At 46.8% G+C, this 72089-nt stretch overlaps 1 protein-coding gene across 1 annotated transcript; it reads right to left on the bottom strand.

Annotated features, from left to right (window-relative positions):
* Positions 1-15126: 15126 nt before the first annotated feature.
* On the bottom strand, positions 15127-68603 carry LOC146830102 (uncharacterized). The gene is made up of 3 exons (XM_085604302.1): positions 68319-68603; positions 27781-27888; positions 15127-19128 (listed from the first exon to the last, which is right to left on the bottom strand). The coding sequence occupies exon 3, from the start codon at positions 18369-18371 to the stop codon at positions 16551-16553; it is 1821 nt and encodes a 606-aa protein (XP_085460428.1). The 5' UTR covers positions 18372-19128; positions 27781-27888; positions 68319-68603; the 3' UTR covers positions 15127-16550.
* Positions 68604-72089: the final 3486 nt, after the last annotated feature.

Here is a 72089-nt window from a genome sequence, read left to right as displayed (position 1 = left end):
TCCCAAGTTTGATTTAAAGCAGCAGTTAGTATTTAAATTCGGCAGGTTTACTTTGCTCGGAGATGAAAAGTACACATTTTCCGTTTTGTAGTTCAAGGATAAATACCTCACAAAAATAAAGTATTGTCACAAACTGTCATTCATCTCTGAGAGATTCGTTGATTTTCTCTCTCTTTTCGTTTCTTGATGTAGAAACTCCTACAATAACCAAAATGCACTTCTCCTGCTGCGTTTCACCCACTCGGAATTCAATGCAGTTTATAGCAGAAATTCAACTTGCCTTCTATGCGCACTCCTGTATATATAGCGCCTTCAGAGGAGTAGTTCCATATTGTGGTCATATCAGGAGGGCACATTGTAAAAACCAGTCTATTCCGCTACCACCAATTTTTCAGTTTGTTAATTGCCTTCCCAACAAAAAAGCTTGAAAACACACAGTGCGCATGGATCTTCCTCTCGCAAACCTTGGCTGTCGTACTGGCCATCTCCCAAGTAGCGGTGGGCCTTTCACAGGGCCCTACCATCCATCCTTCGTGAATGTTCAATATTTCCAGCCGGTGGGCTCTCCAATGTGGATCAGATCCAATGCAAGTAAGTTTCTGACAATAGGAGAGCCTCATCCTCTCGGGTCGGGGCCTGTTACAGGTGTGTCAGACACCTCACATATTCCGCAGGACACACGTATCTTACAAAGAACGTGAGACAGGCCACACCAACTGTGCTTAATTCATTCCTTTATTCCAGGCAAGAACAGGCATGACGCGTTTCAACTCTAGACGAGTCTTAATCATATGCAGGCTTCAAAATGGTGGGATCGCCAGCTTTTAAAAGTACGTGAGTTTAAACATTGAAAAGGGACTTGTACTCCCAAGTTTGATTTAAAGCAGCAGTTAGTATTTAAATTCGGCAGGTTTACTTTGCTCGGAGATGAAAAGTACACATTTTCCGTTTTGTAGTTCAAGGATAAATACCTCACAAAAATAAAGTATTGTCACAAACTGTCATTCATCTCTGAGAGATTCGTTGATTTTCTCTCTCTTTTCGTTTCTTGATGTAGAAACTCCTACAATAACCAAAATGCACTTCTCCTGCTGCGTTTCACCCACTCGGAATTCAATGCAGTTTATAGCAGAAATTCAACTTGCCTTCTATGCGCACTCCTGTATATATAGCGCCTTCAGAGGAGTAGTTCCATATTGTGGTCATATCAGGAGGGCACATTGTAAAAACCAGTCTATTCCGCTACCACCAATTTTTCAGTTTGTTAATTGCCTTCCCAACAAAAAAGCTTGAAAACACACAGTGCGCATGGATCTTCCTCTCGCAAACCTTGGCTGTCGTACTGGCCATCTCCCAAGTAGCGGTGGGCCTTTCACAGGGCCCTACCATCCATCCTTCGTGAATGTTCAATATTTCCAGCCGGTGGGCTCTCCAATGTGGATCAGATCCAATGCAAGTAAGTTTCTGACAATAGGAGAGCCTCATCCTCTCGGGTCGGGCCTGTTACAGGTGTGTCAGACACCTCACATATTCCGCAGGACACACGTATCTTACAAAGAACGTGAGACAGGCCACACCAACTGTGCTTAATTCATTCCTTTATTCCAGGCAAGAACAGGCATGACGCGTTTCAACTCTAGACGAGTCTTAATCATATGCAGGCTTCAAAATGGTGGGATCGCCAGCTTTTAAAAGTACATGAGTTTAAACATTGAAAAAGGACTTGTACTCCCAAGTTTGATTTAAAGCAGCAGTTAGTATTTAAATTCGGCAGGTTTACTTTGCTCGGAGATGAAAAGTACACATTTTCCGTTTTGTAGTTCAAGGATAAATACCTCACAAAAATAAAGTATTGTCACAAACTGTCATTCATCTCTGAGAGATTCGTTGATTTTCTCTCTCTTTTCGTTTCTTGATGTAGAAACTCCTACAATAACCAAAATGCACTTCTCCTGCTGCGTTTCACCCACTCGGAATTCAATGCAGTTTATAGCAGAAATTCAACTTGCCTTCTATGCGCACTCCTGTATATATAGCGCCTTCAGAGGAGTAGTTCCATATTGTGGTCATATCAGCAGGGCACATTGTAAAAACCAGTCTATTCCGCTACCACCAATTTTTCAGTTTGTTAATTGCCTTCCCAACAAAAAAGCTTGAAAACACACAGTGCGCATGGATCTTCCTCTCGCAAACCTTGGCTGTCGTACTGGCCATCTCCCAAGTAGCGGTGGGCCTTTCACAGGGCCCTACCATCCATCCTTCGTGAATGTTCAATATTTCCAGCCGGTGGGCTCTCCAATGTGGATCAGATCCAATGCAAGTAAGTTTCTGACAATAGGAGAGCCTCATCCTCTCGGGTCGGGGCCTGTTACAGGTGTGTCAGACACCTCACATATTCCGCAGGACACACGTATCTTACAAAGAACGTGAGACAGGCCACACCAACTGTGCTTAATTCATTCCTTTATTCCAGGCAAGAACAGGCATGACGCGTTTCAACTCTAGACGAGTCTTAATCATATGCAGGCTTCAAAATGGTGGGATCGCCAGCTTTTAAAAGTACGTGAGTTTAAACATTGAAAAAGGACTTGTACTCCCAAGTTTGATTTAAAGCAGCAGTTAGTATTTAAATTCGGCAGGTTTACTTTGCTCGGAGATGAAAAGTACACATTTTCCGTTTTGTAGTTCAAGGATAAATACCTCACAAAAATAAAGTATTGTCACAAACTGTCATTCATCTCTGAGAGATTCGTTGATTTTCTCTCTCTTTTCGTTTCTTGATGTAGAAACTCCTACAATAACCAAAATGCACTTCTCCTGCTGCGTTTCACCCACTCGGAATTCAATGCAGTTTATAGCAGAAATTCAACTTGCCTTCTATGCGCACTCCTGTATATATAGCGCCTTCAGAGGAGTAGTTCCATATTGTGGTCATATCAGGAGGGCACATTGTAAAAACCAGTCTATTCCGCTACCACCAATTTTTCAGTTTGTTAATTGCCTTCCCAACAAAAAAGCTTGAAAACACACAGTGCGCATGGATCTTCCTCTCGCAAACCTTGGCTGTCGTACTGGCCATCTCCCAAGTAGCGGTGGGCCTTTCACAGGGCCCTACCATCCATCCTTCGTGAATGTTCAATATTTCCAGCCGGTGGGCTCTCCAATGTGGATCAGATCCAATGCAAGTAAGTTTCTGACAATAGGAGAGCCTCATCCTCTCGGGTCGGGGCCTGTTACAGGTGTGTCAGACACCTCACATATTCCGCAGGACACACGTATCTTACAAAGAACGTGAGACAGGCCACACCAACTGTGCTTAATTCATTCCTTTATTCCAGGCAAGAACAGGCATGACGCGTTTCAACTCTAGACGAGTCTTAATCATATGCAGGCTTCAAAATGGTGGGATATATATATACTTACTGGCGGTCGCCAGTAGGTAGTTATATTTAGGACCTAGTTACCATAGGAAATTTGTAACATTCTTTTCCCAATAACTTTAGTGCCGGATGACGGATCTTCATGAAATTTTCAAAACTGGTGGGGCGCTCTGGTCAGCTCCTATCCTGGAAGTTTGGGGGTGATTCATCAAGCGGGGGCCGAGAAAAAAATGGGGTCCCAAAACATGTTTTCCCCATGTTATTTCCCATAGGAAATTTTAGACACGGCTACAGCCCGAACTGCTGAACGGAATTACACCAAATTTGGCAAAAAGGTAGCCCTTGGTTAAGAAAGCGCCCTTTTTTTTTAATGGTGTAAATCCATTCAGTAGTTCCTGAGAAATTCAAAAAATAGAGGTCACAGTTATTGCAAAAACTGCTGAACGGAATTACACCAAATTTGGCAAAAAGTAACTGCTTGGCCCAGAAAGCGATATTTTTAAAAATTGTGTAAATCCGTTCAGTAGTTTTTGAGAAATTTAAGAAATAAAGATAATGATATCTATGGCCGTGGAGGATCCGCGTACCCTCCCGATCACGAGCTTCAAGCTAATTGGCTGTCAGCACTCCAAACCAGGAAGTGTTGGCAGCCATCTTGTGCCTCGGTAGAAGCGAGGCAAAAGAAAACAGAAAAACAAATGCGCAAAACAAGAAAAGGGGGCAGGGTAGAAACACCCTGACCCCCTAGGCCTACTTAGGGGGTCCCACAAGGACCCCCAGGGCCAAAAAAATAAGCTTTTTTTTTTAAAGTCACGGGATTCGCGGAGGATCCACAGATCCGGCCAAAAAATGTAAATAAATGAAGCGCGGGCTCCCGCGCTTCGTTATTAATTAGCCCCTAGGTGGGCCGAGTCCCGGGGGCACTGCAAAAAAAACTATTACGGGGACCCAGGGGGACCCCCGCATCCCTGGGGACCGCCACCTCCTGGGGCTTTCTATAAGTATTTGCAGGGGGCATACAGCCCCCCCGCAGCCCCGGGGACTGTCACCCCCCGGGGCTTCTTTTTTTAATGTATGCAGGGGGCCTCAAAGGCCCTCCCAAGCCCCAGGAACCGCCAACCCCGGGGCTTTGATGAATTATTTGCTGGGGGGTACACTGCCCCCCCCCGCAGCCCCGGGGACTGCCACGGCTTCTTTTAAAAACAAAATACCTTTGGGGGGGCTCAAGCCTCCCCACACGCCCTGTGGACCGCCACCTAGGGGCACTAATATGTAAATTAAGGGTCCGTAAAGGACCCCGAGCCCCGGGGACCACCACCTCCCCGGGGCTGTGTACAGAATGGGAGGGGGCCGCACGGCCCCCTTCTGGAGCCTGTGATGGCCCTGGGGACTGCCACCCCCCCAGAGCCGTCTCCTGCAGTGCCCCGGGGTGCCCACCCCGGGACACTGCTGTTTGCTGTGTCATAGCAAACACTGGTTTGGATTTTGAAAGAGAGAGCAGGGAACCTGCTCTCTCTTCCAAAATCCAAACCAGACGGCTTTTCCACACGGGGAGCTGCATGTTAGCAGCTCCCCATGTGGAAAAGCAATGCCAGATCCTGCAGGACGCGGGGAGCCGGCAGGGAACGTGGGGGCATTGGGGCTCCCCCCACGTTCCCCAACGAGTGGCCAGGCCTCAGGGGATGGGGTCCCCGGGGCCAGAAGTGGCACGGGAGAGGGGCCACGCGGACGCCTCCCCAAATAAAAATACATTATTTTAATTTTTTTTTTTTTTAAAAGGCTGGCCCCAGGGGGATGGGGTCCCCGGGGCCAATGGAGGCCTCAGGAGGGGGGCCACGCAGCCCCCTCCACATAAAAAAAACAGCAAAATGTGGCTATGCCCTGGGGAATGGGGTCATGGGAGGGGGCCCACGCAGCCCCCTCCCGTTCATTTTTTTTTTTTTAAATGGGGTCAGGCCCTGGGGGATGGGGTCCCCAGGGCCCACAAAGGGAAAAGAAGGGGGGCCACACAGCCCCCATCTAACAAAAAAGGACTGCGATCGTGCCAGAGGCCCGCCCCTCCAAAGCAACACTGCAAACGCGCCCTGTGAGGGGTGGTCCAGGCCACGCCTCTTTTTACACCTTTCTGCAACGCAGCCCTGTGGCGCTTACTGGAGGTATCTCGTGGGCTAGTTGGACCCCAGAGACCCTCAGGATTCAAGGGGACTTCATCCCCCAGCTTAAAACACGCCACAGGGCATGTTTGCACAATGGTGAAGGGAGGGGGCGGGGCCTAAGGTGACATGTGTGCAAATACGCCCTGTGGCGCGTTTCAAGTTCTGAATTAATTCCGCTTAAATCCTGAGGGCCTGTGTGGGCCAACTAGCCCGCCAGGTACCTCCAGTAAGTGCCACTGGCCTGCGTTGCAGAGGTGGGCCAGGCCATGTCCCTTTTTACACCTCTCTGCAACGCAACTCTGTGGCGCTTAGTGGAGGTACCTGGTGGGCTAGTTGGACCCTAGGGACCCTCAGGATTCAAGGGAACTTTATCCGCCAACTTAAAAAGTGCCACGGGCGCGTCTCCACAGTGGTGAAGGGAGGGGGCGGGGACTCAGGTGACATGTGTGCAAACACACCCTGTGGCGCGTTTTAAGTTGGGGAATTAATTGCCCTTGAATCCTGAGGGCCCCTGGGGGCCAACTAGCCCACCAGGTACCTCCAGTAAGCGACACAGACCTGCGTTGTAGAGAGGTGGTCCAGGCCACGCCCCTTTTAACACCTCTCTGCAGCGCAGCTCTGTGGCGCTTACTGGAGGTACCTCGTGGGCTAGTTGGACTCAGGGACTCTCAGGATTCAAGGTGATTTAATCCCCCAACTTAATACGTGCCACAGGGTGCCTTTGCACAGTGGTAAAGGGAGATGCAGGGGCCAGAGGTGACTATAACTTGCGTTCCGGCAATGTACTGCTGATGACGTCACATATTACATCGCTCATGACATGGTCAGTCACATCACTGATGACATCACAGATGACATCTCAAATGACATCACTGATGACATTATCCATGTGATAAATTGATGCATCTTCTCACACCCTAATATAACCTTTGATACACCCACTCTAAATTACAGACGGCCATTCTCAAAACCAATGACACTCCAACACCAATAGCTACATACCCACTCACTGATTCTTAGGTCCACACACACATCCACTCACTCACCCGTTCAATCACTCATACTTACGGTCACTCAGTACAGGACTATCATATGCACTCATACATCTATATAGATACTCACACACTGCCACTCATCCATAGAGGTACTCACATACCTAGTCAGTGATGTAAAAAAGTTAATCACACTCCCATTTACTCACTTATACAGTTATACACACACCAGATCACTTACTCATACAAATACTAGCACATTCTTACACTCTTATACAATCACTGATACAAGCACACACTCATCCATACAGCTGCTCTCATAATCACACACTCTCACTTATAGCGATTTATATACTCTAACACACATATATACTGCCTTTCACATATGAAGTTACTCACATATGTACTACTGAGATATACATTCACTCACTAACACACCCATACACACACTCACCCACCCATACAGTCCATCACAGATGCACTCTTGAAACCATGCACCCAGTGAATCACCCACTCACACATCTATGCACAGAGTCACACACACCCCACCCACACAAACACCCAGGCACCGATACAGATAGTCAGACAACCAATCAATTACTCATATAGACACTCATGTAGCTATTCACAAACCCATGCAGCTGCTTACACACCAACAGACGGATACAGACACACAGTTTAGTCACTAACCCATGCATTAAGTAAGATATGTTTAATCACTCACTTATAGAGTCAGTCATGCACCTACTAAATCAACCATTCAGACACTTATACACCCAGTCATTCTTCAATACGCCTTTCCCTATATATATTAAACATATTTAAACTTTACAGACACACAGTCACTGGATGATGTCATCAGTGATGTCATTTGAGATGTCATGAGTGATGTCATCAGTGATGTCACTGACCAGGTCATGAGTGATGTAATATGTGACGTCTTCAGCAGTGCATTGCGGGGGGCGCGAGTTATAGTTAGCTGAACTAACTATAACGGGGGAATTTCACTGGTTTTGTACGAGTGAAATGTCCAACTAACTATAACTTTCCCTAAAACCTGTTTTTTTCAGTGAATTTCTAAGCTTTTTTAAATGCTAATTTCTAACTATAACTTTCCCTAAAACCTATGGTTTTTTCAGTGAATTTCAAAGGTTTTTTTAAATACTAATTTCTAACTATAACGTGCCTGAAACCTATGGTTTTTTCAGTGAATTTCAAAGGTTTTATAAATGCTAGTTTTAACTATGCCTACAGAGGTAGGACATATGATGAAAGAAGAAACAACGCACAGAAAGGAAAAAAGAAATGCAGAAAGAAGCAACAGGAGTCCACTAAGACAAAGAAAATTGCAGGAAGAAGCAAAACGTGCAGAAAGAACCAACAGAGGAGCAGAAAGAAATCTTCGGCCCGGTTTCTGATAAATGGGTGGGTTAATGACAATATTTTCCGCTATATAGAAGCTATGCCTAACCCAAAGCTCAGAAATGCAATTTTGAAATTTAGAGTTGGCCTTAACCCAAGTAACATTAATGGGAAGATAAAATCACTTATGTTGAACGAGCAAGGCCTGTGCTCTTGTGGCCTACAAGTAAAATGCAGTAGCGAACATATTTTGCTGGATTGTTTGTGCTTTTTAGAAGAACGGAAAATACATTTAAAACCTATTTTTATTGTTTATAAAAGTTTTAGTAGAGACCTAGCACTTGACAAATATGAGATTTTTAAATGTGGCATGTGCAATAGGAAGATTTTTAATTGCTATACAGGAGTCACTGAAGGAAATGGCATAGGTTGAAGAGAACATATGGTGAAAATGCAATCTTACCTATGATCGGGACTACGTGAGATTTTGCACAAATGTATAGCTAATGTATATGCAACTTCTTGCTGCTTTGGTGATGAACTAAGAGCTCTTATATGTGGGCCTTTCATGGTATATTTTAGCAGGCTTTCATTGTTTAGTATACTGTTTTATGGTAAAACCTTTGGGATAATTCATGTTTTAAGTGTTTGTAAAGTGCTATTTTTTATGGTTAAATATGCCAAATAAAATTATTCAAATGGAAATGCTAATTTCTAACTATAACATGCCTGAAACCTATGTTTTTTTCAGTCAATATATATATATATATATTCACTGAAAAAAACAGGTTTCAGGCACGTTATACTTAGAAATTAGCATTTCCATTTTAATCTATAGGTAAGTGATTAGATGTGTGTGTAGATCTAGGAATCACTGAGTGGGTTTTTAGAAACTTGTATTGGTATGTCAATGGATTCAATATGGTACTCTGTATTTTACAGTGAGTGATGAAAGGTTATACTAGTGTATGATGAGGTGTATCTGATTGTCACGTGGATGATGTCATCAGTGATGTCATTTGAGATGTCAGTGATGTCACTGACCATGTCTTGAATGATGTAATATGTGACATCATCAGCAGTGGATTGCGGGCGCGCGAGTTATAGTTAGCAGAACTGACTGTAACGGAGGAATTTCAATGGTTTTGTACAAGTGAAATGTCCAGCTAACTATAACAGCCCTGACACCTATGTTTTTTTCAGTGTATATATATATATATATATATATTCACTGAAAAAGCCATAGGTTTCACACAAGTTATAGTTAGCTGTACATTTCACTCGTAAAAAACCAATGAAATTCCCCCGTTATAGTTAGTGCAGGCAACTATAACTCACGCGACCGCAATCCTCTGCTGATGCTAATACTGTATTTAGACACTTATTTGCCCATGTCTTCTTCCATTAAATTTTAGCTATACATATATTACAAATATTTTTTTTTCATAAAGACACATATGTCATCAGCAGAGGATTGCGGTCACGTGAGTTATAGTTGCCTGCACTAACTATAACGGGGGAATTTCATTGGTTTTTTACGAGTGAAATGTACAGCTAACTATAACTTGTGTGAAACCTATGGTTTTTTCAGTGAATTTGCAAGGTTTTTTAAATGCTAATTCCTAACTATAACGTGTGTGAAACCTATGGTTTTTTCAGTGAATTTGTACGGTTTTTTAAATGCTAAGTTACTTTACGCCATTCGTGGCGTGCGCGCCCAGTTAACGCAGTTCGTTCCGTGCGCGCACGGTGCGCTTCGCGCACCGTGCGCGCACAGTGAGCACGCGGTGCGCTTCGTGCACCGCGCGCCCACTTTACACAGTTAGTGCCGTGCACGCACGGTGGTCACGCGGTGCGCTGCGCTCACCGCGTGCCCACGTTATGCGGGATGGGCCATGTACGCACGATGCGCTTCGCGCACCGTGCGCACATGGGGGACATATTATGCGCATCGTTGTGAAATGTATTATTTATTGATTTCACAAAGTAATCATATGCCATGCACAAATTGTGCCCTTCAGGCACCATTTGCACACGGGGTGGGGAGAGTGTGGATTATTTTATTTTTAAAAAAAGTTTTACCGTACGCGTAATCGGCGATTTTTCGAAAAAAAAAAAAAAATGTTTGGCCTTGGGGGTTGTTTGGGGACCCCTATATCAATGCTGGGTGGTTATGATCTCAATATACTGCCCCTTTAGACATTTTTTGGCTTTATTTTTGCTGCCCCACTCAGATTGCGAGAGAGAAAATGGCGGCCGCCGCTTCCTGGTTTCGACCGATTCGAATGTTTACTTAGATCTAACAGCCAATCAGAATCGCGCTCGCGCACGTCACCGTACGCGTACGGTAAGCGCACCGTAAGCGCACCGTAAGCTGGCTCAGATATATATATTGATTTAAAGGCTATTTTCTCAGAATCTACTGAACAGATTTACACCAAACCTACAAAAGGCACTTCCTTGACCTGTAGACTACCTCTCTGCCAAATTTCAAGGAACTCTGTTCAGCCGTTCGGGCTGTAGCTGTGTCTAAAGGTCCTATGGAAAAATGCATGGGAAAAACGCGTTTTGGGACCCCCCTTTTATCTCAGCCCCCGCTTGACGAATCCCCCCGAGACTTTCAGGGTAGGAGCGGAGCGCAGCGCCCCACCTATTTTGAAAATTTCGCGAGGATTCGTCGACCGGTGCCAAAGTTATTCAAAATAGAATGTTGCGGTTTTCCTATGGTAAGAGGGTCCTAACTATAACTACCTACTGGCGACCGCCAGTAGGTAATATATATATATATTCACTGAAAAAACATAGGTGTCAGGGCTGTTATAGTTAGCTGGACATTTCACTCGTACAAAATCATTGAAATTCCTCTGTTACAGTTAATTCTGCTAACTATAACTCGCGCGCCCGCAATCCACTGCTGATGATGTCACATATTACATCATTCAAGACATGGTCAGTGACATCACTGATGACATCTCAAATGACATCACTGATGATGTATGTATATATATATATATATATATTTGTAAGAAGTCACAAATTAATGCGCACTCTCAGTTTTCGGTTTTCAGACAGTAATTGTTTAATCCAACGTTACGCAGTTCGAGACAAACCTCTTGTTCACACACTGGACGTTTGTGCCATGGTGCGTTACATAGACGCCAAGGCTCAAAAATAGAAAAAGGACTTACATACAGGTAATATCAGCTATTGCAAGTCACCGCCATATTGAACTGTGTCATGAGTTATATTGCAATTCATATAACTGGCTGATATTCACATTATTAAACCATTATGCATAATGTACTGACACCGAGAATAAAGAATAATATGTAAAGTTACATATTTCCAAATCTTCGATATATATCCATACGTATATTGACCACGAGTTTTTGTAATAGCTATTCATATCAAATACTTTCGCCAAGTGGCTTGTATCATAGAGATAGCATTAGCACCTACTATCCCCAAATGGTGTATATTAATGTTAGCTAATTCATCGTAGGTATGAAGTGAATAGTGTCAACATGATAATAGTGTAAGATTCTTCGAATTCCACGCCCAATGGCATAAATAAAGAAAAAATAAGGCATACACCTCCTGAACACAGTACACATCAAGTGGCGTGTGTAGCGGGAATAGCAGCAGCACATTCTCTCACCAAGTGGTATAAATTGATAATATCAACATAATACTTGTATGAGTCTCATAACATTCCACGCCTAGTGGCATAAATCAAAGTGCCCAGAACATACACTTCATGGGCTCAGTCCACATCTTAGAGTCCTTGGCATAATATCATGATAATTGTGAAATAATGTGAAAAATAAATTAAAGTGAAAGTTTCTTATCTATTTCTTCCTGAGTGCTCTCCTTATACTACTGAAGAAAAGGGTAGGTGGCCCGTGCTGTGCTTGTGATTCTATGCTGGGCCCCTTCCTTCCCTCCTGCGAGAAAAAAGGAAGAAAAAGAAGTAGTAATTTAATAAAAAAATTGGAGCACACTTATACTCTATACATATTAAAAACACAGATAATACAGTAAATTCTTTTACCACCATGAATTATAACACAACAAAGAACGGCTACATATGACCATCTAATCTTCTATCGGATGTGTTGCCATCTCCTCATCCTGGTTATGCCCGTTGGGCTGCTTAGTCTCAAGATCAAGGATCCATTTGGACTCCTTTCTTCTAAGGGCCAGTTCCCTATTGCCTCCTCTATGGTTTACAGGTATCTGAACTAACTGTAACGGAGGAATTTAAATGGTTTTGTACGAGTGAAATGTCCAGCTAACAATAGCAGCCCTGAAACCTATGGTTTTTTCAGTGAATTTTTAAGGTTTTTTAAATGCTAATTCCTAACTACAACATGTCTGAAACCTATGTTTTTTTCAGTGAATTTCAAAGGTTTTTTAAATGATAATAGTAAATGTAATAATAGTTATATGTATTTTTTGATACTGATTTTCTACAGATTTTAACTGTTTATTTTTACACATTTTATTTTTTAAATTACATTATATATTTTTAATATAAATGGAAATAAAAATGTTTTTTAAAATATTGAAACTGAAATTTTGTTTTTTGTCAGAGTCACTGGATGAGTACTTGGGTACTGACTGAATGATTAGAGTACTGCAAGGAGAGTGCCTGGGTGAATTTATAAGTGGTTGGGTTTTGGTGCAGTTTTTACAATTTTTTCAAATGGGTACTGGTAGTAACTGACTGACTAACCGGTCCTAGAGTCAGTGCTATGCTAAAAGACACTTAGAATACATTTTAAAAACCTACATACACTAGGGAACACTATGCGTTGGGGTACCCCTGTGATTAGAATGACCTCCTCTGTAAGCCCCTAGTACATAATAGGGCAGAGGGATTAAAACTACCTCTTAAAACGCTCCACAGGGTGCGTTTGAAGACTGGTGAATGGAGGGGGGGCTAAGCCGATGTGTGCAAACACGCCCTGTGGCCATTTTAATTTGGGGTATAAAGTCCCCTTGAATTCTGAGTGTCCCTTGGGTCCAACTAGCCCACCAGGTATCTCCAGTTAGCGCCACAGAGCTGCGATGCAGAGAGGTGTAAAAAGTGGCACGACCTGGACCACCTCTCTGCAACGCGGCGCAGTGGCGCTTACTGGAAGCACCTGGTGGACTAGTTGGCCCCCAGGGTCCCTCAGGATTGAAGGGGAATTATTTCCCCATCTTAAAACGCGCTACAGGGCATGTTTGCAGTCACCTCAGGCCCCATCCCCTCCCTTCACCACTGTGTAAACGCACCCTGTGGCCGTTTTAATCTGGGGATTAAGTCCCCTTGAATCCTGAGGATCCCTAGGGTCCAAGTAGCCCACTAGGTACCTCCAGTAAGCACCATAGAGCTGCATTGCAGAGAGGTGTAAAAAAGGGCACGACCTGGACCACCTCTGTGCAATGCAGCGCAGTGGCGCTTACCGGAAGCCCCTGCTGAACTAGTTGCTTCTCAGGATTGAAGGGGAATTATTTCCCCATCTTAAAACCCGCCACAGGGCGTGTTTGCACACGTCACCTCAGGCCCCATCCCCTCCCTTCACCACTGTGTAAACGCGCCCTGTGTCAGTTTTAATTTGGGAGATTAAGTCCCCTTGAATCCGGAGTGTCCCAAGGATCCAAGTAGCCCACTAGGTACCTCCAGTAAGCGCCACAGAGCTGCGTTGCAGAGAGGTGTAAAAAGGGACACGGTCGGCGCCGCTTCTCTGAAACACAGCACAGTGGCGCTTACTGAAAGCACCTGGTAGGCTAGTTAGCTCCCAGGGGCCCTCAGGATTGAAGGGGAATTATTTCCCCAACTTAAAACGCGCCACAGGGTGTGTTTTCACACGTCACCTCTGGCTCCATCCCCTCCCTTCACCACTGTTTAAACGCGCCCTGTGGCTATTTCAAGTTGGGAGATAAAGTCCCCTTGAATCATGAGTGTGCCTTGGGTCCAACTAGCAAACTAATCCACTGGGTACCGCCAGTAAGCACCACAGAGCTGCGTTGCAGAGAGGTGTAAAAAAGGGCCAAATCTCTGAAACACAGCGCAGTGGCGCTTACTGGAAGCACCTGGTGGGCTAGTTGGCCTCCAGGGGCCCTCAGGATTGAAGGGGAATTAATTCCCCAACTTAAAACACGCCACAGGGCGTGTTTGCACACGTCACCTCAGGCCCCGTCCCCTCCCTTCACCACTGTGTAAACGCGCCCCGTGTCCGTTCTAAGTTGGGAAATTAAGTCCCCTTGAATCCTAAGGGTCCCTGGGGTGCAACCAGCCCACCAGCTACCTCCATTAAGCGCCATAGAGCTGCGTTGCAGAGAGGTGTAAAAAAGGGCGTGGCCTCAGAACACCTCTCTGCAACACAGCCCCCTGGCGCATACTGGAGGTTCCAGGTGGGCTAGTTGGCCCCCAGGGACCCCCAGTATTCAAGGGGAATTCGTTCCCCATCTACAAACGCACCAGGGGGCGCGTTTGCAGAGTGCTGAAAGGAGGGGGCGCGACCTCCCGCACAATGCCGGTCTTTTTTTTTTTTTTTTAAAGCAGGGGGGCTGTGTGGTCCCCCTTCTTTTTCTAATATTCTTGGCCCTGGGGATCCCATCCCCAGTGCCAAAACACAATCACAAAATCTGTCTCCGATGGCTTTTCACCATATGCCATGGTGAGGCAGCTTCTATAAAGATAGAGAGACCCAAATTCATTCTCACGCTCCACAGTGATGTCACATTGTTCGTGCCAATGACAAGCGAAGGGCTGACAAACTAGCAGAATACAGCAAACAGCACAGTGATTATCTAGGGATATCTGTCAGGAGCCAGCTCAAAAAAAGACACGGAGCAGGTTAATGATAACAGGCAATGCACAAGCACATCCCTGGGTATCCCAAAAAACAACAAACTACCTCCCTGCGGATCTGGTCTGAGGTTCGTCACTGTTTATCTATGCCACTGAGTAGCTGGATCAATACCGCCGCAGCAGCAGACGAGGGGCGAGAACAGTACAGGTGGATGGGAGAGAATGGCGTTTCCCCTCCATGGAGATCACCACATCTTGGGTCTTTGCCCACACTGGCTTCCAGGGTCCAGCACAGCATTGGCCCAATTTCCAGCCACAACCGCCAGCACCGCCTGCTCCTGTCATGTGACCGTAAGCCATACGGCAGAGCAATTGATTTAGTGCTATGCAGTGGCCCTACAATGAGCTTTAAATGAAGCAAGAGAGAGATCATATTGTATTAAAAATAAATATTTGCATTTCATTTAATGAGGTCTTGGCTTCCTGCCCATAACAATTTTCAGTCTTTCTTAGTTGTAATAACAGTTCTTTTTTTCCAGTTACATCACTTTACTATGCCTAACAATTTTTATACAACCCCAGTTTGTAAGATTACCAATCATGATGTGAGATTGGACATGAAACAAATGTTCTGAATGCATTCATGCTTGGAGAGATTACGTTCCAGAATGTGGTTGATTCTTTATGTTAAAGCAAACACAAGGAGATGGGCGGAGCGCTGAATCTTTTCAGACACTCACCCCAAGTCACAGATCTGGGTTGAATCCATCATCGTTCTTTAGCTCACTTCGCCACCTCAGTTGAGACCCATCTATATGCAAATCAGTCTTGACCCTGTGCCTCATGGGAACAGTCAAGCCCGAACTGCCAAGCCATGTCTTCCCTGAACCGGAAACAAGTATCCTGGGACCGGTTACAGGGTAACACCCCTCATCAGCCAGGGTAGCTTGAATCCAGTGGCAAAATGAGCAAGGGACCCACGTCTGGGCATACCCTGCCAACTTAGGGCAAACCAAGCAAACATGATGGATTCAACCAAGATCTGTGACTGGGCGCGAGCGTCTGAAAAGTTTCGGCGCTCCGTCCACCATCTCCATGGGTTTGCTTTGTTCACGCTAAGTTGGCAGGGTATGCCCAGATGTAGGTCCCTTGCTCACTTTGCCACTGAATTCACGCAAGCCTGGGTGATGAGGGGTGTTACCCTGAAATCAGCTCCAGATGCTCGTTTCCGGTCCAGCAAAGACCTGATGTCAAATTAAGTTTGGAGAGATTTTTTCTTTAAAGTCACCAGGTTGCACTTCTTACTGCATCTTTTTCCACATTCTGTGCAGTGGTAGGACTTCTCACCAGTATGGATCATCTGATGTGTGAACAGTTTGCTTGTCTGAGTGAATTTCTCCAAATTCTGTGACCAAACAGGGTTTCTCAGCAGTGTGGATTTTTCTCACATTTCCCTCACTACATCCACCTTGACTAAGTATGTATCCTCCAATGCTGAAACATACCTTCCTTTGAGTGAAGCTTTTCCCACATTCTGTAACTTTATCTAGTTTCTCCACAGTATGGATTATTGCTATCTCAACAGTGTGCTGTTCATATTAAAGCATTTTCACATTCTGTTCCCTGATAGGGGTTTTAGTGTAGATTATTTGTCGATTTAACATATTTTGCATACGAGTGAAGCTTTTCTCACACTTTGTACAATGATAAGGTTTCTCACCAGTATGGAATCTCCGATGCTTCACCAGTTCTCCCCTCTCAATAAATCCTTTTCCACATTCTGTACAGTTGTGGGGTTTTCACCATTATGGATTCTCTGACATACCAAAAGCCTTTTCTTCAGAGTGAAGCTTCTCCCTCATTCTGTACATGAATATGGTTTTTCACCAGTATGGATTCTCTGGTGTGACAACAGGGAGCTCTTTACACTGAAGCCTTTCCCACATTCTGTACATCGAAATGGTTTTTCACCAGTATGGATTCTCTGATGTCTGAGCAGTGATCTTTTCTGAGGGAAGCTTTTCCCACATTCTGCACACTGAAAGGGTTTCTCGCCAGTATGAATTCTCTGATGCTGCACCAGGTTGCCCTTCTCACTGAAGCTTTTGCCACATTCAGCACAGTGGTAGGGTTTTTCACCAGTATGGATTCTCTGATGTATGAGGAGTGATCTTTTCTGAGGGAAGCTTTTCCCACATTCTGCACACTGAAAGGGTTTCTCACCAGTATGAATTCTCTGATGCTGCACCAGGTTGCCCTTCCCACTGAAGCTTTTGCCACATTCAGCACAGTGGTAGGGTTTCTCACCAGTATGGATTCTCTCATGTACAAGCAATGTGCTTTTGTGAGTGAACTTTTCCCCACATTCTGCACACTGAAATGGTTTCTCACCAGTATGAATTCTCTGATGCCTCACCAGCCTCCACGGCTCACTGAATCTTTTCCCACATTCTGTACACTCATAGGATTTTTCAGCAGTATGGATTCTATGATGGAGAAGCAGTGTGATTGACCGAGTGAAGCTTTTCCCACATTCTGTACACTGAAAGGGTTTCTCACCTGTATGGATTCTCTGATGCATCACCAGCCTGCGCTGCTCACTGAAGCTTTTTCCACATTGAGTGCAGTTGTAGGGGTTCTCACCAGAATGGATTCTCAGATGTTGCACCAGGTTGTACTTCACGCTGAAGCTTCTCCCACATTCTGTACACTGAAAGGGCTTCTCACCAGTATGGAATTTCTGATGTATCAACAAATGGGATCTATTAACAAAGCTTTTCCCACATTCTGTACATCGATAGGGATTTTCACCAGTATGGATTCTCTGGTGTGACAACAGTGTGCGCTTTAAACGGAAGTTTTTCCCACATTCTGTACACTGAAAGGGTTTTTCATTAGTATGGATTGTCCGATGCTCCACCAGGTTGCCCCTAACACTGAAACGTTTGTCACATTCAGCACAGTGGTAGGGTTTCTCACCAGTATGGATTCTCTGATGTACGAGCAGCGTGCTTGCATGAGTGAAGCTTCTCCCACATTCTGTACACTGAATGGGTTTCTCACCAGTATGGATTCTCTGATGCAGCTCCAAGGAACACTTCACACTGAAGCTTTTGCCACATTCAGCACAGTGGTAGGGTTTCTCACCAGTATGGATTCTCTGATGTACGAGCAGTACACGGTTTTGAGTGAAGCTTCTCCCACATTCTGTACACTGAAAGGGTTTCTCACCGGTATGGATTCTATGATGGACCAACAAATATAATCTACGAACAAATCTTTTCCCACATTCTGTACACCGATAGGGTTTCTCACCAGTATGGATTCTCTGATGCAGCACCAAGGTGTTCTTCACACTGAAGCGTTTACCACATTCAGTACAGTGGTAGGGTTTCTCACCAGTATGGATTCTCTGATGTACGAGCAGTGCGCTTGTTTGAGTGAATCTTTTCCCACATTCTGTACACCGATAGGGTTTCTCACCAGTATGGATTCTCTGATGCAGCACCAAGGTGTTCTTCACACTGAAGCGTTTGCCACATTCAGTACAGTGGTAGGGTTTCTCACTAGTATGGATTCTCTGATGTATGATTAGTGTGCTTCTCCGAGTAAAGTGTTTCCCACATTTTGTGCAGGAACAGGGTTTCTCACCAGTGAGGATTCTTTGGTGACTTAACATATTTGTCTTACGAGTGAAGCCTGTCCACGTTCAGTACAGATAGCATTTCTTGCCAGTATGGATTCTCTGATGCGCTCTTTGGCTCAGTGAAACTTTTACCACATTTCATACACTGGTAGGACATGCCCTCAGAACACACATTTTGATGTCTGTGCAGCAAAGAACTCATAGTGCAGCTTTTATGTACAATGCTATGTCTCCCATATACAAATTCTAGGGTAATTTAACTGATTTCTTTGGTGAGTCAAGCTCTTCTAATCCTCCTTACAATGGTATGGTTTCTCCACAGTATGGATATTCTGATGCTTGCCCTAATTTGACATTAGAATTAAATTGTCACACTCTGCGCACCTCTATGCTCCAGGCTCATAGGGATCCTCAAATGCATGTACAGATATGAGCTCTGAGTGAGGCTTTTGTCTGACTTTGTACACAAATATGGTTTATCACCAGAATACAACCTCTGAGGTACATATAGATGCAAGCTCTAAGTAAACATTTCTCACTCAATAGACAAAGATTATTCAGGGTAGGCAGCTTCAAACTGTCCATAAAGATGAGCTCTGTATCAAGGTCTTGCTTGAGCTTGTTCTCTGTTCTTCCCCAGAATGTTTTGTAGAGTGTGTATACAGGGCAAGCTTCCAAGTGGATGTTTTCGCAGACTCTTCTCTCTGATACAGTTTTTTCTTCTGGTAATGCTGCTCAGGAGTTTTTTGGTGCAGGGGGACTGCAGGTCTGTTCATCAAACCCTTTGATTCTGTGAATGAGAAACAAATGTCTGTGAGGTTGTCACAACCAGGTGGCTACAAGACAGAAAAGTGGGATGAGGAAGGAGTTACTGTGAAGAGGGGAGAAGAACTGAAGGAGGAAAACTGAACAACATATACTGTGGTATGAAGTCACAATTACACCCTAAAAGTAAAATGGAGTGTCCTTGCAGAAACTTGCAAATTAGCCAGTTAGGTGGACGCTGAAGGCAATCATAAATCCTGATCATAACAGCCCAGTTTTGAGATACTGGCTCCAAGTCTGGTGCCTATTGAACATGACACATACTTGGTTTCCAGATCAACTCAAGCACCAGTAATCTCTCATAACTTGACAACTGACTGTAAGGACCAGTTGACCCTCTGAAGGTTCCTCCATTTGCTCAGACCCAAAGCAGCAGATAACTGAAAGCACAGTTGAAGGATGCCAGGCTCTGATTGAGTTTATGAATTAGCATTTCATAAAGCAATGAATATTTGATTAATTTTCTGAGCACATTAGCAGTGCTTCAAATCCATCAACAGAGCTATCTCATATCACTCCCAAACTACAATATACTAAGGCAAGTCAGTCTTCTCCTATACCACCAGAGCTGCTATGTGAGAATATGTCATTAAATTCTGAAAACATTTCAAAAACTCAGACAGACATTACTCCCCCCTATAACCCTGGATGATTAAGCAAGACGAGCCTCACCTACAAACACGCTATTAAAATCTGAGCCAATGGCAGAGATCTCGCTTATGGTCTTTCACCTTCAGTCTCCAATAGAGACTTCATCTCAGTAAACAGTATGAAACAACTGAATCCTTTTTATTCCTCAAACAAGAGCTGCTTTTATTACTGCAGAGTTGCTAGCACAGAGACACACGTTTGGGAACAAAGCACACTGCAAAGGGCTGATAATCAGAATAATTGACAGCCAACTTTGACTACTACAAATACTGAAGAAGCTAACCGAACTTCACTGATAGAAATACTCCACTGGACCACAGTCAAATGGGAATTTCCCTGGATGAATTGAGTGACCCTGGCTCTAGGCGGACCACATAAGTCTTCTAAATGAGAAAATGACCTCAACTTAGAGTTCCCACTACAAAGAGCAAAAAACACACAATTGATGTATGGAATGCAGAACAAATCAAAACATTCACCCCCAGTCAAAAGAGCTGGGTTAAATCCATCATTCGTTTGCTCACCATGCCACCCCAGTTTAGACCTGGCCATATACAAATCAGTCTTGACCCTGTGCCTCATGGGAACAGTCAAGCCCGAACTTCCAAGCCAGGTCCGCCCTGGACCATAAACAATCATCCTAGGACCGGTTTCGGGGTTTTGCCCATCATCAGCCAGGATAGCTTGATTCCAGTGACACAGCGAGCCCAGGACCCACATCTGGGCATACATGGCACACTGAGGGTGAGAAAGCAAAAGACGCACAATTGATGGACAGAATGCAGGACAAATCAAACCATTCACCCCCAGTCAAGAGATCTGGGTATTGGGCTCCTGTAAAGCATTTCCTCACGAGGCGTCTTCGCAATCCCTTGCCCGTTGACTTGTTGATCGGACCATAGGGCTCCCCTGGTTGCTCCAGGCCTGCCATCACTCACCCTCACTGGGTGAGTTCCTCAGACCTTGCTGGTCTTCACTGCTGACTTTATTCACTTTCCACGAGACTTGCTGTTGCCAAGGCTTGTTGGCTGCAATCTGGTTGCCGACACCTCAGTAAGCTACAGACGTCGTGGGACGCTCCGAATCCAGCTGCTGGTCATCATCGATCTCTCCTGGACCTCGTGAGCGAAGAGTCAAAACACCCTTGATCACATGAAATCACCCGACTTCCGTGGGCATCCATCTTCCTGGCCCCGAGTCACTGAAAAGTGACTGTGAACACTGTCCCTTCTGGGGGTGGCGCACATACGCAATGGCCGCCACAGCGTGAGGCGCCCGGTGATATAATCCAGCAGCATATCCTCCTCTCCCGCCCGTAGCCTAGTACGGGTGACGGATTTGGGTTCCTGATCTAAAGCAGCCGACTCGGTGAAAGTTTCAGCCGAGCCGGCACCTGGCAGCGAACGGTGGCGGCTGTGATTGATGCGGCCGGCGTGAAGCCTGGATCGGCCGGAGCAGGGACCCGGCAGAAGTGCCCTACGCGAGACCGCGGCGCCCACGAGGGACACAGGCCTCGCATCACAGGGTGAGCGCGACTAAAGCTGAGGCGCCCGCGATCCAGAGGGGCGAGTGTATAGAGGGCGGTCCAGGTGGCAGAGCGGCCATCAACACCCAGAAACGACACCAGGGTGGGCAAAACCGTAAAACAGAAAACACCCCCCCAAAAAATAAATAAATAAAAAAAAGAGAAGCAACACAAAGAGAAAGAGGAGGAGGAGGAGACATGCCGAATTCCCTGCTACGTGGATAATTGGTGTGGTGCGCTGCTGATTGGTGTCCTCCTGCCCGGGGGAGCGTGGCGATCCCCAGCCAGTGGGCCTGCTGATCTGCAACCTTTAGTGAGTACCCCACAGGCTGGCTAAAACATACTGCACGCTGCAGCGCTGAGGGCCTAAGGAGCGGAGGAGAGAGAGAGATATGGACGCCCCGTGCAGAAGATTACCTGGTTGTGAATGTTGGTGAGGACTGCGAGGCCCCGCCGCTGCAGGACCTGCCGTGAGTGGACATACAGCTGGACTAGCATTGTCGCAAATCTATAGTGGCGGAGGCGGAACGCGCGGAGCCGGATGGCAGGTCGGTGTCTTTGAGCCCCCCTGTTAACTGTGGACGTATCGTTGCTTCTTTGGCGGCCTGCGGTGGCGGTGCTGAAAAGGTCAGCGCCTACTGTGGATGGAGGGTTGCACGCTGCTGGCCCTATAGACTAACACTCAATGAGCGGTGCGTGAATAGTGGAGGGTGCAGAGAAATCATCTATGAGTGCTTGCTGATGGTATGGGCATGATACTCTGAAGTTGCTAGCGACACGAGTTGCGAAGAGGCTGCGGGACTGCACTGTGCACCTGGTGCAGTGAAGACGCGGGAAGGCTTGTGCACCGAAATCAAAGTCGCCTCGGGCGCTGTGGTCGGTAATGTGTATGCCGGGACTGACATTCTGAAGGGGTGACGTGCTGCATAGACACTGAGATAGGGTCGGTGTCGGACATGACACACTGCCCTGAGTAGGGTACAGTTGCCCCACAGTACTGAATACACACAGCCTACCAGGCGCAACACATTGCTGTGCGCTGTGATAGTGCCTGAAGATACCCCCCCTGCTGCGCTGCTATCATGGGGAAACCGGATGCCAGGCAGCCTCTAATCCACTTTGAAGCTAAAAAGAATGTCAAAACTAATTTGGAGGGGGATGAGGCTGGCGCGGCAGGGATCACTCTGTAACCCCCCGCTGCACCAGAGGTTGATACGAAAACCATTTTGCTTGAGGTTCGACAGGGCATTACAACACTGGCCGACAAGATGGACGGGATGAATGCACGCATGGACAGCATCGCCCGCAAATTTGATGGTCATGAGGAACGGATTAAGGAAACTGGACGCCGTATTTCGGACGCAGAAGACACCAACACGCACATGCAGAACACAGTGGCCCAAATGGACAAGCTCTTGAAGGTCATAGCCGCCAAAAATGAGGACATCGAAGCGAGGAGCCGATGGAATAACATAAGGGTTTTGGGTATTCAGGAAACACTGTCCCTTCTGCTTTCAGGTCATCATCTTGAATTCAGCCTTGGATTCCACTGGACACTTCTTCAGTCTTCGCAAGCAGCAAATCTTCTTTGGTCTCCATAGAAAACAGCGACATGACCCGAGACCAAAAGACACCTATGCACCCGGCTTCCCTGGGTGAGGTAACTCGTGCACTCCGGTGCCCCAGTGTGTGTTGGCCTTTTAATTACTTACCTTGTAAGTGGCTTGCTTGTAGACTTCCTCGAAGTACCCTTAAATTTTAAAAATCCAACCGCGACTTGCTCTATTGTAATCAATAGGGAACCCGCGGCTGTGCTCTCACACTGCACGCGTCTCCCGTGGGTTTTTTACTTACCTGCTTCTGCCGCATTAGTGAAGCCCTAGCGATTCTACAGGCCCTAGGCCTTGTCCCTCTGCAAGTCGACTTTCCTAAACCTCTTTTTTAGTATACCGTCTGGTACGCCCCAAGGGCCCCAGCCATATTTGTGCTTAACTTATTGTGAAACGTTGATATTTGAATGTGTTCCTGACTTTTAATCTCATAAAAAGATTAGTAGAGTGTGTCTAGAAATAAATACATATATATTTGATATATATATCCCTGTGTGGTGTCCTTTCATTTGGTAATTCAAGAGATTATAAGGTAAAACAAGCTACTTTACATTCCTCTGAGACTTAGCCTGAAGGCTGCTCTCCACAGCTACCACTAGGATAGCTTTCTTTAAAAGGTTGTCTTAAACCTATCTACCATAAGAGTCGAATTGGACTGGTGCAAGGTGGCCACTATAACTAGTGACCAGCAAATGCCATGCCAACTTCTCACACTCAACAGTGAAAACATAATAAATGAAATTCATACAAAATAAAACATTTCAACAGCTTTCCTCTGGAGGGCAAGAACTTACATTCAAAGTCCACAAGCTCTATTAAGCCTAGAAAGACTAAAAGAAGGGAAAAAAGAGAAACAATATGAGCATATATTGCATACCTTGAGGAGGAGAAAAAGGAAAGGCAATGTCTATTCTAACCAGCTTGTTAACCAAACTACTTGTTATCTTAATATAACTTCTCAACATTACATTCACCCACTGACAAGGCCCTCTAATCCATATTCCAATAACCCAAACTCTAGGGGCGTAATTACGTCCCAGGACCACAGGTTAAGAACCACTGATGTAGAATATACATAAGCCTCCATGATTCTGTAAGCAGCAAGAAAAACAAGAGAAAATCACCTGAGGTGGGCAACAAATCGACCGGTGCCACAAAAAAGATGCAAGACTAACAATAAAACACTATCATATCAAATATGGCATCATCCAACATTTTGGCATTTTTACTTCTGTGAACCCCCAAAACATTATTGGAAACCAGGGAGAAAGAAATTAATTGTAGAAAGTCCATACTAAAACATTCTTGTACATCAATGCTATCATGTACACAATATCTATTGCAATGTTCATCACAAACAAAAGATGTTTTTTAAAAAGTTGACTCAAAGCAAAAACCTTGATGTGTGGCACACTGCCAAATCTGACAAAGCAAGAAAACACCTCTTTCTCCAATGTTCATAATTCGCACATGAGGATCAATTACTTCCAACATGAAAACACTTACTCAACATCCTCACTGATGTCAACTTTGGATCAATAATTGCATCAGGTCACTGATATTTGACAACATATCTGTCGCTGTTCACATATCCAGTTGGCAGTTACATAAAAAAATTGCTTAACAATACAGATATAGTTACTTATTTCAAACAATTCCCTATTGAATTCTTTAATATTAATGACAGACATTTCAAAAAAGGCTATATTAGGGTGCTCAAAAAACAACTCTTGATAGAAAAAATACAGCGTTAGCCAACAAAACAAAGCTACTGATTACAAAATGCTCTGAAGCACTATTAAAGAAAAGTATAAAACCTAGAAAATTAGCACGTTAAGGACATTCACCGTTCTACCTAGAAATAACTGCTGAAACTGAATTTAACAAGAAATGTACATATGTTGCTGACATCATCTTCAGTGGCATCAAATTGTCATGAAAACAGCCCATAGGGCAGGGTGCATTGTATGTAAAAAGGTAGGACATGTGTTTTTAAATGTTACATGTCTTTGGTAGTGAAAAACCCCTAAATTCATTTTCACTACTTTAAGGCCCATCTTTCCCATTAGGCTACAATATTACATTTTATAAGTGATAATTTTAGACTGGGAGCAGTTTGGAAAATTTTGTTTACACTAATGAATTCCAATTTTGAATCTTCTTTAACGCAACGTCAGATTTTAAGTCACAATTCTGAAAATGCCACTTTTAGAAAGTTCTGAATTGCACTTTGTCCCAGTTGGTATAGTGTCTTCCCTTGGACTCAATCAATCAACTTTATTCTCATTTGATAAATGCATAAAAGTACATTAAAAAAAAACAGTAAAATATACAACATGAATATTTAAATATTAAAAAGTAGACAATCTCATCAAAGCAGAACACATATATGGGAGACAATAGCATATGCACTAAACATTAGACTTACATAGCACAGAAATTCATTAACCAGTCATTAAAATTTGGATAAAACAACCCCTATAGCGGATGACCTCTTTCTAGTAATTAAAACGGAGTATAAGTAACTCACAGTCATAAAACATATGAAAGAAGTTTCCAATGTAATTATTACTGTGAGAGCTTGAGAATGCATGTGCAAGCTCAGTTTTCTCACCAGTGGAATGATAAATGTTTTCCTCTCAGTTTTGTAAAATAAACAGAAAAATAAGCTATGAGAAATGGATTGGGTAGACCGCTCGTCACAAGGACACAACTGGTTAAGAGAGTATACTTGAGACGGGTAGACAACCATTTGAGGGAAGATATTCAATCTTAGCCTTATTATTAAAAAGGTGCATATTATTAGAAACAAAGGAAAGCTAAGAAGAGTGGGCAGATGCCACCGAGGGCAATGCCCGATAAGTTAGCAACGTAGTTTGGGATTGGTTTTGCTGCCATCTAACAGGATGGCATTTGGCAGCAAAAAGATCTCTTAGTCTCGATTTGGTGCAGGTCACACAGTGAGATGGTGAATCATACAAGATTGCTAAACCCAGATTGTTTAAATATCACTTTACATATACTATCCACGGAATGGTGGAGGCTCGTTCGAGAGTAACAATATCCCCAAGCACCATTTCAGAAAGTACACGCTGTGTTTTTAAACTTACTGTAGTCTTTAGTTAGTAAAGCGCGGTGCAGGGCAGATTGTGGGCTTTTGTTTAAGTATTTATGTTAATCACAGCTCATGAAGGGGCTGCGATTAACATGAATACTTAAACAAAAGCCCACAATATACCCCGCACCAGCAAGTGCCAACAGCCGCAAGCCCCAAAGCCAGCCTTACCTGCACTCGTGACTCTTCCTCTGAAACACCGCTTTCAGGAAGTGGCAGTTTTTCACGCCGCTCGCGGGATGTCCCGTGTGTGTGTGTGCGCTCCAAACACGGCAGTGCGCACTCACTGTAAGAGAGGTGTGCGCGCACCTTAAAGGGAAAAGTGCTCTTGGGTACACTCTATATCGAACACTATGTAGTCTTCTGTTTCGGTCTGGGGCCTCCAGTTAACCATGTAACGCATGTGTTCTGTTCCCGTATGGTAAGACTCCTTACACCTAGGACATTTTATGCCTTTACAAACGTGATCGTTGTCTACGTAGCACCCACGTTCCCTACAGTTTGTTTGAAGGATGCACCGAACAAACCAGTTTTGTACACTCAAGCAGTTTTGTAAGCAACAAAATAGATTACATATGCAACATCTCACCACCTGATCGGCGACGCTGATGCAAACGTCTCTTTGACACATTTTACAGTGCATTTCACAATGGTGAGTTGACTGCGTGTTGTAAATATGGTTGCGATGGGCGCACACATTTGGCTCCTAGAAAAACCCTTCAGGTTCAAGATGCCATAAAAGTGATTTTCATGATGGAGAATATGAACAGTCTTGTTTTTCACACGCTCTCTGGTTGTGAAGTACTTCCAAGAACTGTTGTGGTAAAGAACTTTCACCGCAACTGCAAAATAGTTCTCAAAAAGCCCTCGGTCCCCAAACCAGACCAGTCTGTTGTGCGGTATTTCAAGCGCCGCCTGGGCTTCAGCCGCTCTAGACATAATAACAGTGTTCGGGGCGCTGGAATCCAGCAGGAGCCTGCCGGTGCTAGCCATCAGACACGTGTTGGACAACCCGTTGTTAAAGTTGAGCAACCAATGTTGTTTCTTTCCAATGATTTTACTGTACAAGATGCTCTTTTAAAGGTCTGGAAACATCCCCCTCATGGCCCTGAACAATGAGGGCGAGGACTCTGAAAGTCCCATATGCTACTATTTCTGCCTTACTCTATAAAAGATTAGAGAGGTTTTCTAGAAATGCCACAGTGTCAAACATGTAGCATTTGTCTGGTGAACAAGGGATTGCCAATGCCTTGTCCTTGGAAGCATAGTTGAAAGAAATCATTAGACCCCACATCATGTAGCAACTGTGGTATGAGCATTTGCATGGCTTGATGAATAGCTAAAACCCCTTGATCAGAGGAATTTATGCGCTCTAGGTTAACAAACCTGAATTCATCATAATGCTCTGTAGCGTTACATTTCTGTGCAGTGCACCTGTACCTTCTGATGTGCTCTAAAAACACAGGTTCTGAAAACTTATATTGGGGGCTTGCGTTAGATGGCGAGCTCTCCAGCTAATCATTTTGGGGTGGATGACTGGTTCTAAGCAGGCGTATTTAGCCCTAGGCATAAATGGAGTTCCTGTAGGAGTGTTCAATGTACTGGTTGTAGGCTTTAATTGTAGACTGGTGTTTGGGTTAAAGTCAAAATTGAGTCTATAACAGTTATTTGCAAAGCCAGCGCCTGGTTTGTCCTGACACACAGTGCAGTTCTCACCTGTTTTTGAAGTCTGGGTATTTTGACAGGTCTGGGAGATGTCCTTTAGTGCCGTCGACGTCAGCTTAGCCTTACGTGGGACTTCTCCAGAGATCTTTTGTGATGGCTCTACGAAGTAAACATAAAAAATATATATTTAAAAGTGTTCTTTTTTTTTTTTTTTTTTTAAAGAGCCCGTACAACTGTTTACAGTCCCAATCCCGCCCCGCCTGCCTAACTTCTACATCACATTTTATACCTCTTACTACATGCTGGAGGAACAAGCTGTTTGAGAGAAAAAGGCATTAGGGTTCTTTTGACTCTGCATTTTGTACAAAACACACCTAATATGTTCCTTAGCGGTGCCCCTTGCTTTGTAGCAGGACGTCTTAGGCACCATAGACTTTCTTTTTTGGACACCTCTTTGGCTCGCAGTTCTTCCTTTCGTGGCGGTATGCTGTCCTGTTATGCCTATTGGGTGCAGGCCTTCAAACATTTGGATGCCGAAGCCCCCCCTGTCAAAAGTTTCAGGCATATGGACCCCCTCCTGACAAAAATTACTAGAACGTGGTACTCCTGATCACCAACAACTACAAACGCCCCCAGTTCCCATAGCAAATCATTTTGACGGTGGGGAAATATTATTAAACAGCGTTTAGCAAATCAAAGGTTTGTGGGTGACTAGTTCGGAGTCACAGGTTTACTACACAGTTCAAACAAGTCTCCAAAAAGAATTGCCCAAAAATGCACTACAGTACTTTATTTTTCCTAAACAAAACATAATTTGACAAAACCTAATAACACATTTCTGAACTAATATGATGGGTGTGGCTGTTTTTCCTCCAGAAAGATGGTCAATTTGTGGATGTATTTTTGCTACTGCCATCCTCAGGTTGTGCTCCACCTCATTTCTTGAACGGTACTTAGTCCTTAATACTGGCAATGCTGGAAACCCAACCTCACCTAAATAAGATGAGCTAAAAAGCAGAAGAGCCTTGACTGCAATTTTTGACAAACATGAATGTTCTTCAGACATTTTCAGCCACAATTCACCCAATGAGGTTTTGCTGAATTGCATCTGGAGAACGTGATCACTCTGGACCTCAATTAGGTCTCCCTGAAGGTGCACTGGGAGAGGAGTACCTGCATCCACTAGAAAAGGGTAAAATACCAAGTCATTGTCATGATCAATGTCCTCAGTAAAGTACTTTTCTTTCAGCAGCACTTTCAAGTTCATATCCTGTGTCCTGAACAGCTTCTGATAAACATGGGAATGCCTCCTGCAGGCCACCTTGGATTAGTCTTCTTCGCAACTCCCGCTTCTTCTTGAAAGCGGATTTCTTTTGTACATTGTGAAAGATGTACTTTCAGCTCGTTCCAAAGACAAATTCAAGGAATTTAATGTATCACAGATGTCTGCAAGGTATGTTAAAAGCACAAGCCAATGGGGATTACACAACTGTTCTGCTTTGTATGGGTCCAAATCTAGAAGGAATTGCCGTACTTCTTTTCTCAATTCAAAAATATGATTCAGAATCTTCCCTCTGGATAACCATCGCGCTTCTGTATGAAAAAGGAGACCAAAATGTTCATATCCCATTTCTGCACACAAAATTGCAAACAGACGAGCTTTAGTGGGGTGAGACTTAATGAAAATACACAATTCAACACATCCCCAAGTTCTCATCATGTTTCAGACTGCAAGGTCTTTCCGGTGTATCATACAGTGGGTCCATAGAATAGGAGGAGCCGCTTTCTACACTTTGCCTTTAGGCCTGCCCTAGCCCCATACGTACAGATACCAACACCGCCGTCCCATTATAAGCCAATGGAGCACAGGAAGTCATTGAGAATATCAAACAGGGTTGATGCTGTTGCCTGTCCCTCGATTGGTTTACCGAAGAAAAAAATCTTCTAATATTGCAGTTTTGTGGCAGTATCTGACATACCAATTAAATGAGTTTCCGTAGATAAAAGTCCGTCGTTTCATCCAATTGCAAAACAAAAACTCTATTTCAAGAGTGCAAGTTGCTGTGTATGAGAGGGGTACCATTTTTAAAACTTATCTCCCGCATTTTCACCAAGCATTGTCCTGGCCACGTCAAGCATTGCTGGAAGAATTACATTTTCCCCATCTGTAATTTTTTTGTGTTTTTGGCAATGTGGTACTCAACTTGGTAAGATACTTTCTAGGCATTTGTTGGGGTCGTGACCACATTTTTCACAGTGTCTTTTTGGTGGAGATGGCCTTTAAGCTTTCTGGCAAAAAAAATCTGTATTCTTTCCTGCAAGTGACCCATGTTTAGTTTACAAGTGGTGCTTTAATTTGATTGGTTTCAGACGTTCGTTACCCAAGGTCATGCCACAAACCACACACTGTGGCCTCATTTCACCATTTATGGTGATGCAGGTGAATCCAGTGTCCAGGTACGAGGTATCATACTTCATAATTTTTGCAGCTCTTTTCTCACCCTCTGTTTCAGCCTTTCATTTGAGTGATCTACCATCTTTTGGCAGCTGGAAACGATCCATGACAAATGTGTGTTTCACCTATGAAAAAAAATTCCAAAGTTCAAAAATAATGATTTCTACAAACTTGCTGTTGCATGTAGAATGGTTGTCTTTCAATCAAATTAAAAAACTCTTTGCAACTTGAAGATGTGTTAATAATCTTACCTTTTCTAAAATGCGAATAACATTAGTTTAAAACAGAAATTGCAGCTGGTCCTGGCTTCCATTACCTGAGCTGGCGTTGTGGGCCATTACCAATGTTCCCCTTCCCTTGAAAGTACACACATTCATAGCAATAGGTAACGTGTGGATGACATGCTTAGAATGCACCTCCTACTTGCTAAGAAGATTAAAAATCTGCTGTTTGTGCCCAAATTGAATATTTTAGTGCTCTCTATGGAGGCTAGTCCAACTCCTGATCTCCTGACACCTTCTTCATGAAAGGTAGAAGGACTACAAGGTCGTTGTCCGTGTCATAATTGATCTCTGAAGGAAGACCACTGCTATCCAGCAAAAGCCAGCCTTGCGGTGCTTGCTTGGAAACCCTACCAGACAAGAGTAGGCAGTTGTGGCAGACTCTTGGTTACTCAACGATGCATTGTATTCCTGTATTAACTTTGTCTTTGCTCTCATATTCTATCTCCTTCCTTGCATTTAACCTCTTTTGCATCTGTCTCTTGAAGGAATGTAAGTTCATACATGCGGACACTGGTGGCATTCTGCCATTTTGTTAGACCTTCTGGCTCATCCTATTTGCCCCAAAATCACTCATAATGCATTGGACAATTGTAAGATAATGGGTGCTCTATTTACTTTGCCAGCAGCGTACCAAGCTCTGCTGAACTGGGGCGCATCAAGAGGCCACTCACATGCATAACAAGGTGTGGCCACTGGGCTCAAGCAAATACTGCTCAGAAGTCTGTGTTGCCTGTTTCAAACATGTACGTAGAGAATGTGTACAGTATCAATTATGCTGCCAATGTTAAAAAAAAATAGCATACGTAACAAGATGATTGTCTCAGCGGGGTAGAGGGTACCATCCGAGATTCCCAATACTTAGAGCAGCCCCCAAGGCTGACAATTCTATTTTTGTATTCAGATTCCCATTTATTCACATTCAGTGAAGAGCTCAGTTTACAGACAAAAGACAGACCTGAAGAGTTTTGACTACCTGGCTAGATCTACCTGAAGATAGCTTACCTCTCCTCAGGGTTTATGACTTGTGTGCGGCACAGTTCACATTCAGTGGTCATGGAGACTTCACTGCTGTATTCTGATGAAGATTATCGACCAATCACAAAAACTCCACTCAAAGAGTATGTACTCTCCCCCTGGAAATTCCCAATTCCTTGACAGGTTGGTGCCTGACCATCCTCTCCTTCGTGACAGTCTGCGATGAAAGCCTGCAAAAATCCTCTCCACCTTTGTCACCTATAGGTATGATTTCTGAACCTAGCACCCAGCTTTACACTCTCTGGCTTCTGCTAGTGCCACCAAGTGTCACCTCCCTTCTCACTCCTCACTGGAGCTCACTGAGCTGTAAGGGAAATAGCGCAGAGCGGACAATGAAATTTACTGCATGTGAGTGCAGCGTATACGAGATCTAAAAAAAGAGGCCCTTGTTTGTAAAGCAGGGCTGTTTTTAACTTCCTGCAGACAATATTTGTGGTAATATCACAGAAATCAAGAATAAAAACAGTCAACCAGACCATAAAACAGGCCAGCAAGCAGCCCAAAAAAAGCCCACACACCAACCTGACTGGCCACAGCTTTGGGCACGACCACACTGCCCTTAAGGTAGGGCTACTGGAATTATGAGGCAGGGCAGTACCAAATTATGCAGCAGGGTCAACTAAATTGTGTGGTAAGAAAAAGTTAATAATCCTATGTGATGCGCATATTTTGGGATAGTATTGCTTCATTATTTTGACTTTTTTTTCTTTTTCTCCCACACACGGTAACACTGGGCAAAGGTTTCACCTCATCAGTACCAGTTTATAATAAAAATACAGCAATGAACAACAGAACAATGTCTAGTCAACCTTTGTGTAGGGCCTTCCAATCTGCAGGAATACGTGTAGCCACATTAGAAGTTCGCCTGGCCAGGAGAAGTAGGGGTTTCTTAAAACCCTGGAGTTCTTGTGCAGAGTTAAGCAGTTCACCCATGCCCCTTTCCTCCCACCCCTCCCTTCCATCCCTCTCACCTCGGTCAGTTAAAGTATGTCTGACCCTGTCTCTCAATACCTAATAATCACAAACAGGCCGGGCATTGTCTGTCCAGGCTCTTCCCCTTCATCCCTTCATTGTCATGCCCCCTCCAAGCACACTGCCTTTCTGTCAGCTGCATGATGGCAGCACTATTTAAAAAGGTGGCAAAGCACTTGCACCTGACTGCACTTGTCGAAACCTGAGAATTCCTCGTGGCTCCGGTCCTGGCTGCGTAGGATACACCCCAAGCGACACTGAAAGTGACACGTCGAAACCAGATACGTTTTGCTGCCATGAAGATTGCACAGTGTTTTGAGGTCACCCACTGGGCCCCCGCAGGAGCCTCGGATGTGGTGATTACTGCCGCAGTGATAGACCCAGCCCCGGCGCTGCCGGCAGGATCAGTAGGTGAGCGTGGCTCCGGACCTCCTCTGTTCTGAGCAGTGGGTGCATTACAGGAAATCCCCCCTCTGACTTAGCAAGCTGACCCGGGAACTTTCTTGAAGGCCAAATTTTTCATCGAGGAGCCTTCTCAGGGCAGTATCTGATCTCAAGATAGCGGCTGGGGCCAGTCTTGATTACCACCGCGGGGATTCCTGAGGCTTCGGGGCACTCCCAAACTTAGCAGTAGGGGCTTTCCAGCTGATCCTCCCTTGCGATGGTGCTCTATTCTGGGAGCATTGAGACCGGGGTGTCCACTGTATGGACGGGCCTGGACAACGCCTGACCTTAAGATGGTGCCCGCGCCTTTGGCTCCGTACTGCCCGCAGTCTTCTCCGGTTCTCTGGTGGCTACCACTCCCGGACGTCGAGCCTCCTGCTGACTGCGCCTTGATAACATCAAAACATTAACCCCCACTCACACCTGGGTTTAGATCTGACTGCTGTTCTCATCTCTCCTACTCCTTCGTATGAACTCGCCTTTTTCAGATTAACCCCGATTACTATCCTGACAGCGGAGTCCGAGCAATTTGGCTGATACCTGGTGGAGCTGCCTAGACAGCTATAGAGGAGATCAGCCCTGGTTCACCCCCTCGGCCGTCACCTACCCAGCCAGACATTGGGCACAATTTCTCCCCATCTCTCTGCTTTGCCTCCTCCCCACCCTCCCTCCGACGAATTACTGTATCACTGCTTTTATTTTTGTCTTATGTTTAACCCTGATCGGTAGGAAAGTAAAAGGCACCCCCCCAAACCCCTTGCGAGCTCAGGTCCAAGTGCACACACCATGTGATGCCTCTGGGTGGATTCTACAACATGCAGTTCCTGAGATATCGCAGTTTAAATCCGTTATTGGGATTGGAATCATAAACCAGTGCTTGCTTCTCCAAATTCAATTGCCACCGAGTCATCTCAGGATACAAGTGCCCCATTAAATAAAAGTTTGAACTGCTACAAGCCATTTACGATACACAAACTTATAATTTGTTAGCCTTGCTTCAAGTCCATTCCCAAAACCAACGCTTCCATTGTCTTGAAACGGGGTGGAGCTGTGTCCACCCTAGACTGCAGCTACCAATAAATACAGCCAATAACCACCTCATCTCAGGTGACCTTATTATCTGGATACATAAACTTAGCGTTACTAGTGTGCAGCACCAAGTCAGAGAACCTCTTGAAACAGCAACTGAGAAAGTAGGGTAAGGCAGCCCTTTCACAGCAGTCCTGGTACATTTTGTATCCTAATGAGCGGTTTGGAGACACAATCCTTGGTAAAGAATAGGCTCTCCCCAGTAAAAGACAATCACCAACTCAATTACCACCACTAATCAAAGAAACTGATGGCGAGAGGGCAGGCCAAACAGTAATGTGCACTTAGAAGTGGGGAAACTACTCCTTTTCTGCTCATCTGTCATCGGAGCAGCCCCACCCCAAATGCAAAGCTGCAGCAGAAGGAAACATAAAAGCATAATAAAGAAGGAAACATAAAATGATAATGCGTATTATCATTTTATGATTCCTTTACCTCACTGCTGCAAAGAAGTGAGGTGACGCTCCTCCGCCTTAGATTGGGAGCCGCCACTGGCCTCCATACTCCTTTCTTACTTGCTGTGTACCCTCTCATTCTCCCGTTCTTTATCTGCGTCTCCATACTCCATTCTTACTTGCTATACACCTCATTGTCAGTCTCCCATTCTTTATGTATGCCTTCATACTCCTTTCTTACTTGCTGTTTACACCTCACTCACTTTCTTTCCATATGCAGTCATACTCCTTTCTTACTTGGTGTACCTCCCATTCTCCCTTTCTTCATGTATGCCTCCATACTCCTTTTTTATTTGTTGTGTACCCCTCTCATTCTTCCTTTATGCACACCTCTATACTCTTTTCTTATTTGCTTTAATTTTCATTCTCCCTTTTCTTTCTTTATGTAAGCCTCCATACTCCTTTTCTATTTAGTATGTACACCTCTCATCCTTCTTCTCACTATCTATGCCTTCATACTTTCCTACTTGCGGTGTACAATTCAGTCTCCATTTGTTTGTAGATGTGGTCATATTCCTTTCTTACTGGCTGTACCTCCCATTCTCCCTCTCCCTTTCTTTATGTATGCCTCCATACTTTCCTACTGTGGTGTACCCCACTCATTCTACCTCTCCCTTTCTTTATGTATGCCTAAAATACTCTTTTCTTACTTGGTTTACCCACCTCTCAAGCTCCCTCTCTTTATGTATCCCTCCATAATCCTTTCTTACTTGTTATGTACCCCTCTCAACCTCCCCCTTTTTGTGTGCTTCCATACTCCTTTCCCACTTGCTGTGTACTCTCATTCTCCCTTTCTTGATGTATGCCGCCATACTCCTCTCTTACTTGCTGTGTATACCTCTCATTCTCCCTTTCTTCATGTACACCTCCATATTCCTTTCTTACTTGCTGTGTACACCTCCCATTCTCCCTTTCTTCATTTACACCGCCATACTCCTTTCATACTTGCTATACCTCTCATTTTCTCTCCCCCTTTCTTTATGTATGCCTCCATACTCCTTTTTTACTTGCTGTGTGCAGCTCTAATTTTCCTTCTCCCTTTCTTCATGTACGCCTCCATACACCTTTCTTACTTGCTGTGTATACCTCTCATTCTCCCTTTCTTTATGTATACCTCCATACTTTTTTCTTACTTGCTATGTGTGAGAGGCAGGCTTAGTATATAGTGTTCACTTATTTAAGTGGAGCACAATGCATTGATCCAGACAACCCTTATGGTACATTTAGTGGTCTTGGACAACCTCAGTAAGCTCTCTAAGTGGTAGCTGTGGAGAGCAGCCTTCAGGCTTAGTCCAGAAGGAGTGTAAAGCAGTTTGTTTTACAAGTACTTCATCTTATGGTATAGGTTAAGAGAAAAAGAATCACATGGTGTAGTTCTAAAAAAAAAAATAGGTATTTCATAACAAACACTCACTAACACATTGTAGTAGCTCCTACCCTGAGATATAAACACAATAATTAGGAAATAGTAGCACAATTACACCATACCATATACTAAAATAGTGGAATGCGAATCACGACTCAAGACAAAAGTGTACCCAGAAGACGTAGAAGAGGCGGGGACCCAAGGAACCACCCAAAGAGAGCATCTAAGAACCCCACAGAGGCCGTGTGCAGAGTGGGAACACGACCACGTACTCAATAGAAGTCTATGGGTAAGTCGTGGTTGCAGTTTTAAATAAAAGGACCCTTCCTAGCAGACCTTGAAGAAACCACGTGGAAGATGGAAGGTTGGAGAGTCACCCCACCCGTGGATACCCCAGGAACCAGGATACCTACACCAGGGAAGCAGGGTGCATAGGTGTCAAGTGAAGTCGGAAACCGCCGTAGACCACAATGAAGGACTTCAGGAAAGTTGCTGCTGGAGAAGAAGACGAAGGAGTCTGGTGGAACCCAAAAAGGTGGATTCAAGGTGGGAAGAACCTGCAAGAAGAGGGGACATTCTCTATGCCACTCGGGAGAGACCAGAAAGCACGGAAGATGAATGCCCTCCAGTGACGGAGATGAAGGAGAGTGTGATTGTGCCCTTCAAGTTGCAGCTGCACGGACCAGGTGACACTGAGGAAGACCAGGAACCACTTACGAGCTGTCCCTCGTCGGGTGTCGAGAACCAAGGCGTCAGTGTCCGACAGGGGCACCAACAAGCCTTGGCAGCACCAAATAATGTAGACGATGAAAAAGTAGCAGTGTCTGACCAGCAAGGTCCAAGTGACTCACCAAGAGCAGGTAAGTCGGCGCAGGCCCAGAGCAAGCAGGGGAGCCCATTGGAGTCAAAGAAGACCCTTAAGTGGACCCATGGGCCAGAGGCACAGGAGTCGCAAGAGGACCACGAGCAGCTCTGTTCTTAGTTGCTGTGTACACCTCATTCTCCCTCTCCATTTTTTTGTGTGTGCTTCCATACTACTTTCTAACTGGCTGTACCCCTCATTCTCATCTCCCTTTCTTTTTGTATGCCTCCAACCGACTTTCTTACTTTCTGTAGTTCTTATTCTCCCTCTCCCTTCTTTATGTATACCTTCCTACTCCTTTCGTACTTGGTGTACACCTCTCATTCTCTTTTTCCCCTTTATGTATGTCTCTATACTCCTTTACTTGCTGTACCTTAGTCTCCTTTTCTCTCTCTATACGTATACCTCCATACTCCTTTCTTACTTGCTCTGTACACCTCATACTCCCTCTTTCTTTGTATATGCCTTCATATACCTTTCATACTTCCTGTACCTCCCGTTCTCCCTCGTTTATGTATGCCTACATACTCCTTTCTTACTTGCTGTTTACTCCCATTCTCCCTCTTCCTTTCTTTGTAAATGCCAACATACTCCTTTCTTACTTTCTGATTCTCCCATTCTCCCTCTTTATGTACTCCTCCATACTCATTTCTTACTTGCTATGTACACCTCTAATTCGCCCTCTCCCTTTCATTATGTATGCCTCCATACTCCTTTCTTAGATGTTGTATCTCTCATTCTCCCCCTCCCTTTCTTTATGTATTCATCCACACTCATTTCTAAGATGCTGTACCTCTCCTTCTGCCTTTCTGTATGTGCGCCTCCATACTCCTTTTTTACTTGCTGTACCTCTCATTCTCCTTCTCCCTTTCTGCATGTATCCATTCCTACTTGCTGTGTACACCTTTCAATCTCCTGCTCCCTTTCCTTGTGTACGCCTCCAAACTCCTTTCTTTCTTTCTGTAATTCTCGTTCTCCCTTTATGTATGCCTCTAAACTCTTTTCTTACATGCTGTACCTCTAATTCTCCATCTCCATTTATATATGTAGTCATACTCCTTTCTTACTTGCTGTATGTACCTCTCACTCTTCAGCTCCTTTTCTTCATATACGCCGCCACTCATTCCTTACTTGCTGTACCTCTCAATCGCCCTCCCTTTCTTTGTGTACACCTCCATACTCCTTTCTTATGGTGTACACCTCTCATTTTCTCTTTATGTACGCCCCATACTCCTTTCTTACTTGCTGTCTACACCCCTCATTTTCAATCTCCCTTTAAGTTTTGCCTCCATACTCTTTTCTTACTTGCTGTGTACACCTCTCATCCTACCCCCACACTTTCGTCCTGTATGCCTCCATACTCCTTTCTTACTTGCTGTGTACACCTCCTTCTGCCTTTCTTTGTATATGTGGCCATAAACCTTTCCTACTTGCTGTATCTCCCATTCTCCCTCTCACTTCCTTTACGTGTGCCTCCATACTCTTTTCTTACTTGCGACGGACCCCTCTCATTCTCCCCTTCTTCATGTATGCCTTCATACTCCTTTCTTACTTGCTGTGTACACCTCATTTTCCCTCTCCCTTTCTTTGTAAATGCGGTTATACTCCTTTCTTACTTTCTGAATCTTCCATTCTCCCTCTTATGTACGCCTCCATACTCCTTTCTTACTTGCTTGGTATACATTTCAAACTCCCCTCCCATTCCCTGTGTGTGCGCCTCCATACTTCTTTCATACTTGCTGTACCGCTCATTCTCCCTCTCTTTATGCATGCCTTCTTACTTGCTATGCCTCTATCTCTCCTTCTCCTATGTATGCCTCCATGCTCCTTTCTCACTTGCTGTACCGCTCATTCTCCCTCTTTACGCATGCCTTCATACTCTTTTCTTACTTGCTATGCCTCTATCTCTCCTTCTCCCTTTTCTCATGTATGCCTCCATGCTCCTTTCTCACTTGCTGGACTGACATGTATTACCAGCGGGGACTACTCAGCCAGTAAGGACATAAATGAGGAGCAAACAGCAGGAAGCCCGCAAAATACCATAACTAATAATGGCGGGGTCTCTTCATTCAGCGAGGACATAATTCTGGATCCAACGGGAGAAACCATTCCATCTACCACCATAAACATCGAGACAAAAACCTCCAAAAACATTCATATTCAACCAGTCTGCACTAACGATTCAGACAACCAAGGTAGCCAAGATTTAGGGATTCAAAATAATGAGCAATCAAAACAAACCAATTTGTTAACAAAACGTGAACGCAAACGTTTGAGAAAAGCCAGACAAAACAAACAACAAGATAAAAAAAAAAAAAAAAAAAAAAGACCACCACTGTTCAAAATGCATCCGCAACAAGAGACTGCAGTGGATAATTTTTCAAAACAAAATCAAATAACAGAATTAATAGAGAATGGGAAAAAGGTCAAAGAATCAATTATTAATGCACAGGAAGATGAAGGGGAAATTTGTCAGCTTCCTTCCCCACTAACCTTTCTACAGTCAGCAACTCAAAACGAATTCCAAACCACCGATAAAGTTTTCCATCTGGTGCAAGAAAAAGAAAAAATGATATCGGTGGATGGTCTTCCTCCGCAAAAGTCTCAAATAGATCAAAAAACCATCACACATTACTTCACAAAGTTGGCAACGTCACAAAAAGTAAACTCGTTGGCCAAAGGGTCGCAACAAAGTCTCCCTATAGAAGGACTAGAGTGTTCCAGTCTTTCTCAACCAGTATCCGAGAAAGAGTTCGCACCGCAGACAAATATTCCATATCAAGGTCATCGAGCGAATAATACAAAAACCACCCAAATCAGGCAGGTGGGGTCAAAAGAAGAGGCAGAGGCTCCATTTTTAGCCGAGGTACTTGCTCATGAACTTATCCCGCACTATAGTTCCAGGGGGAGTCACGACATCCTTAATAGGAGTGCTATTTTAAAACTCACAAACTCAATCTGAACATTGAAACACCTGAAGACCATACATATCGAAAGTATTGAATTTAAAATAATTCCAAACGGAAATGGAAGAGAGATGACAGTGGTAACATGGAAGGATCCCTCGAAGGCTAAAGATTTTTGGCAACACAGGGAACAGTTCGCAAAGTGGGGAATCGAGATAAGACCGGTTGAAATCGAAAGATATCCGGGCCCGTTATCCGCGCTGGCTAATGAGAACTCAAAGTCCGACAGTGGAATACTCCGGGGAGCAGTTGGTGGCTCGGATAGTAGTAAGGGAGGATGGTCCAATTTACGGATCATCCATCAAGGCTGGTCAAGAGTTACCAGCCAGACACGGAAAGTTTTACCTCCAACAGTAAGCCCAGCGGATAACAAGAGGGATGAAGCATAAAAACCGAACCTGAAGGTATGCTCTTGGAATATAAATGGTCTTGGAGGAAAAACAAATGATCTTGAACTAATAGCTTACCTTAAACATTTTGACATTATACTATTCCAAGAGACTTGGACTATCTCCCCGGAGCACATAAATGGATTCAAAGAAATTCAACAATACGCCATCAAAAAAGGTCGAAAGGGCAGCGGGAGATCTATCGATTCTTTTGAACACCAATATCCCATGGTCATTTCAGTCAATTGAGTCAGGTCAAACATGGATCCAATGTATTAAAATCTCTCTCCCTCTTGATCCTAGTTCAGGACATCAGGACTTGCAAGAGTGTCAGTCACTGATTATATGTAACATCTATATACATCCGGCATCAAAGAGCAAATTAGAGAACATTTTGACTCTTAAAGCACTTCTTAAATCCCTGCAAGCCACTTATCCACAGGCTGGTTTGGTGGTTTCTGGTGACCTGAATATGTTTCTACTACAAATAGATCCCGCCAATGAAAGCCAACGAAACAATCTGCATGGGAAATTAATCCCTCCAACAATATCAGACCATCGTAAAAAAGACAAATATGGTAAGATGTCCGCACAGATGTTAGCCGAAATTGGATTGATTACTTTGAATGGTAGATTTCCGCAGAACCAGCTGGCATCCTCAACCAGAATTGACAAAAAGGCTCAATCCATTCTGGATTATACCTTGTTGGATTTTTAAGTACTACAAATAGTACTCGGCTAAAGAATAATCCATAAACTGGAGAGTGATCACAGTGCGCAAGTAATAGAGATCGGATTACAACATTCAAGGGCCCCAGCAATTAAAGATCTGACCGTAACCCCGACCCTTTACAATCTTAATCGGTTAGTTTGGAACGGAAAGAATATAGGTGAAATCATGGATCACGTGAAAATCACGTCGGCAGAAGACGACGAAAAAACTCCATTAGCATACCTGGATACCTGGAAAAAAATGATTGCAACTGACGGATAAATTTGGCTAACAAAATCAGACCAACAAAAGAAAATCCTCTAAAATACACAAAGTGCACCTGGGAGCAAAAAAAGGATTTTCAATCAGGAAATTAGAAAACTTAAAGGGAAAGACACAAAGAGGGGTGATGACGTTAAGAGGCAGATACATACTCTGAGGCAAACATACAAAAAAGAAGTATGGACCGCAAAGAAACAACACCAAACAGAAATCTGGCTACAATTATTAGAAGCCAGCAAATCCAATAACAGGAAATTTTGGGCAGAAATTAACAAGGTAGACAATGGAGCAGGCCTCGATTTTAACGTAAATATACTACAGGAAGACTGGATCCACCATCTGGAGCAAACCCAAATGACCTATGCGTATGAAAGGAATCAATTTCCCTTCAACCACCTGCTGAATGAAAAGCATGAAGAAGATCAAATCTTTGTTGTAAACTGGATTACACAATGCCAAGTCCAAATGGTCTTGAAAAAACTAAGGTCAAAAGGCGCGCCGGGTCCGAACGACTTGCCGAATGGGCTTTTTAAATACGACCAATCATTTTGGGCAGAATATCTTACCCCATTGTACAACCACGCATTTTAATCAGGAAGTATTCCCTCTTCATGGAGAGGGAGCATTTTGCACCCAATTTTCAAAACTGGTGCGCGCTCAGATCCAGCGAATTACAGACTGATTGCGCTTACAGACGTAGAGGCCAAGGCATATGCATCTAATCTCCTGAAAGCATTGGAAGATTGGGTTAGTAGTAGTAACATCCTCCCAATCACCCAGACAGGGTTCAGGCCCGGAACCAACACGTCATGTAACCTGACAGCGCTGAATCTTCTTGTTGACAAAGCAAAAGTAAAATCTACGAAACTGTACACCTGTTTTGTCGATCTAAAAGCGGCTTTCGACACAGTACCAAGGGAGATGCTATGGGAAAAGACGGCCAGCTGGGGCACACCTCCGAAGTTGCTACGGGCCATTATAAATTTGTACACATCCACCTGGGTTAAGATAAAACTTGGCAATGGGGACAGAACAAAACCAAAAATCCCCACCTACATTGGCCTCAAGCAGGGATGTGTATTGGCCCCTACCCTTTTCAATATCTTTACTGCGGACCTTGACAAGAGCATCTCAGAGATCCAAACAGACCCTCCAAATTTAGCCCAACACAAAATAAGGAGTATGCAGTACGTTGATGACCTAGTCCTTTGCAGCCAGACCCAGTTGGGTCTCCAACGCGCTATAACAAGGCTGCACAAATACATCTGTACGCATGGGCTGCAATTCAACTATAAAAAACGAAAGTGGTCTGCTTTGCGTCTCACCCAGGGCTGCAAACATTCAGATGGTACATTGCTGGACATAACATAGAGCAAAGTTCCACCTATAAGTATTTGGGAGTATTCGTTGACTCAAGATGGTCATTAAGAGAACAGACCTTGTATAGAAAAGCCCAGGCAAACAAACTGCGGTTTGCCTTAAACATACTAAAAACTAAATTAAAATGTCCATCCAATGAATATCTGCTGAAAGTGATTGCTGCCAAATTTTTACCTTCCCTCATGTATGGCTCTGACCTATATAGAGGCAAAGACACTAATTTCCTGAACCTCCAACAGTCAGTGTTGTTTAAACACCTTTTCCAAATTCCGCAGTTTGCATCTCAGGCGCAAGTACGCCTTGAATTCGGGTTATTAAATCAGCAACAAGCCAGACAAGCTGCCATAATAAAAACATGCTGGAAATTAAGAGCAGCTCAAGAAGACACGCTGATGGGTCAATGTTGGTCTGAAATTAACAATCAAACAAAAGGAAAAATGGCTTGGAAAACAACACTGGAAGAAGCATTGAAAAGTTTAGACATGCAAGAGACGTGGAACTCCAAATATACCTTTGCGGCCTTCAAAAAAATAGCCAATGGAGCTGCAAAACAGAAATCCTGGATGGCCGATAAATCAGCACTGGCAAAAAAAAAACATGGCTGGATGGTACTGGCCACGTACGAGAGATGCGTCCCGCAACCGTATCTAGTTAATTATCAATCAATCAAGGAATTTGTATCGCGCACTACTCACCCGTAAGGGTCTCAAGGCGCTTGGGGGAGGGGGTCTGCTACTGCTCGAACAGCCAGGTCTTGAGCTGTTTCCTGAAGGCGAGGTGGTCCTGGGTCAGTCGCAGGTGGACGGGCAGGGAATTCCATGTCTTAGCCGCCAGGTAGGAGAAGGATCTTCCTCCGGCGGTGGCTCTCTGGATGCGAGGGACGCGACGGCGAGGGCGAGGTTCGCGGATCGTAGCTGTCGGGTGGGCGTGTAGAAGGTCAGGCGGTCGTTGAGGTACCTTGGGCCCAGGTCGTGGAGGGATTTGTGTGCGTGGGTGAGGAGTCTGAACGTGATCCTCTTGTTGACAGGGAGCCAGTGCAGGTCTCTCAGGTGGTTAGAGATGTGGCTGCGTCGGGGGGCGTCCAGGATGAGACGGGCGGAGGCGTTCTGGATACGCTGAAGTCTTTTCTGAAGCTTGGCTGTTGTACCGGCGTAGAGGGTGTTTCCGTAGTCTAGTCTGCTGGTGACGAGGGCCTGGGTGACAGTCTTCCTTGTCTCGGTCGGGATCCATCTGAAGATCTTGCGGAGCATGCGGAGGTTGTGGAAGCAAGATGAGGAGACGGCGTTGACTTGTCTGGTCATCGATAGGGAGGAGTCCAGGATGATGCCCAAGTTGCGTGCGTGGTCCGTTGGCTTGGGTGCGGTGCCCAGGGCCGGGGGCCACCAGGAGTCGTCCCATGCGGAGGGCGACGGTCCCAGGATGAGGACTTCCTGTCTTGTCCGTGTTCAACTTCAGGCGGCTGATGTTCATCCATTCGGCGACATCTTTCATCCCTTCGTGTAGGTCGGCTTTGGCGGTGTTGGGGTCTCTGGTGAGGGAGAGAATCAGCTGGGTGTCATCGGCGTAGGAAATGATGTTGAGGTTGTGTTGGCGTGCGATGGCAGCGAGGGGTTTCATGTAGATGTTGAAGAGAGTGGGGCTGAGCGATGATCCTTGCGGGACGCCGCAGATGACTTCGGTGGCCTCAGAGCGGAACGGAGGGAGGCGTACTCTCTGTGTTCTGCCGGAGAGGTATGAGATGATCCATTCCAGAGCAATCCCCTGGATGCCGGTGTCGTTGAGGCGTTGGGACTAGGGTGCGGTGGCAGACAGTGTCAAATGCTGCGGAGAGGTCAAGGAGGATGAGTGCCGCTGTTTCACCTTTGTCGAGCAGGGCTCGGATGTCGTCGGTGGCTGCGATGAGGGCGGTCTCGGTGCTGTGGTTGGCTCTGAATCCGGATTGCGATGGGTCGAGGGATCCGTTCGTCTCGAGGAAGGCGGCCAGCTGCTTGTTGACGACCTTCTCGATGACTTTGGCAGGGAATGGAAGGAGCGAGATAGGGCGGAAGTTCTTGAGGTCGGTCGGGTCCGCAGTTGGTTTCTTCAGTAGTGCGCTGAGCTCGGCGTGCTTCCAGCTCTCCGGGAAGGTGGCTGTGTCGAAGGAGGCGTTGACGATGTCTCGGAGGTGGGGTGCGATGGTAGAGGCGGCCTTGTTGAAGACATGGTGGGGGCATGGGTCGGTCGGAGATCCGGAGTGGATGGTGTTCATCATGCGTGTCGTGTCTTCGAGGGTCACTTTGGTCCATGTCTGGAGGATAGCGGCGGGGTGCGTAGGTTCGGTCGATGGGTGCTGGGATGGAGCGCCGAAACTGTTGTGGATGTCGGCGATCTTGCGGTGGAAGTACGAGGTGAGGGAGTCGCAGAGGTCCTGCGAGGGAGTGATGTCGTTGTTGCCGGTGCTGGGGTTGGAGAACTCCTTGACGATGTTGAAGAGCTCCTTGCTGTCATGGGCGTTCTTGTCCAGTCGTTCCTTCAAAGATTTCTTCTTGGTGGTGCGGATGAGCTGGTGATGTCTGCGGGTTGCGAGTTTGAGGGCGGTCATGTTGTCGGTGGTCTTGTCGAGGAGCCAGGCCTTCGAGGGTGTGGCAGGCCTTCTTGGAGTCCTTGAGTTCGTCGGTGAACCAGGGGGCCTTCTTGCTTCTGGACCTGGTGAGTGGGTTCTTCAGTGGGGCGAGGTCGTTGGCACAGGAGGTCAGCCATTGCGTGAGGTCGAGGGCTGCTGTGTTAGGGTCCGTTGTCCTGACCGGTGGGTTCTGGCTGAGGGAGGTGGTGAGCTGGTCGACGGTGATCTTGCTCCAGTTTCTGTGGGGAACCTGCTTCGGGTGGTGGTGGACCGTGTTCTTCTTGAAGCTGAAGTGGACGCAGCTGTGGTCAGTCCAGTGGAGTCCGGTGCAGTGGCTGAAGGTGATGTGCTTGCTGGATGAGAAGAGGGGGTCGAGCGTGTGGCCGGCGTAGTGGGTGGGGGTGTTGACCAGTTGCTGGAGTCCGAGGTTGGCGAGGTTGTCCAGCAGGGTGGTCGTGTTGCGGTCGTTGTTGTTCTCCAGGTGGAAGTTGAGGTCTCCGAGGAGGATGTAGTCGGTGGAGGGGAGGGCGTGAGGGCTGATGAAGTCCGTGATGTCTTCGCAGAACTGTGCGCGTGGTCCTGGGGGTCTGTAGATGAGGGTGCCTCTGAGGGTAGTCTTGGGGTCGGTGTGGATCTGGAAGTGCAGGTATTCGGCGGTGTTGAATGCGTCGGTGGAGTCAGTCGAGATGCGAATGGTGCTTTTGTGAGCGATGGCGATGCCCCCTGCGGTCTGGTTGTTGCGATCCCTCCTGATAATCTTGTAGCCGTCCGGGATGGCTATGGCGATGTCGGGGGCTGAGGAGTCGTTCATCCAGGTTTCCGTGAGGAAGGCGACGTCTGGAGATGCGGTGTCGAGGAGGTTCCAGAGTTCCACGGCGTGTCTGTGGATGGAGCGGCTGTTGATCAGGATGCACTTGAGGTGGTTGCTGTTGTCCGTCTTGGTGGGCGTGGTGCTTGTTCGGAGGCAGGAGAAGTTGCAGGATCGGCAGACGAAGGGTCCATGGGTGCGTCGCGGGGACGCTTGGTAGCATCCGGGGGCTCGGGCGGTTTTGAGTGCGATGAGCGTTGCGAAGTCGTAGGTTCTGCGGGGGGGCTGGCGGGCGCAGGGGCCAGGGGGTCTGGCGCTGGGCGCGGTCCAGGCACGGACGGGCGCAGACGGGCTTACCTTTGGTGCACCTTCGGCGCTCAATCGGCGCTCCCGCTGCGCACGTCCGCTGCGCGGTCGCTGGGGGGGGCGTCATAAGTAAGGAGCCGGGAGGGAGGGTCTGCTGGGAGGCGGGAGGCTGGGTGGCCAATGGGCAGGGAGGAGAGGCGGGACTGCGGGGTCAGCGGCGGGAAACCAGGAAGGCGAGTGACCGGGGCAGCGGCGGCGGAGAGGAGGCGAGGAGAGTGGCCAGCAGCAGCATGAGGAGAGCGGCGTGAAGCAGAGGTCAGCGCAGGTGAGGAGGGAGCGGCGTGAGCGGGATCGGCACCAGCAGGTAGGTGAGAGGCAGCAGCAGTGCGAGGTGAGCGACCGTCTGTGTGGGGCACAGGGGTTACATAACACCATCAACGCAACAAATGCTACTACGATTACGGCTGGGAACCTAGACCACAAAAGATCAGATCCCGACATGGCAGCAAACATGGCCAACAGCGCTGTGCAGGCTTTGTGGTCTCTCCGAAGAAACCTTGATTCACGTCCTGTGCATTTGTCCCTTTCTGAGTAAATTGAGACGGTATTATCTCCTACAGATATTCCGCCTTTCCCAAATTAGAACATGTCGGTCGGCAGCATTGTTAGTACTGAACAGCCAACAGCTGCAGACAGCTTGTAGGGCCACCAGATTTTTCCAGAAAGTGAGTCTCTTTCTGCAGAAAAATGAAAATAGAGGTGACCTATTGGGCAAAATCTAAAGCCTTATTGTAATATGACTTTGATGATAGACAATGAAAGTTGGACTTTATTTCTCCCCCCAAAAAAAGGGTCATCATTCCGCAAATGCTTTTTAATTATTTATCTAAATCAAATAAGCTCTTTTGAATTTTTATTCTTTTGTAAAGGTTTTAATTAACCATACACAATAAAATTTTACTATGTTACTACACTTGCTGGACCGCGCATTCTTTTCCCTTTGTGTACGCCTCCATACTTCATTCTTACTTGCTGTACACCTCATTGTCACTCTCCCATTCTTTATGTATCTCTCCATACTCCTTTCTTACTTGATGTGTACCCCTCTCATTCTCCCTTTGTGTATGCACATACTCCTTTCTTGCGTCCTGCACCTCTCATTCTCCCTCTCCCTTAATGTATGCCTCCACACACCTTTCTTACTTGCTGTACCACTCATTCTCCTTTTCTTTAAGCATACCTTCATACTACTTTAATTGCTGTACCTCTCATTTTCCCTCTCTTTATGTAGGCCTCCATACTCTTTTCTTACTTTCTGTAACTTTATGTCTCCCTTTCTTTATGTATGTCTCCATACTCCTTTCTTACTTGATGTGTACACCTCTGAGAGAGCGTCATTACGAATGATAAACGATGCCTTGAGCGTCAGACATAAAACTGTATTTGTTTTAAAAGTGACACTCAGACATTTGGTGCAAGAAAAGTGAAACCACGAGGCGTTATTCTGACTCCGCACGCATTTTCCCCCTCCTGAGGCGGAAGCCGGGAGGTCTCTTGCCTTTCCTCTTCGTTTTTAACTGGTTTTAAATTTTGCATCTTGCATTTTGCACTTCGTTCCACCTGAGCTTAAAAGGTGTGATTATTGTGCTGTGACCCCCCAGCGCTTAGGAGCGCTTCAGTCCCCTTCTCACCCCCTCCCCTCTTGCACCGGACCTGCTCTCGGCTGAGTGTTGACGCCGAGGGCAGGGCACCGGTTTTTGGCGGCCATCTTGGGTCGGGTTGGGCTTCCTGATGCGATTTGCAGCGTCATAAAAACGGGCAGGGATGACTCCGCGCAGCGGACGCGATCAGCGGGCGCGCCGGAGTCGTGCCAGAGTCCTGCCCGTCTGCGCCCGTCCGCGACACGGCAGCGGACGGCGCGGCGGCAGGCTCTGGCCATAGGCTTACTTACTCTGCAGCGGATCTACTCTCATTTAACCTTAATACCGCTACCTGTCGGTATGTCTTTCCTGGCCGATTCAAAGGTAAATGCTGCTGTCCAGGTTGTGGATGGTATCCCAACATATACCGGGCTTCTGAGGGTTCCCGTCCACTCCCTCCTAAACAGTTTAAGTGCTTATTGCTTAACACACGTTCATTACATAGGCACGCTTTGGACATCTTTGAGCTACTTACCTCTGAGAATCCACTCTGTCTCTTGCTCACAGAAACATGGCTCTGCGAGTCGTCTAATCCTGACATCGCGGCAGCCTTTCCGCCAGATTATATTGTTTACAGACAGGATAGGACAGTGGGTAAAGGTGGTGGTGTTGCACTTGCAGTTCTAAGATCTTTTGCCTGCACAATTATTCCATCTCTGCCTATTTCTGGCTGCGAATCCCTTGCCTTTTCCATTGCACTCTCCCCGCATCAATCTTTTTCTGGGCTTCTTGTCTACAGACCTCCGGGTCTGCGGGGTTCCTTCTTCGAGGACCTTCAATCTGCTATCACTGCTCTTTGCTTGAAGGTGGAAAACTGCATAATGTTAGGGGACTTTAACATCCATATGGACGTTGAGTTGGACAGTGAAGCGGTCAAAATCAAGGACATCACTGTTCCTCTTGGTCTAACTCCTTACATCTCAAGTGCGACTCATGATAAGGGTCACACGCTTGACCAAGTGTTCTCCACCTTTCCCCTTATTATGTCCCATCCCACCCCTGTTCTCTGGTCTGACCATTCTTTGATTAGTTTTTTATTCAGGGCAGAAGTAAAACATCTTATATTAACTCAGACCACCTTAGGCACCCCAGAAGACCTTTGCATAAAATTACCCCTGAGAATCTTGCTCAAGCGCTTCACGAATATCCCTGTATCCTATCCGGCCATCTGGAGAGGGACCTTGAAACTTTCCAGGAATGGTTAGTTGAAAGGCTTGATGATCTTGCTCCTTTTTCTACCCCCTCTTCATCTGTCAAGCGCAGTTCGGCTCCTTGGTTCTCTAAGTCACTTGCTCTGGCACGGCGTAACTGTAAGTTAGCCGAAAGACTCTGGCGGAAGCAATATGACCAAGAAGCTAAGTCTGCCTATAAACTATCTATTAAATCTTACCACTCTGACATTCTTGAGGCCAAAAAGAACTATTTTGCAAATAGAATTGAGTCTGCGTCAAATTCCAGTAAAGAAATTTTTACCATTGTCAAAGAGTTATCTCTCCCAAATCTAGCATAGTCCAGCATAAGTTCTCCGAATCTTGGGTAAAGGAGCTGGCCATCTTCTTTAATACGAAAATCAAATTGATTCAAGAATCTTTTCCACCAGCTGCCCCAAATGCATCATTGCATGACTCCAATCTGACGACTTTACCTCCTGATTCCTGCCCCATTCTATCGGAGTTTCCTCCTTTATTGGAATCTAATTCTCTGGATCTTTTACTCAGGATTAAATCTGGCTCTCCGCTTGACCCGTGTCCGGCGAGCTTTTTAGCCAGGACTGCCAAGATTCTGAATTCCTTAATTTCTCCTGTTTTGAACCTATCTTTGTCCTGCGGCATTGTTCCGCCAGCCTGGAAGAAGGCAATGGTCGTTCCCCTTCTAAAAAAACCAGGCCTTGACCCAGAGATACATGCTAACTATAGGCCCATTTCTCTCCTGCCCAGTTTGGCTAAGATCGTCGAGAAGCACGTCCACTCTGTGCTTTCTTCCTTCCTTGAAGACCATGGGTTACTCCACTCCACCCAATCTGGCTTCCGCTCCAACTTGAGCACTGAGACCGCTCTTTTGGAAGTTAATGAAGCCATTAAGGAAGTTCTCCACACAGGTGGAAGAGCAATGCTGGTGATGTTGGATCTGTCGGCGGCCTTCGACACCGTCCCGCATGAGGCCCTCTTGAGAAGACTTCACGAGATCGGTCTCAGAGGGACGGTGTTGAGCTGGCTGAGATCTTACCTAGCGGGTCGTCGACAAGTGGTCTGGGCCCCCCCGTACTCCGCCGAGGTGCCGCCTATGGATGTCGGAGTCCCACAAGGGTCGGTGCTGAGCCCGACCCTTTTTAACATCTTCATGACTCCATTGGCGGTACTGGCGGAGTCGATGGGTGCCCAGATCATATCATACGCTGACGACACCCAGCTCCTCTTCACCTGCAAGAAGGGCATGGAGTTCGACGGGGAGAGCATCCGTGGTTGCCTTGGGGCTGTCTTCAACTGGTTTCAGCGGAGCAGCCTCAAGTGCAACCCTGATAAATCCGAGGTGCTCTTCTTCGGCTGTCAGGCAGAACCGCCCTGGCAGGAATGGTGGCCGGTTTGCATGTCCCCCCCTTCCTCTTCCTCTTTGGTCGCTAAAAACCTTGGGGTCAAAATCGATAACACCCTGGCTTTGAAAACACAGATCACAGGTCTCACGGGTACCTGTTTTGGTCTGCTAAAAATGATGCGTAAATTCCTTCCTTTGCTCCCTTTAGCCCACAGGAAGCTGACAGTACAAGCTCTGATTTGTTCCAGGCTTGATTATTCAAATGTCCTCTACCTGGGTTTGCCGGATTATCTCTTGCACAAACTCCAGGTTGTACATAATTCTGTGGCAAGAGCCATCTTCGGCCTACCCCGGCAAGCCAGATCATCTGAGTTGCTTTCCTCCCTTCACTGGCTTCCGATCAAGAAGCGAATCACATTCAAAGCTCTTACACTGGCCCATAAGGCACTCCATTTGGTGGGGGCCTCCTACATTCAGAAACGGCTTTCTTTCTACAAACCCACCAGATCTCTCCGGTCGGAAAGTCTTGGCCTGGCAATGGTGCCTCCCATTAGGAAAGTCAGAATAGGTGGACGCTCCTTTAAATATCTCGCCCCCAAACTATGGAACTCCCTTCCTGTTGATCTCCGCCGCATTCCCAACCTGTTTGCCTTTAGAAAGGCCTTGAAAACCTGGCTTTTTAATCAGTAATTCTGTTATGTTTCTGTTGTCTTTTCTCCTTTTCTCAGTAATGGGTCAGAAAGCGCCGGGACACTCCTTGGAGTAGCCGTGCGCTATATAAGTCACCCATTAACATAACATAACATAACGTTAGTCAGATGTTTCTCTCCCCCCTTTTCTCTGTGAAAGAAAGAAGCTTCTTACAATTTACAGCCTGTAACTTGTTTTTATCAGTAGTCAGTTGCTTAAACAAAGCCTCATTCATTCCATAGCTAGAGTAAAACTGCACCGCACACATTTTCTTCTGTATTATTATAAAATGTATTTGTTTCCTGCCTAAATATGTTCTTGTTGGAACTGATATTTTTCTGTTTAGTTGAAATGAATGTTTCATTAGCAAACAATTAGGAGATTAAGTCATTTAGAGGAAGATTCAAATGTGTTCAATGCTGAACATGTAGAATATGCTCTATGTAGGATTTTGACTTGGATAAACTTAAATCGGGATCGGATCGCCACCTCCCGGGGTGAAGCTATTGCCTCCTGCCAATCCTCATCACTAATATCCCCCATATCCTCTACCTATTTTGCTCATGTTTTTCCCATTGTATCCGCCGGGTTGTTGAGTATTTTTCTATACGTCAAGGAAATCGCTTTTTCCTGAAGGTAGTCATCAAGAAATCTATCCTCTAGTGGTCAGGAGACTGGCAGATCAAAACACCTGGGTATCGCCCTATGTAGTGCATTTCAGGCCTGAAGGTATTTAAATATTTCCCCAATATTCAATTCGTAGTCCCATTGGAGGTCACTGAAAGGGGTCACCCCCCCCCCCCTCCCCCCTGCCCACATATCGCCGACTCTTGAAAGACCTATCAAGACCCACTTGTCAAATCCTGGGTATTTTGCCAACATCCCTAGTCAGTCTGTTTCCAACAAAGGGGTGACTTGTGTGATCCTGGTTTTCCACCCCTGGGCAGTCGTAGCCTTATGTCATAAAGTATTGGTAGTGGAGGTTGGAGAGTATTTTGGTGCGTTATTCGCACCTTCAGTAATTACTCGGAGGTAACCACCAGGAGTCATATTGTACCTGTCCATCCTGTAGGCTGGATCCGTTAGTGGTTGGTGACCACCAGCTGAGAGGCCCAGTAGTAACTTTTAATTTCTGGCAAGGCTATTTCACCATCGTACCAGATTTTCATAAGTTTCGCCAATGCTATTTGTGGGGTATCATTGTTCCAAAGCAGTGTGCGCACCTTTGACTCAATTGTGCAGAGATATTGGGCTGGAACCATGTACGGTGTGTTCTGTAAAGCGTAGAAAAAGCAGGGAAGTGCCATCATTTTATATAAGGCGGCTCTACCCAACAGCGTAAGGGGCAAGGTCTTCCAATGTTGCACGTCATCATGGAAGCGTCGCAGAGGAGGAGCCAAATTGTGCTCATAAAATGCAGTTGGTTTAGCCGTGATGTATATCCCCAAGTATCCAAATCCGTCAGGGACTGTTTTAGCCCCACAGCCTCTAGGCACCGTGGGGCATTCCCCACATAGGACGTATACCGGCGACTTGTCCCAATTAATGGTATATCTGGAGTACTTTTGAAAGAGAGTGAATATGTGTAGGGTTCGATGTATGGAGAAGTATGCTCTGGCCAAATAAAGCAAAATATCATTGGCATAAAGGGAGATTCTATCCTCCCACTCTGTAATCCAGTTAAGGCCTCCTTTTATAGTACCCGCGCATGCACTCTCCTGTTATAGTCCCTCACATGCACTCTCCTTTTATAGCTCCCACGCATGCACTCTCCTTTTATAGTACCCGCGCATGCACTCTCCTTTTACAGTCCCCGCGCATGCACTCGCCTTTTATGGTCCTGTCGCATGCGGTATAGTCCCTCACATGCACTCTCGCAGTATAGTCTCTCACATGCACTCTCGCGGTATAGTCCCTCGCGTGGACTATCCTTGTCCCTCACGTGGACTATCCTTTCATAGTCTTTCACATACACTACCCTTGTCCCTCACGTCCTTCTTTCTTCCCGCCCTCCTCCATCTCACTGCGCCTCTAGTTTACTTTCAGGTTTCCTCTACCTTCCCTTTCTTGTCTCTCCCTTTATTGCCTTCTCCTCCTTCCCTCTCTCTTATCCACTCCACCATCTCACTTTGCCTCTTCTCGTCTCTCCACGTTGAGCCCCCTTGTTACTGTCCCTTCCCTTTGCCCGGGATGAATGTTTTTTTCACAGTAACCCTTAAAAAAAAAAGATAATGGTTTGCTTTTTACTCGATTTATCGTGATTTCCTCTCAGTTTTTAACATCAGATGCTGGTAGCAGGCGCCTGGGACTCTTCTGGTGCTGAAGACAAAAGCAAAGCCTCTTAAATGCCCCCCGTGATCTGCCTCCCTGCGCAATACCCTTTCACCCATCACCCCGTCATCTGCCTCCTTGCACAGAGTCCTTTGACCCAACCCCCGTGATTTGCATCCCTGCACACTGCCCTTTCACCCCGTGTTCTGCCTCCCTCCACAGCACCCATTCACCCCTCTACGTGATCTGCCTCCCTGCACAGCGCCCTCGTGCCTCTATAGGCAATCCTCCCCACCCTTGCAGAACTTAGCATGCAAAATGCAATAAATAATCATGCAACACAATTTTGTTGGGAAAAGTTTTCTGCAGGTTTATTCCATACAATGTATGCCAACATGGTGGGTTAACTTACGGGCGATCCAAGGGCAAGCAGCGATGACTGACCTAAACTGTCCTGCCCACCTGAAGAGCCAAACCGTGAACCACCGGTCTACCACTTTACTCACGCCCTTTTAAGGGCTGAGCGTTGCAACGCAAGCCCTTGGTTGTTTTGGCTTACAACCACCTGAAGGACTAATAGGGCGTCAAGGATTCTTCCTCTAGGTTCCAGCAGTAAAGACTCCTGGGGTTTGGCCCAGGCACCGCTATTGTGCTCCGAAGAGGTAACCTTCCACCTCCGGATCGCCCTGTAACTCCGCCTGCAACACAAATGAAAACATTAAACAGTCCTACCTAGCCGTGCTCACCAGCCGACACACTGGGTATGCGGTAGGGCGGAAGACGGCGTAACCAGAGCCAAAAAGGGCATCGGATGGGCAAGGCAGGTATTCGTACCTCGGCCCGACCATCCGCGCGCCGGAAATGATGCGACATGTGTGCCAGACTTGGAGACTCCTCCCCAGGGTCCCCTCGGCTCGAGGGGTTGTGGCGGCATGCCTAACGAGGCACTAAGGTGGCCGCAGGCAGCCTCATAGTGCTCATGTAGGCAACCTTCCCCACCCTTGCAGAACTTAGCATGCAATTGGAATAAATAATCGTGCAACACAATTTTGTTGGGAAAAGTTTGCTGCAGGTTATGCAAAGTATGCCAACGTGGTGGGTTAACTTACAGGCCATCCAAGGGCAGGCAGCGGTGACAAACCTAAACTGCCCTGCCCGTCCGACAGCCAAATTGCACAGTGGACAACCCTACATTGGGCGCCATGTTGCGGGGATTCTGCTCATACACAGAACTGTGCACAGAGACCCAGGACCTCAGTGAATTGTGGTGTACCAAAAAACTCACCTCAGTACCCAGAACCCCTAACCCACTAGCATCAGTGTCTCATTAGCTCTCCGTCCTATAGCGAAGCTACCAATGATTAGACAAACCAGAACACACGACTTAAGGTACTCTTAGGAATGGTGGGAATCATGAACACTCTTTTGTTTTTATTCTCATACCAGTCCACAGCGGGACTACGACTAGCGGGGCGTCGACGATTTTTCCTCCGGGGTCCAGCCGTATAAAGACTCCTGGAGTTTGGCCCAGGCACCCCTATTGTTCTCCTGAAGTGGTACCCTTCTGTATCCTTCCACCTCCGGATCACCCTGTAACTCTGCCAATGGTCTGGATGTGGCTACCGTCGCCTCCAGAGCCCCCCCATCAAGGCCGTCAGTTTACTTCACTTGCAACCAGCTGTTTCCAGCACCTCTCCAAGATCTATCAAGAACAGATGCTTTTGGATTGTGAGGACATGGAGTAAATTAAATGAGCATATTACCAGCACCTTCTAAGATAGGAGTGCAGTCTGAGCTCTGGATCCGTCAACATTTATTCTCCAAACCATATTTCTTGACACTATTGGAGCCACGGCACCTTGCTGGCATCACAAACTAACACAGCTCACCTGACTGAATGGCTGTTGAGAGATTTCAATCTGATCCCCCTACTTTCATGTTACCTGGTGCACATCTTCTATAGATCTGGCCCCCACTCCATTTATACAGATTCTTGCAATGTACCCTTCTGCCCCTGTATGCGCGGATATAACACCTGTACACTGCGAATCCCCTTGCCATAACATCTTAGTGCTTTTGGGGGGTGGTCTGTACCCCTAGATTCTGTTTTATTATATGGCCTAATTGCATGCAAGCCCCGTCCCAGTCGGACAGAGACCTAGGTGTTGTGTAGCCTGCTAAATGTCCCCGCCCTTGTGCAGGTCGTCCAGTTCCATACCTCTGCTAAAGGATACCATAATGCAGTCTGGATGGAAAGCTTTTGGGATAGTGTCCAGGAGGAGATCAATATGTATATATACCTGCCCTTTCTTGGATAATGATAAGTGTTTCCCAACTTTGGAACCACAGCACCATGATAAGTAACAAACTTACACAACCCACCTGTCTGTAAGGGCATAAAGGCAAGCAAAGTTTAGCTTAACTGAAGCACCACTAACACACACTGGTTTCGGAGAGCACATTTTCTGCTGAGATGACCAGACATTTCCACCAACAGTTTTATAGATAAAGCTCTGGTGAACGACTTAATGTCAAATCTGATTCCAGTGACTGTTTGCCTTTTGTGCATCCGCCAGTATATAAAAGAAGCAACATTTAGCTAGCTTAAGCAACCCGTAACACACACTGGTTTGTGGAGTGCACATTTTCTGTTGATTGAGCGGACATTTACCCAGTCATATATTGATAAATTATGGCGAACCTGAGAAGTGTCAAATCTGGTTCAGTAAACGCTTGTCAGTTGTGCATCTGCCAGTAAGTACCTTGATTTGCTTTGGCTGGGTTGAAATGATTGCTTTCGTAACACTTCAGGATTGTAGCAATGTGCCTGCTCTTTGCTTTCTTCACTGCGGAGTGTACCCAGTCCATTTACAGATACACACCATGTGCTAACCAGCTGTGACACTTGTTGCTGAATCCAGCAATAGACCTAGTTCACTTGGTTTATCCCCAGAATGGATAGCCCTCCACCAGAATCAAAGCTGCGATTCGTCTTACCTTCTAGTAACTTTGTAATTCATGTTCAAACATTTTTACCCAGCATGGCCAGGCAGTCATGCGTATTACATTCCAATGACCATGTCGGGACCGAAGATTCCCAGTTTCCTGTTTTGACGCAGCCCACCTTTGCAAGTCCGCTGGGACCCCTCTGACTCCCTGCAAGTAACCTCGTTACCTAAAATAGCTCGCTTAATGCACTAGCCTGTCACTCAAAGACATCAACCTAGACCCCAACTGGGCTTGCTGCTGCATCTTATCCATGACGGCACAACTTCTAATGGGATGGCCTTAAGGAATGGAAGCCCCTATACCCTGCTTGACTACATTGTGTGATCCTAGGCAATTGTCTGAAATTCTTACCTGTACCTTCCTTTGACATAAGCGCACTTTGCAATACATGTGGTCAGGGTGTCCACTGTATAAAGCTTTCTCATGCGTTTGCATTATTGAGCTATGTTGTTCATCTATCATGACAACCCAAAAGGGTTCCAACTTAATGCCCTCAAAAGAGGCCAGTAATGCCCTCACCAGGTGCCTTCCTGGGAACCTGACAAGAGCAGCAAATGGGGGTACCATTGTGCACCACTACACTGCCTATACATGCTTGGCGCTGTGATTTATTTTTTTGTTCCTTTTGAGGAAGTGACATTATTAATTTTTACTATCCTAATAATAAAATTGGGATAACTAATACCAGTGATGAGAGCAAACCGGTGGGGTGCCCTGGGTCTACTGCACACTAATTTACTCATGCTCCGTCTGGGTTTCTAAGGTACCAGCTTCACACATCTCGTACTACCCCTCTGGCTTTCACCGACTTGCACCCCAACCCATGGGTTTGCTCCACTCTTACTATCAAACTCTGCCATCCTTTTGCCTCACGAGAAAAGTTTTTATTCATTTCAGCGCTCTTTAATATCACTCAACAATGATATTTCCTGAGCTTAAAATAAAGGTCTGAAACCAGTTCTTCTTGATCTCAACTCATAACCCAAACTGTGAGAAAGATTTCAGCCCTTCATGTTGTGCCTACCTGGCCACAGGCAATGGTGCCCTGTGAACTGCTGCTGATACATATCGGCTGTTAGGCAACTCGCCCCCACCTAGCTTAGACCAGCTGGACATGACCCAGTTTCAAGTCAAAGACTAATAGTCGAGCGCATGTCAGAATTAGGCAATCATCCCTTCTAACTGAAACAAAGTATTGAATAAAACAAGCATGTTCATCTATGTACAAGTCATCCCCATTTGACTGGCACAGGTGAACCTTAAGGAGTAACTATCCTGCACCATTATCAACTGTGCCATCTGCACGCTTCAAAGTATTTAGTAAAACCACCCAATGACTTAAGGATTCTGGCCGGGTCCTCGAGGCTCTCTCTTGGCCTTGTATTAAAACATTTATGCCGACATTTTTGCTTGGCATAGCGTGCCGCATATTTCTGCCATTATATCCAACTATTTAATCATCCGGTAACATCAGACCTATAGCCTGCCAGGACCATTGACTGTCACTGTTTAGTAGTTACATAACGTAATTAAGCAACAACTATGGCTACCTTGTAAGAATATTGAAAATGCTTCCATTCTGAACTGATCAGACTGTGTAAGCTCACATTCTCAAAACTTCACCAAACTACCACTTTCTCACAGTGTTACTCCTGTGCGTGCATGCTGCCCAAGGTATTAGAGTGCTTTGCATGAGCACCAGTTGCGTTAAAGACAGACTCACTCATTTTGTTATGCATGGGGAGGGGGGGGTTGCGTGATTTGCCCAAACTCACAGGATGTTGGGCGCTCCTGCTGAGACTCGAACCTGGTCCCCAGCGACGAGGTCGATCGGGCTAGCTGTAAGGTCACATCCTCTCACCTAGTACGCTCCAGCAAGCTCACTGTGTTGTAATATGCTACAAATTAGTGATGTCATTCATGACATATTGTTATGGCTATGGGGTTCTAGAGTGGACTCTTCATGGGCTGATGAGAGGAATGTTGGGAAAAGAATGTTAACAGATCTCTGGATGAACCTGCTGGCAGTTGGATGGCTGAGCTGTATTATCTGTATCCTGAATTAAACTTCTACCATAAACTTCAACTGAAGTCTGGATCCTCATTCAACCCACTGAAGTGTACTTTTTAACACTGGCGACGAGGATGGGATTCAATTCATGCTTGGGTGTATTTCTGAAAAAGTGAGAGATGAGCTTTGGCTTAAGGATGAACCCTCTCTTGATGAGGTATTAATTATAGCCAAAAGAATAGAACACTCATTAGAGTGTGTGAAAGTGATAAAGAAAGATATTGACAAAGGTAGTTCTGATGTCACAGTAATTGACAATGATGTATCTAGGAAAACGTTTGATTCTGTAAAGAAATCTCAAACTAAAGACAATTTAAATGTTAAGCCTCATGTCAAGCCTCAAGCCCAATTTAAAAAGAGTGGTAAGTGTTACAGATGCAACAGCACCACTCATTGGGCAAATGATAAATCTTGTCCTGCTCTGAATATTGTGTGCTCCTATTGTAAAAAGAAAGGTCATAGTGTAAATGCTTGTAGGATTAAAGCATCAAAAGGAGTTATAAATGAGGTATCTCAAAGTAATGATAAAGAATTACATGATTTTGAATGCGGACAAATTATAGTACAAGTCGGAAATGATGGTCCTCTAGATGTTATTTCTGTGGAAGGTCATGGAACCAAGGTATTGTTTGACTCAGGAGCGAAGATTACTATTGTCTCTGGTAAATTCTTTAGTGATAATTTGAGCACTAAGATAAAGCTATTGAAACCTGACATTCGTCCAACCGCCTATGGTGGTGATCCCATTGAGCTGAGAGGGTACTTTGTGGGACTAATTGAATATAAGGATCGTTTCACCTCTGGGAAGATTTATGTTTCAAAAAAAGGGGACAGTATTATTAGCTGGTGGCACCAAAAAGATCTAGGTGTCATGTTGGATCCCAATAGCTCTCCACCGATTATTGTTAAAGAGAGGGATACCATTGAGACCATTGTCAACGATACTTCTTTAGATTCTCAACTAATGGTTGAATTTCCCCAAGTGTTTGGTGAAAAGTTGGGGTGTCTTAAAGGTTACTGCCATAAGATAAAATTGATTCCAGGATCCATTCCTGTGTCTAGCAAGGTGAGAAATGTTCCATTTACAGTCAAAGATGATATGTTAAAAGAGATTGACAAACTTAAGTCTCAGGGTATTATTGAAGAGGTGGAGGGAACTTCTTGGTTGGCTCCGGTAGTGGCTGCTAGAAAACCTGATGGGTCTCTGAGATTGTGTGTGGACCTGAGACAGCTGAATAAGTGTGTGCTGGTCGATAAATATCCTCTCCCAAACATATCAGAGCTGTTGAGCATGGTGGCATGGGCTAGAATTTTTAGTACGATTGACCTGACGTCAGCATATCATCAAATACTTCTTGATGAATCTTCTAAGGATTTGACGGCGTTTATTACACCTTTTGGGACGTTCAGGTTCATAAGGCTTCCATTTGGGCTGGTTTCTGCCGCTTCGGTTTTCCAACGTGTCATGGAGAAAGTTTTGGTCAACATACATGGTATTTGTGTATATCAGGATGATATTTTGGTGTATGGGGCTGACGTGAATGAGCATGGGAAGAGAGTGAGACAAGTATTAAGTAGACTTACTGCCCACAACTTGACCATTAAGCGAGAAAAATGCAAATTTGGTTGTGAGAAGATTGATTATTTGGGACATACCATAAGTGCTGATGGTGTAGTCCCAAAAGCTAATCTAGTAAACACTATTAAAAATCTTATGGCCCCAACTTCTAAGGAGGAATTAATGCGATTTCTCGGCATGGCTGAATATTATAACAAATTCATAAAGAATTTTGCTGATGTCACTTATAACATGAGGAACCTTCTCAAAAAGGGTGTAAGTTTCTATTGGAATGAAGCTTGTGAGACTGAATTTTGTGAACTAAAACGAAGGTTACAAGATGCTCCTAATCTTCGAAATTTTGATCCAACCAAAACATCTATTATTTCAACAGATGCAAGTTTAAAAGGCCTTGGTGCGGTTTTGTATCAAGGGGGTGTGGCTCCAGAGAACACCATCATGTTTATTTCAAGAAGTCTGAAGGGGGCCGAGACCAGGTATTCAGTTATTGAGCGTGAGGCGTTGGCAGTTTATTGGGCTGTCAAAAAGTTCAAAAAGTTTTTGTGGGGCACATCTTTTGTGGTAAAAACTGACCATAAACCTCTGTGTGAAGTGTTATCTAACAAAGGCATTGACTCAATTTCGCCGCGAATATCGAAATGGATTGTTGGTTTGCAAGGTTTTGACTTTGTTGTCAAGTATGTTCCTGGTAGTGAAAATTTTGTGGCGGACACGCTTTCTAGATTGGTACCGATGGTTGAATCAGATTTATTGGACTCTCAGAAAGATGTTGATTTTAGTGGTTCTCATGATTTTGTGTGTGTGGTAGATTATGAAGTAATTTCTCACAAAAAGTGGTTGGATGCGTGCAAAGCTGATGCTTCTATTCAAGAAGTTTTGAGTCTCATTTGTAATGGTTGGCATCATAAGGAACAGGGTGGTTCTTTAGTTAAAGATTTTTGGTTAGTGAAGGATCAACTTTCCTGTTGTGATGGTTTATTGTTGAGGGGTCATAGATTGGTACCACCTGTATCTCTAAGAAAGGAACTTTTAAATATAGCCCATGAGGCTCATTTGGGTATATCTAAAACGAAGGAAAGGGTTCGTTCTAGTTATTGGTGGCCAGGAATGGATAATCAAGTTGAACATTTAGTCAGAGAGTGTGTTCAATGTACTCTCAGTGAGAAAGGACTAAAGACCAGAACTCAACCTATGGTGAAAAGATCTCGTCCTAGTGGTCCATGGAAAGACATAGCTTTGGATATTTTAGGACCTGTACATGGTGATGGTTCAGATACCTATGTTGTTGTGGTCATGGATTTGTTTTCTAGATGGCCTGAGATTTTTTGTGTTAAGAACATAAACACAACCACGGTCATTGATTGTTTAAAGAAGCTCATTGCAAAGGAGGGTATTCCTGAAACCATTCTGACAGACAATGGGGTTCAACTGGTTTCAGGTGACATGGAAAATTTCCTCAGTGGGTGTGGAATTGTGCATAAAAAATGTGCGTTGTATCATCCAGAGTCTAATGGCACTGTGGAAAGATTTAACAGGGTCCTTAAGGATACTATCTCTTTAGCAAAGCAGAATGGGCTAAATTGGAAAGAAGAAATTTCTAAAAGGGTTTGTGTATATCGTTTTGCTCCCCATACTACAACAGGGAAATCTCCTTTTGTTCTGTTTAGGGGAAGGAATCCTGATACATTCTTAGAACCCCCTTGGGTAAACAAATTTCTTTCATCTTATGTGGTAAGTAATGATGACACTTCTTGGAAGAACAAAGAAGATTTGAAGTGTCTTAGGAGTAAGGAAAACTATGATTTACGGCATGCTGTCAAAACAACTAAAGTCTCAGTTGGTGACATGGTTAGAATTAGAAAACCTGGGTTTTGTGTGGCTAGTCCTAAATTTTCAAAACCAATCAAGGTGATTAAAGTTTTTGATAATGCAATAAGAACTGCTGATCATAGGGTTTGGAATTTGAATCGTGTTACTGTTTGCAATAAAGATGATGATGTACATATTTCTCAAGATTTGTTGAAGAAGACAACTGTTGCCACATCTAGACCTAGCAGAGTTTCACGCAGTCCTGCTTATCTGAAGGATTATGTTGTGTGATAGTTGGTTGTTCACTGTTTATTGATGTAAAATGTAAAGGAGGGAGATGTGTTGTAATATGCTACAAATTAGTGATGTCATTCATGACATATTGTTATGGCTATGGGGTTCTAGAGTGGACTCTTCATGGGCTGATGAGAGGAATGTTGGGAAAAGAATGTTAACAGATCTCTGGATGAACCTGCTGGCAGTTGGATGGCTGAGCTGTATTATCTGTATCCTGAATTAAACTTCTACCATAAACTTCAACTGAAGTCTGGATCCTCATTCAACCCACTGAAGTGTACTTTTTAACACACTTGTTGACAAGCCATCGCCCAAATGTAAAACAAAACAATGGGGCACTGCCACCCGGGGGCCTAAACACCCCTTTAGGGAGAGGATGTAGTCCGTTGGCTTAAACTGCTGACCTTGGTGCTGGAAACCAGAGTTGGAGCCTCGAGGTCACGTCCACATCCTGTGATTCTGGGCAAATCACTTAATCTCGCCGCGCCTGAATGTGTAATGTAAATACGGTGCTCATGTAAGGCGCGCCAATACCTTCAGGTTGAGTTTGCGCTATATAAGTATGCAACAAAAAAAAAAAAAAAAAAAAAGGAAGGATAGACCGATGGCCTCTGCTTGGTGTACTTACTGCCAGCATATTGCCGCCAGAAGATTAACTTAACCCTTCCTGCCAACTGTGTACACTGACCCGTGCCACCAGTTGCCGAGCCACCATGTCTGGCGCTCAAACTACCAATTAAGGGCGATCCACCTGCCCCGCACCAAGTGCTTATCCCTTTGCTTTGGAGTTCCCGCCAAACCCGAGACACACAACTTGCTTTCCCACCAACTCAGGATTCGGCAGCGCTGGCCTTACTTCACAACCTCACCTTCAGTATATAGTGCCGACGTCGGGACCTCACACCCAAACCCCATTTGGCTACCAGCACCCCCGCTCATGATACACATGGGGCAAATTGCCCCAGAGTCAATGCACATGGGGGGTAGAAAAGATGCCACCGAGCCCAGCAGGCGCCCAACCACGAGGAAAGCGTCACCTCAGGCAACATGGGCTTCCAGGGCAAGGGCGCCCGCCGAACAATAACATGAGCATGCAGGTGGGAGACTTTTGCCAACTGTGGTGTGTAGGGAGAGAGAGTAAAAGAGGAAACTTTCCCCTGCACATTGCAAAGTGACTCATGTGAGAAGGGGATGCCCCTGAGACCATGGCAATGCATCTTCTGTGTGTGCGCCAGGTTCAGAGCAGCACGATTGCGCTGTACCATGCTCTCTCTCCATTCCCCACCACTGGAGGAGTATAACTGACGCAGTTTCTCAAAATCACACCAACAAATGGGAGAATACCTATTAGTAAAACGATCCGTGAACCCTCCTTCCTAACACTTGGAGGAGGTTAGACAAGAACTCACAACACTTTCCCTCACGGGACAGGAGCTGGATTGTCAGTGCCAGTCTGCCCAGCCTCTCCCTTTCGAGCAAACCCTCTTTCGTCTTGACCTGGTTGGCTGGTAGGACGCTACAGGGCACGCAATGGACCCAAAACCCAGCGACTGCCGAGAACAAGGCACTGAAGGAAGGTGATGCTGAAATGCACCTTGCCCTTTCTCAAATTATGTACAAGAGTCATACTGAGAGTTATTCACCACTGAACCCCGTCACTGCTCATCTCATAAGGACGTGTCACCATTCTGCTCTCAAACGTGACTCACCATGATCGTACAGACAAGCTCCTGCAGCGCCGGTCCTCGCCCGCAAAATCTTCCATGAGTTGGTCCTGCAGGCACTCCAGTGTGCCTCCAACCTCCAATACTTGTCACCCTTGGAGGCGGAGAGCACTGAGAACCCAGGGCCGCCTCTCCTACACCATGACCGCAAACCACCCAGACCCAGTGTGCAGACGCCCCCTTTGGCCACGTGGCTTTGCCTCTGCCTCACAAAGGCCAATTGGGACCCTAAAACCCGCTGTCAATTTACCTCTGAGGAGGAGGGGGCACAAAGCTAGGCAATCAGAAGACTCCTGGAGGGTGCTGGGATAGGCCCCGAAGCGACCAATGGAGCTTCCGGAACAGGATGCCCAGTGTCGGTCTGGCAACAAAACATTTCAGAGAAAACAAAATGCACGTGTGTGAAGCCAGGGTCACCAGATGACAGACATCATGCCTCTCAAACCAAACCAAGACTCAACGAGGCGATCGAGTGGCCCACCTCCAATGCAACTGCAGACGGGGCTTCGGGCCACCCACCACGCCACTCCACTCAATTGTTCCCCCCGCAACACAACACACCACCAGACTGAAGGGGGAGACTTAAGGGGGAGGGCTGAAATGCCCCGGTACTCACCAGACAAAACAGACGCCAGACCAGGGACACGACCGCGTGTCCAGCGGGGAACAAAGGGCACAATTGGCACCGCCGCAAAATACAGGGGCTCCAAACCTCCAATGCTCTTGGTATAAACCAATGAGCCACCAAAGGACACAGAGCATGCCCCAGTAGACCCGGACTCACCGTGAGAAATCACCGTCACTGCTCACTGGCAAATGGCGCAACGAGGCGCAGCGAAGGCAGCACCCATGGCTACAGACGGTGAGACCAGAGTCAAAGAGGGCGCCGGATGGGCGGGGGCAAGTATTAGTACACCTTGGCCCTACCATCCACACGCCGGAAATGACGTGACATACGCACCAGACTTGGGGACTACCCCCCCCCTCCCCCCCCGAGGTCCCCTTGGCTCGAGGAGGGGTGGCGGTGTGCCTGAGGCAAGAAGGTGAGCGCCCTTTCGAGGTGGCCCACTGCATGAGCCGCGGGCAGCCTCATTTCACCACTCCCCGTGATCTGTCTCCCTGCACACTGCCGTTTCACCCCCTTGTGATCTGCCTTCCTGCACACTGCCCTTTCACCCCCTTGTGATCTGCCTTCCTGCACACTGCCCTTTCACCCCCCACATGATCTGCCTTCCTGCACAGTGCCCCCTTCACCACAGAGCTCTAGTGCTGTGAGCTCTGAATTCAGTGTCTGGCTCGACCCCACAGGCACTGCCTGTGCCCCAGGGTGGGAGGAACCCCCCATGTGCTGTGCCTAATCAAAGGACCCTTCCCTACGTGCTGTCTGCTCAGAGGATCCCCACGCATGCTGTGCCTGGTCAGAGGAACCCCCCCACGTGCAGTGACTATTCAGAGGAGCCCCCCCTTGCTGTGGCTGCACAGAGGAGTCCCCTGTGTGCTGTGCCTGCTCAGAGGGGCCCCCTATGGGCTGTGCCTGCTCAGGGGAGCCCCCCCCCTAGCTGTGCTTGCTCAGAGGAGCATCCCTTGCTGTGCCTGCTCAGAGGAGCCCCCGATGTTCAGCGCCTGCTCAGGGGAGCCACCCCCCCCCATGTGCTGTGCCTGCTCAGAAAAGTCCCCCATGTTTAGTGCCTGCTCAGAAGAGTCTCCCATGTTTAGTGCCTGCTCAGAGCCCCCCCCAGTGCCTGTGATAGAGCAAGTAGTACAAAATGTTGTATACCCCCCACTCTGCATGTATAAACTAATTATATAATCTATTAATTATAATATTACTAAATGAGTTTGCATGTTTATTAATCAACAGTATTAATATACAAATTACACGTGGGATTTGCATTTTGCATGGCTAAATAACCTTTATGACTAAAATCCGTACGCATACTAACAGTAGTATATGTAATAAATAGAATACTGCATGATACATGTTGCTTTTGTGATGTCTCTGTAACGTTGCTCGAGAGGAGGACCGAAAGGGTGAATATAATTGCTTTAAATGTTGCTATACGCTAGATAAATAAAAACACAGAGGGATTAGTAAGGGGTTAACATTAGATTCATTATTTCTATGCATTAATTATTCTTTTGTGTTTGTTTCGCTTAAGTTGGCATTTGGGCCTAAATTCAACATGGCCGCTGATGCGACACAACGAGGTGGCCACTGTTCCACGAGGCGCGGAGTGAACCGCGCAGCTGTGACAAAGACGCCTACAGCCTCTTCATGACCTATATCCCAATGTACCAAAGCTAGGCCATGGTGGAACGACGGCCAAACAAAAGACAATAAACTTCTACAAAAACCAGAACGGACTGAACTTGTGACCTCACCCCTCGAACTGTGCTAAAATCCATCGGACGATCTCAACCAACCAATCACGACCGTACAAAAATAACGAAAATGTATCTTCTTGCTTTGATTTTATTATAAAAATCTAGGGTAGAATAGAGAGAGATGGCTAGCTATTGACTGACGATCGACTTCGACGACGGTGACGCTACTCGAACTCTACTGCTTAGAGTGACTGCTGCGTTTCCCTGAATCTCTGATGGTCCGGACGCTGCCCAATTATCTGATGACTGCGAACTTTTCCTAATTCTATGGGCACCTATAGATGCTTGCACGTCTCTGGTCTTTGGCCGATCTTTGAGACTGTAGCGTGCTGAGCAAAGAACTTTAAACTTTAATCTGCTCTGACGGAAGATGACAGACTTAGAGGACTCCAGATAGCAAGATTAGGTAAATATAATGTTCTGCGATTTACATGAAATTTGAGATAAAACTTTCCAAATGCGAATTTAACCTTTTATGAAAATTTAGATAAACAGATATTGATCAACAAGAAATGAGTTTGTGGGTTATTGAGTATGGTAAGATCTAAATCTTGAAATGTGTTTTAGCTGGTTCTAAATCACCATCAACCAATCCAACTAATTGGTCCATTGACCACGTGGGAGGAGTGCCTTGATGTTTAGGATTGAGATCTGTAGGTATAGTTTGTAATATAACTTTTTCTTCCTATAGGTTATAAGGTATTCCCCTACATGTCCAGCGCTTGAACCGCCCATCCTTCTTGCGTGTGGAGACCAGTGTGGAAGTGATGTATGAATGTTGGTGTTATGGGCCCCACCAATGACTGCATGTGTGAATGCGTTAGTGTGATGCTGGGTCTGTGATTAAAGGAGGATATTGATACGGGTCTTGCCCTTTTCCCCGGTACCTGGGTTTTTGCGCTCCATCACCTGCTCAGAAGAGTCCCCCATGTTCAGTGCCTGCTAAGAAGAGTCCCCCATGTTTAGTGACTGCTCAGAGCACCCCCCCCCCAGTGCCTGCTCAGAGCACCCCCCCAGTGACTGCTCAGAGCACCCCCCCCAGTGCCTGCTCAGAGCACCCCCCAATGCCTGCTCAGAGCACCCCCCCCTCAGTGCCTGCTCAGAGCACCCCCCCCTCTCAGTGCCTGCTCAGAGCACCCCCCCTCAGTGCCTGCTCAGAGCACCCCCCCCCTCAGTGCCTGCTCAGAGCACCCCCCCCCTCAGTGCCTGCTCAGAGCACCCCCCCCCTCAGTGCCTGCTCAGAGCACCCCCCCCCTCAGTGCCTGCTCAGAGCACCCCCCCCCTCAGTGCCTGCTCAGAGCACCCCCCCCTCAGTGCCTGCTCAGAGCACCCCCCCATCAGTGCCTGCTCAGAGCACCCCCCCTCAGTGCCTGCTCAGAGCACCCCCCCCTCAGTGCCTGCTCAGAGCACCCCCCCTCAGTGCCTGCTCAGAGCACCCCCCCTCAGTGCCTGCTCAGAGCACCCCCCCTCAGTGCCTGCTCAGAGCACCCCCCCTCAGTGCCTGCTCAGAGCACCCCCCACTCAGTGCCTGCGTAGAGCACCCCCCGTGCCTGCGTAGAGCACCCCCCCGTGCCTGCTCAGAGCAACCCCCCCTGCCTGCTCAGAGCACCCCCCCCCCTGCCTGCTCAGAGCACCCCCCCTGCCTGCTCAGAGCACCCCCCCTGCCTGCTCAGAGCACCCCCCCTGCCTGCTCAGAGCACCCCCCCGCCTGCTCAGAGCACCCCCCCCCCCGCCTGCTCAGAGCACCCCCCCACGCCTGCTCAGAGCACCCCCCCACGCCTGCTCAGAGCACCCCCCCCGTCTGCTCAGAGCACCCCTGCCTGCTCAGAGCACCCCCCCAGTGCCTGCTCAGATTGCCCTGTTGTACTTGTGCTCATGACAGTGTCCCACCCAGGCACTGAAGTCGGTCGCACTGAGCCCCAAACACCCACCGAGGCTGCTGCAGCTTCCGCCCAGGCAGATGGGCCCAGATCAGCTACAGCGGGAAAACAGCCCCCAGCTGGGCAGTGGCACAGGCCCTTCGGCCACCGGCCGTCCAATCCGACCCGCTTAAGAGACCGCCGGCTCGGCCGAAAGCACTACACAGAAGCTGAAGTCCTTCAGTCACTCACTCACCGGTGTTCTGCGGTGAAAGGCGCCCTCTGCTGGATGGTCAGTTTACCCCTGTCCAGGGGGTGCCCTCTGTGCCACCCCTAGGTGCAGGTCGGCCGGCAGCAGCTTCTCGGCGCTAGAGTGCAGAGCGCCTGGACACCCAGGGTGGAGGCTAGAGGGAGCGCGCAATTGGTGGTCGCTCCGGAGGGATCCAGGGAGGGACTGAGCCTGACTAGAGAGGAGGGGCAGGTGTTCTGTCGTTCCCGTCTCCCCATCTGTATGCGCTCCCCCCCCCCCCCTCGTGTGTACGCATGCGCATCATCTTAAGCAACCGCACAATGTACTTTGGCTTCATACAGGTAATTTTAAGCTTCCCGTGTTCGGCCGTTTTAGTGCGCATGAGTGGCAGTGCGCGCATGCGCACAAATATGTCTTTCGAGCTCCCCGCGGCAGCGTTACAAGCCCCAAGGAGAGCCGGGGGGCCCCACGCCCCTCCCTATCCACAACATAACCTCCCGAAACACAAACCACGTGCACGCCGCACGTGCTGGTCGTGCACTAAACACAACCACACACTCTGCACACAAGGCGTGCAAAACCCATTGGGCTCTAAGTGCGTCAGCCCTCACACCCACAACTAAATGTGTGACACTTGGAGCTTTTCCCTCGTGCTAACTTAAAGTTACCAGTGGACTGAGGCTGCCGCGGCACACGCAGTGTGCCCACTCTGGAGGGCGGCCTGGCACGGCAACAGGACTAGTTGTTTGGGACCCTCCTGGAATCCCCAAAGTCTGGCACGGCCATGCTTCACTTCCGGCGCATTGGTGTGTGGTGTCGCTGGGGGCATATGGAGTCGGCCCCCACTGGATGTGTGCAGCGCGTGCGAGGGAATGAAGACACGGGACACAGGTGTAGTGTACTCTCCGTCTCCGCAGCCGTGGCGCTTCTGCCTATGTGCCTGCGTGACGTAATATTTATTGGGGCTAAAGTGACGTGCCCTGACGTGCACGCCAACGCATGTCACGTCAGGGGTGATATCGCGACACTACATTCCTCCCCAACACACAAAACAACAAAATAACATGACCCCAGATTCGTGACAGCACCCTAAGGTATGGACAGTAGGTCTCATAGTGTCCCGCACCTCTGCCTTCGGCATCTACAGTCTGAAATTGTAACAAACACAAACTTAAACAGTCTTACTTGACGTAGTCACGTAGCCGCCTGGAGGGCGCGGGGTGCGGCCGCAGGTCATATCGCACTCCACCACGGTCCACCACAGCATCCGGACCTCCACTCCCGGAGTCGCCATCTGCACCGCTCTCTCCGGTCTCAGGCACGCCGGCTGCTTCGGGTGGCAAGTTCTCTGGCTGGTACTGTCTGGTGTCAAGTCCGTGACCTGTGGATTCCGCTCCTCCACTCGCCTGGCTCTCGAGCTCTACTAGTCTCTCATCTCGCGGCATGTCCATCCTAGCCCTGTCCTGGCATCGTTCCTCCACTCCGGAGGGCACTGGGACTTTCTTGAAGTATGAAACATTCCTTGTTATTTTCTCGGCCCCTTTTCGGGCTGTCACGCACGTGCCTCTGACTTTCTCCACAGTCCAGGGCTGAGGCTCAAAATTCAGGCGAAACTTGCCCCCTGGCATTCGATTGCGGATCAGTACATTGTCACCTGGGGCTAGTGGTGAGGACACTGCCCGCCGGCGGGCGTCGGCGTGAGCAAACGCTTCCCGTCGCCGCGCATCAATGGCACTGTCGTTGGGAGTTTCGGGCTTCCATTCTGGGTGATGCGGTATTGAGTCTGTGACAACCCGCCCCATCAGCAGGTGCGCCGGTGCTACTCCTGTAATTGAGTGGGGCGTTTGGCGGTAGCTGCGGAGAAATGTGAAAATGGCAAGTTCTACCGACTGGCTCCTCTCATGGGCAATCCGTATCACTTTATTGAGTGTCCTCATGAAGCGCTCAGCTTCTCCGTTCGCTTGAGGCCATCGGGGGGTGATTCGCCGGTGATGGACCCCAAGAGTCTGTAGGTACGCCGCGAAGTCTTGACTCTGAAAGGGTGACCCATTATCAGTTCTGATCTCCTTGACGATGCCGTGTGTTGCCATGATTTTTTCGAGCTTCGGGATTACTTCCTGAGCGCTCAGGACCGTCAATATTTCCACTTCCGGGTACTTGGAGTGATCATCTATGGCCACCAAGGTGTGCCGTCCGTCTGGCAAGCTGCCAAAATCGACGCTGATCTTGGACCAGGGCCTCCTCGGGCGAGGCTCCATCACCACGGGGGCTGGTCGGGGCACCTCTCCGGTTAACTGGCACGCCTGGCATTCTCGAACGGTGGCCTCCACAATTTCGTCCATGAGAGGGAACCACACTTTGGTTCGGAGCCTTGACTTAGTCTTGACCATGCCCTGGTGACCGACGTGAGCCAGATCCACCACTCTCTGGGTGAGGGCCGTCGGTATGACCAGCCGGTGGCCTCTCAGCAAACACCCTGTATCGTCTTCCGTCAGTTCTGTTCTCACATGGTACAGGCTCTCCATTATCTGTTTCGCCTGAGGCGTTAAACTCTTCCACTCCTCTCTGGCGCGGGCCCAGCTGTTGTCGCGGACCGCCGCTCTTGCTCTTTGTAGGCACTCGTCTTCACTGGTGGCCTGAGACAGGCTAGCCATGGACACAGGCCGGGGACATGACCGCGCCGTGATGCACCGGACATACTCTTCTGTTTCTGCCGCCTCCTTCATTTCTTTTGGAGTGGCTGTGCGGGGGTGGCGAGATAGGTAGTCCGCCGGATTCCGCGCACCCGGCTGATACTCGATCTTGCAGTTATAGTCCTGTAGTTGCAACATCCACTTTTCGATTCGCGGTGGTGGCTTAGTGGAGGTGCCTGCAAACAGGGATATCAATGGCTTGTGATCCGTGGTCACAACAAAGGGTTTGCCATAGACATACAGGTGGAAATGACGACACCCCCAATGAATTGCGATCGCCTCTTTTTCTATTTGGGAGTATCTCTGCTCCGTCTCAGTGAGGGACCGGCTGGCGAAAGCCACTGGGGCCCATTCCTCGGCACTTGTCTTCCTTTGCAGCAGGACCGCGCCCAGCCCAACTGGGCCGGCATCGACAGCGATCTGTGTCAGCTTGGCCGGGTCGAAGAAGGCCAGCGTCGTGGCTTCCGAGAGTGCCTGTTTGACTTCCTCGAAGGCTCGGCTCTGGTCACTGTTCCATGTCCAGGGGGTTGATTCCTTAGTAAGTTCTCTCAGTGGCGCCGTGAGGTTCGCCAGATCCTTGATGAACCTGCCACAATAGTTCACCATTCCTAGAAAGCTCCTCACCTCCGTGACATTGGCAGGGGCAGCTGCCTCCTTGATGTCCTTGACCTTGTCCGGATCCGGGGTGACACCATCGGCCGAGAAAGTATAGCCGAAGAACTGGATCTTCCGGCACAGGAATTCGCACTTCTCTCGATGTAGCGTGAGGCCTGCGTCTCGTATACGTCGTAGCACCTGCACTAGCCTCTCGTTGTGTTCCGCTACGGTCGTGGCATGGACCATGATGTCATCACTGACGTTGATCGCTCCGGGGATCCCTGCGATCAGTTCCTGTATCACGTTCTGGAATACCTCCGCAGCGCTCGACACCCCGAAGCTCAGCCTCGTGTAACGCCTCAGACCTACATGGGTGGAGAACGTGGTTATGTTCCGGGATGCTTCGTCTAGAACTAACTGGTGATACCCCGATCGTAGGTCCAGCTTTGAGAACCACTTGGCGCCGGCCATTTCCCCAACGATGTCA

This window comes from Triturus cristatus, chromosome 5_1, assembly GCF_964204655.1.
Source record: "Triturus cristatus chromosome 5_1, aTriCri1.1, whole genome shotgun sequence".
Lineage (NCBI taxonomy): Eukaryota > Metazoa > Chordata > Amphibia > Caudata > Salamandridae > Triturus > Triturus cristatus.
Note: the sequence above shows the minus strand (reverse complement) of the source record. Positions and strands in the feature narration are given on the sequence as shown.

Excerpts from the sequence above, each read along its gene's own strand:
- LOC146830102 (XM_085604302.1), bottom strand. The coding sequence starts at position 18,371 with ATGTTAAGTCACCAAAGAATCCTCACTGGTGAGAAACCCTGTTCCTGC.